Below are 72,089 nucleotides of genomic sequence, written 5' to 3'. Positions count from 1 at the left end.
ACAAAGTAGGGTGAGCGAAGAAACCATAAGCAGCCGACTCATGGACAAAATAAGCAGCACCATCGGATTTGTTGTTGTTGTTGGCATGCGTGTTTCTTGAGAGACAATGGAGTGCGCCCCTGGGGGTGAAGTCAATCCTCTGTGTTAGCACTCTTTCGGGGGCAAGCCTGGGCAGTATGTATGGAGGTCCTGGTCTTTGGACTGAAGGGTCCAAAGAAAAGCAGTGCAAAACAATTGGCACCAGCATGGCTGCAGGAGTTGCTGGAAGGAGGCATACAAGACTCCATCCAACCATCTTAGGGACTGCACTCTGGATTAGTGTAAGGTTTACTCCCTAGCCTTTTCTTCTCCCCACAATATCTTACAAAGCAGCAGAGTTTAGGATAAGAGTTTTCCTTCTTTTTGATGGACTACTTTTCTAGGTTGATGAGCCCCTCTCACTTCCCTCTACAGTAAGAGCAAAACCACCTTCTTGACTGTTGGATCATCTCTTGATCTCGTCTGTATGGTTAGAATTTTGCTTCTAAAACATAATTCCAACCAATACTTCCAAATAAAGCAATAGCTTGAATTCTTTTTGGTGCATGGAAGCATACAGATAAGTCCCGACTGACTTAATTTAACTGCAGTCCATGCTTCCTTCACTTTTACAATCATCAATTCTCCAATTTTGTTTAGTCGTTTAGTCGTGTCCGACTCTTCATGACCCCATGGACCAGAGCACGCCAGGCACTCCTGTCTTCCACTGCCTCCCGCAGTTTGGTCAGACATTTCTCCAATACCCTCATGTAAAGAAGACCTGCTTCCCATTGCAAAGAAGGTGTAGAAGGGCTGAAAAAGGGTGAGTCCTTATTATCTCCCCCCTAGAACATCTCTCTCTCTCTCTGTATGTGTATGTGTTACAAGGAAAATTTGGATCACAGTAGTCTAGATTATGCACTGAATTGATCCAGTTAAGGCTGATTGAGGCTTTGATCGTAGTGGGTTGAGGCAAAGCCTGGTCAGGCCCATCCGGAGTGAAGCAAGGTTGTCAGAGGGTGAAGGGCTGCATCTTGTCTCAGCCACCTCCTGGTCTTCTACAATGATGCATCTTCTGCAGGACAGTAAGGCTTACACCATTTGGGATGACAATGACAAGATGCCATCTCAGACTGGTCTCAGCACCACTCCTTTATGCTCATTGCTCCCAGCCTGTTCATCCTCGCTGCCACTCACATCAGCACATTTACTGCAGCTCTGACTCCTGTTGTAGAGTGTGGGAAGGAAGCCAGGGAAGGGGTTGGTGGCAGGAGTGCAGCCTGTTAGGGACCACAACCCTAGTATTTTCCTCCTTGGACACAAAGTCCACAGCCCACTGCAACTCCATCTTTCCCCCTGAACTGACCATATGTTTAAAACCCTGATTAACATTAGGGCTGCTCCCTGATTCATTTTGGGACATAAATCCAGGTCATGTTGGGCCAGCCATGGATTACCCCAGGTCAGATCAGGCCATGCACAGCCCTAGATAATGACTTTGTCTCCATTCCACCCAGTGCTTTTTTCCCAGGGGGTACTCAAGGGTACACAGTACCAGCACCTCTTTTGTTGTTGTTAAAAAGTGTGGCACTTACTGTAACAACATCATGGCGAGTACCAGCACCTATTTTTCTAGGAAAAGAGCACTGATCCCACCTATCCTGGAAAGAGTTGCAGTGAATTACAATGACTGACATATGAAGGGGAACTTAATTGATTCCCTCTGTCCAGGGCCCCAAAGAACCAGTGATTCTGTATCCAATGAGTAGAGAGATTACAACAAAGAAGACAACCTGTAGTTTTTTATCCTACAAGCCCTAATTCACAAAAATAATTGCAAAATGATTAAGTAGAAATAAGCATTTATTATAGAGAGAGACTGTGTCCACTTTCTAAACAGAAAGAGCTCATTAAATTAGGAAACATTGTGCTACCAGTTGCTTCTCTCGCTACCAGAGCATGCTCAAAGTTCTCTCCATGCTGAAAGCTAGGGAGATCTGGCCTTCATGAAAACAGGTCTGGGCATGCTCAGAACAGACAGATGATTCTATCAGGGTTGTTGGGGCATCTCCTTGGAATGTCCTCTTGACAATAAGAGAGAGAGAGAGAGAGAGAGAGAGAGAGAGAGAGAGAAACTGCTCAAATGGGGTTGAAAAGTTAGCAGTCCTCTTAGAGAAACATGGAAGGGATAATAATAATAATAATAATAATAATAATAATAATGCAGCAATACTTTTGGATTAGGACTGGCAGCAGCATTTTCCTCCCTTCCTCTACCTTCAAGATGTCTGGAGCTTAAATTATAGGAGCACAAACACACTTTCTCTGTTCTAGTGAAGGGTCTTGGCCAGTAACTGATTGTTGAGAATATTTTCAACATCTATCTAAACTTTAGCCTCAATTCCTCACCCCTTTTGGGTAATGGGGATGCAGCTTAGGCCCCAGTAAAGTGTAACACCCCACCTCACTGTGAAGTGCTTGGGCCCTGGCAAATTTTAGAGATAACATTGAATTATGGGTAAAAAGAAAATGTTTTTACAGTAACTGGGTGTAATTTAGACACTGCATAAGGATTACTCTTGAACGAGAAACTAATGACAAATACTATTGGCAAAGTTTAGTGACTGAATGACCAGGTGATCACATTGTTCAAGAGACTGAGGGTTTTACTCCATTTTCAGAGGCAGTCTCCTTTTATCTCGATAATGACACGTCTCAAAAAGAACCTGTCAGGGAACTGCCATCGGAGAGACAGGAGGTGGAGGGGCTCTCAGAAGTCAGGAGAGACTCAGCAGCGGAGGAAGGCACCAGTAGGGGGAGAATGGAAGATCAGAGAGAGAGGGAGGCGAAGGAATGGCTCAGGGAGTCTTCTAGCGATAACAGCGGAGAAGTCTCAGGACCTCCCATAGGTACACCCACTCCTCGCCGGAAACTGTCGCGCCGTGAATCCAGACGACGCGTTTCCGTCAAGGAGCTTTTATGCTGGAGTAAATTCCGTAAACGCCCACTGTCGGATTCTGCCAGCGATTGACGGAGCCATGCTTAAGGGCTCCGCTAAAGACAGAGCTTTGCTAAACTGAGCAACTCTGAGGGACTAAGCTTTTACGCACAAGCAGCTCATCATCCCATCACAGCAATCCGACAGTCTCTGAAAGCAGCTTGTGCAAGGAGAGGCATCATGAGCAACCCAGCCGGAGCCGGAGAAGCGGGAGGAGCTGGAGCGGGTCCAAGCCTGGAAGAAAGGTACAGGATGTTGGAGGTCCAGCTAGCGCTGCAAACGGCTAGGCTCGATGAGAGGAGGGCTCAGGATGCAGAAAAGGGAAAAGCCACCCCACTCTCAAGGAAGGTGCCAGGATTGGTGCAGAAGTTTGGGGGTGATCCCAGGAACTATCAAGCCTTTAGGACAGAGATGCAATATGCCCTCAATCTGCAGTTTGATGACTTTCCTGATGAGGAATCGAGGGTAGCGTTTGTGATTGGCCATCTCGAAAGCGGGGCGAAAGACTGGGTGAGACCCCTGATGGCAGCTAATAACGACGCCCTAAAGGACACAAGGAAGTTTTTTTGCGCCATGGATCTGATGTTTTCCAGCGAGATTGAGCAGGGAGTGGTGCGCAGACAGTTAATGGGGTGTAAACAAGGGAGCCGATCTGTCCGTGAGTACTGGACTGAGTTCACCATGCTGATCCATAAATTGGGTTGGGATTTGTCGGCGGAACCGATACAAATGCTGTTCGAAGAAGGACTATCTTCGGCAGTGAAGGACGAACTTTCCCGGGCGCCCAGGGTGGAGTCTATGGACCAGCTGACTAAATCCGCGCTGGCCATAGGAGCACGCCAGGAGGCGAGAGCCTTGGAGAAGCGGGAAGGGAAGGGGGAACGTTGGAGGGATTTCCGCATTCCAGAGATTCCCAAGCAGCATTCCCCGCCAGCAGAGCCGATGGAAATTGGAACAGCGCGTGCGCGCGCAGTTTCAAACCCCAGTGAAGGGCGGAAGAAGGAGGGAAAGAGTGCCAAGAAATGTTTTCTCTGCCAACAGCCAGGTCACTTTGCCAGAGTCTGTCCGCAAAGAAAGGAATGGCAAGGGATGGCGGGAGCTGTTGGGGGGGAGGAGGAGGGAGCTAAGGAGCAAGTAAAAGCCAACACCTGGCTGCCACCATCGGGGCACAGCAGCCAGGCCAAGGAGCAGTGAATGTGCCCACGCCGGAACCCCCAAGACCAGCACTTGTAATAGAGGTGTCGCTAGAGCTGCCAAACGGGCACCCACTAAAGATTAAGGCGCTATTGGACTCAGGCAGCTCCTGTAATTTTATGAGTAAGGAGTTTGCAGCCGAACACCAGATACAGACTATCCCTTTAAGTAACCCTTTGCAGGTGACCACGATTGATGGGAGGGCGCTGTTGGGAGGAGAAGTGAACCAGCAGACTGTCCCAATGATATTGAGGGTGGCAAGGCACACAGAACTGATAGCGTTTAATGTGGCCACCTTGGGAGGAGCGCCCATTATTTTGGGGATGAGCTGGCTAGCGCTGCATGATCCGCTAGTGGGATGGCACCAGAGAGTAGTCTCATTTGGGTCAGCGCATTGCCTGGCACACTGCAAGGAAAGGGAAGCCCAAGTAGGAACCCAGGCCACGCTAGCAGGAGTGGAAATAACAGACAAAGGGAAGGTACCACGTCAATACGCCGACCTGGCTAACGTCTTCAGCGAAAGGGAAGCAGATAAACTGCCCCCACACAGACCCTTTGACTGTCAAATCAACTTACTCCCAGGAGCACAACTGCCAGTGGGCAAGCTGTATGCAATGTCAGACAGTGAGATGCAGGAGTTAAGGGAGTTCATTGACAAGAATCTCAAGCGAGGTTTCATCAGAGAGTCACGAGCGGTGGGGGGCAGCCCAGTGTTCTTTGTGGACAAAAAAAATACTAATAAACCCAGATTGGTCGTGGACTTCAGGGCCCTAAATGCGGTGTCAGAACCAGTGACTTTCCCCATGCCCAGAATTGATGACATTCTGACCCGGGTGAGGAAAGGGAAAATTTTTACCAAGCTGGACCTAAGGGGGGCGTATAACCTGATACGTATGAGAAAGGGAGACGAGTGGAAAACCACTATGTTCACCCCCTTGGGGGCCTTTGAGTACCTCGTTATGCCCTTCGGTCTACAGGCGGGCTCGGCCTGTTTTCAATCGTTCACGAATCACGTCCTGGGACCATTGCTTTACAAGAACTGCGTAGCGTTCTTAGATGACGTCCTGGTGTACTCAGAGAATGAGGAGCAGCATGTGCGAGATGTAAGAGAGGTACTGAGCAGACTGCAAGAAAACCAGCTGTGGGTGAAACTGGAGAAGTGTCAGTTTCATACCAGAGAGGTGGAATTCCTGGGGTACCGGTTGTCAGACAAGGGATTGGCCATGGATCCTAGCAAGGTTCAAGCGGTACTGGAATGGAAGACACCGAAAACTAAAAAGGACGTGCAAAGGTTCCTGGGTTTCGGAAACTTCTGTCAGAAGTTCATCAAGAACTTTGCCCACTTAACGGCACCCATCACTGATTGTCTCAGCAGCAAGAAGAAATTTGTCTGGACAGAAGAGGCGCAGCGAGCGTTCGAAAGATTAAAGAAGGCGTTTGCGTTGGAAGAACAACTTTTGCACGTGGATCTACAGCAACCAATGAGAGTGGAGACTGACGCTTCAGACAGAGCGGTGGGGGCCGTGCTTCTACAGCCGGGAAAAGATACGTCGGAATGGAGTCCGTGTGCCTTCTTCTCGCGGAAGTTGAACAAATCTGAAAGGAACTACACCGTATACGACCGAGAACTACTCGCCGTTCATGAAGCGTTCCGGAGATGGCGACACTTGCTGACTGGGGCGCAGCACAAGGTCCAAGTGCGGACCGACCACAAAAATCTAGAATACTGGAGAACTGCCCAAGTACTGAACCAGAGACAAGTGAGATGGGCCCAGGAGTTCTCCAAATTCCATTTTGATATCCGTTACGTACCAGGACCAGAGAACGTCAGGGCGGACGCTCTCTCCCGAAAACCTGAGTATTTAGAGGGGGAGGGAGCGCCTGAGGAAAGGCATATCATCCCCGAGGACCACTGGGTGTGTGGGGCGGCATTGGTGGGGCAAAGAGAACTGGTAGAGGGTACCGAGAACGATGAATATGCCCAAGAGAAACTCAGAGAACTCAGGGGGACAGGGGAGAACACCGGGGGGTTTGAGGAAAAAAACGGAGCGTTGTATTACAAAGGGGCACTGTACATACCCGATGGGGAACTGAGGGGCAGAGTGCTCAAGCAGTTACATGACAGCCCCACAGCGGGGCACTTCGGGCAGCACAAAACCATGTGGTTGGTTACCAGGGAGTTTTGGTGGCCCAAGGTGAGGGAAGATGTACGGGAATATGTTAGGGGGTGCGACAGGTGCCAGCGAGCGAAAGGAGAGAGGCTGGCACCAGCGGGGCTATTGGAACCCTTACCCACACCAGAAAGGCCATGGGAGGCAGTATCCATAGATTTTATGATGGATCTGCCAAAATCCAAAGGGAAAACAGCTGTCATGGTGTGCCATTTCATAGCCTGTTCACACGCAGTCACAGCGGAAGAAACTGCCAAGTTGTTTGTAAAGCATATTTTCAGGTTGCATGGTGGTCAGTGACAGAGGGAAACAATTTACTTCCAGGTTCTGGAGGAAGCTAATGAGCTTACTGCACGTAGAAGTCAATTTTTCAACTGCCCGGCACCCAGAAACAAATGGGCAGGCGGAAAGGGCAAACGGGATTTTACAACAATACCTGAGGTGTTATGTAAATGACAGAGAAAATGATTGGGTGGATAAGTTGGCCCTGGCAGAATTTGCCTACAACAACGCGGAGAACGTGTGCACAGGGATGAGTCCCTTCCTGGCAAATTATGGGTGTTATCCCAGGGCATTTCCAGGAGAAGGAGGGGAGAGGTGGAGTGTCCCGGCGGCGGAACACTTTGTTGAAGAGATGGAAGCGATCCACTGGCAACTCCAACTCAACTTAGAGAGAGCCAAGGAAGAATACAAGAAGCAAGCAGACAGAAGCAGAAGGGAAGGTGAAACCATAAGGGTGGGGAACCGGGTGTGGCTATCCACCCAAGGACTGCTGTTCAAGGGAGGGTGTAAGAAATTGAGACCCAAACGGCTGGGACCCTTTGAGGTCATACAACAGGTCAACCCGGTAGCATTCAAACTCAGATTGCCCAACCACATGAAACTGCATCCAGTATTTCACAGGTCCTTACTGTCACCGTACCGAGAGGGGCGAGAGTGGGGAGAACGTGAGAGGGAGGTTACCCAAACACCAGTCATAGAAGAAAGGGAACGTAACATGCATGTGGCAGAAATCATTGATTCCAGGTGGAAAGGGAATCAAGTAGAGTATTTGGTAGAATGGGAAGGGGAAGCGGAGTCAGAAAACACATGGGTACCGGCAGAGGAGGTCAATGACGAGATTTTAAGAGAAACGTTTCATCAACGGTTCCCGAGGAAACCTCAGCCCGTGGCACGGTTCAGGAGGGAACACTTCGGCACCACCGATGAGGAGGGGGAGTTTGAAGGGTTCCCAGAGTCAGGGGTGGAGGAGGGAGTAGACTCCGACGAAGAAGAGACGGGAGGCAGTGGCGAGAAGTGTTTGAATCCTCTGATGATGAGGAGTGTTCCTTCCGGGCTTTTCCATCCTCACCGCCAGTAGGGGAGGAGGCGGGAGGGGGTGAAGGGGGCCCTGGAGGGGAGGTGGATGTCAGGGAACTGCCATCGGAAAGACAGGAGGTGGAGGGGCTCTCAGAAGTCAGGAGAGACTCAGCAGCGGAGGAAGGCACCAGTAGGGGGAGAATGGAAGATCAGAGAGAGACGGAGGCGAAGGAATGGCTCAGGGAGTCTTCTAGCGATAACAGCGGAGAAGTCTCAGGACCTCCCATAGGTACACCCACTCCTCGCCGGAAACTGTCGCGCCGTGAATCCAGACGACGCGTTTCCGTCAAGGAGCTTTTATGCTGGAGTAAATTCCGTAAACGCTCACTGTCGGATTCTGCCAGCGATTGACGGAGCCATGCTTAAGGGCTCCGCTAAAGACAGAGCTTTGCTAAACTGAGCAACTCTGAGGGACTAAGCTTTTACGCACAAGCAGCTCATCATCCCATCACAGAACCAAACAGGATATCATGTTCCTTTAAGAGGATCAAACACAAAGCAGGGTGGGCCAAGAAACCACAACCAACCCACTAATGGACAAAATAAGCAGCACCATTGGATTTGTTGTTGTTGTTGTTGTTGTTGGCATCCGTGTTTCTCGAGAGACAATGGAATGCGCCCCTGGGGGTGAAGTCACACCTTTGTGTTAGCACCGAAGTGACCTGTTTTGGGGGGCAAGCCTGGGCAGTGTGTATGGAGGTCCTGGAGGACAAGACCCCCCTCTCAGCTTCACTTACGAGGTCCAAATGAAAGCAGAACAATATATTTGGCATAAGTATGGCTGCAGGAGTTGCTGGAAGGAGGCATACGCCATCCAATCGTCTTAGGGACTGCACTCTGGATTTGTTTACACCTTAGCCTTTTCTTCTTCCCACAATATCTCACAAGGCAGCAGAGTTTAGGATAAGAGTTTGCTGCATGGAAGCATACAGATTTGTCCCAAATGACTTAATTTGGCTGCAATCGATGCTTCCCTCACCTTTACAATCATCATTTCTCCAATAAACTCATGTAATGAAAACCTGCTTCCCATTGCAAAGAAGGTGTGGAAGGGCTGAAAAAGAAAGAGTGAGTCATTGTTATCTTCCCCCTAGAATCTCCCTCCCCCCCCTCTTTCTCTGCCTGTGTGTGTGTTACAAGGAACATAAAATTTGGATCACAGTAGTCCAGATTATGAACTGAATTGCTCATGTACAGGACAATAATTATGATTGGACCAAGAGATTGTAATGCTAATGACTCTGAAACTAAGAGAGTATCGGATCTGGCACTGAATTTTCCTGGATTGGATTCAACTTCCATATGAAAGTGATGCTGTTTTAAGGTCATGTAGATGAATGCAATTAAGCAAGCATTGTCCTCATTCTAAACAGGAGCACGCATTTTATCCTCCACAGCTTCATTTCAGACATAAGGACTTTGTGGAGAGTGGAGGTGCTTGCTTCTCACTGCTGATCTGTGGGTCAAGGGTGGTATACAGATTATAATAACAGCAACAGCAGCAGCAGCAGCATTAGCAGCAGCAGCATGAACCCAACCTGCATCTTGAAAAGAACAGAACCATTTGCACAGAGTCATTACACACAGTCCATTAAAATGCATGTATACCTTTAACCCTTATCCCCAATAAAGAACTTGTCACACCAGGAAGAAGGAAAAGGCTGGTTTATTACATGGAAAAGCAAAGAATGAATATGTTCTGCTTTAGACAGCCTGTTAAAAAACCTGCAGGCAGCAAAATGATCATGGTTACATTCACACACCTTATTTCTGTAGAGCAAAAGTGTCCCTAGGTACCTAAAAGCCCAGAGGGTGAGCGCAGGGACAGGATGCTAGCTGGTCTCTCCATAAAAGATAGGAAATGTATTGGAGTCACAGAGAGTTCATGAAATGTATTTGGAAAAGAGAGCCTTCTTTCACTGGCTGTTGCTGCTGGCAGGGTTGAGGAGAATGAAGGGTGTCATTTCCTCACCTGGAAACATGAACTAGGAGGGAGGCTTGGTGAAGTGCAAAGAGAAGAGAGGGGGCTGGCAAGATGCAAATGGGGAGAAGGGGGTTTGGTAGGGTGAGGGTTTGGTAGGTTGCAAAGGGAGGGCTTAATGCAATGGGTGATTTGTAGGTGGGATTGGTGAGTAAGTTGAGGAGGGCAGGCAGCCCCTAGTAATAGAATACAATGTAATAAAAAGAAGCAATATGTATAAACGTGAAAACTCTGCAACATCTAGCACAATTGCTACAACAGACAAATCATTAGGTTGCTCTCCAAGATCCTCAGCAATTTGCAGGTCGCCAGTGGATGTAACAGGAATCTATGGTCGTCTGCTATATACAATAGGAACTTTCCTCCATGAGGCTCCCTTGGAATGAAGTGAACAGAAGTTGATAACAAGTGTGCCTGTTTTAAAGAGCCAGGCCACATCCCAGACTGAAAAAGGAGACAACCGAAAGGAGCAGACCATATGCATTTGTGTGTGTGTGTGGGGGGGGGGGTCTTCAGATGGCCTTCATACCTGTCTACATGTCCCTGTTGCAGAAATCAAAATTATTGCAGCAGATATTATTCACCATGTACTTCTCCTTTTCATTGCTAACAGATGTCACCTCATAGCCAATGCCACACATTTCTTTATTTTCAGCGCAGTAAGTCAGTCTCCATACAGGTTTCTTATCTATGAGGGTAGTGGGTAGAATCCATTGGAACAGAAAATGAGTACAAGCATTAATGTTTCTGTTCCCTGATTGCCACTTATACTTCATATAGTTACTTATGTTTCAAAACACATTCCATATAACCCTTTTTATCATCGAAACAGTAGGGGACACTTGCTTCCATTGTATAGATGTGATAAAGCAATGAAAATTCAACATTGCACAACTGAGAGTGCATTGATAACTCAGCTGTAGGTCACAAAAATGTTTTGTATGAAGCTTCAATCCATAGCATATCCAAGTAAGAAGGATAAAGTGGCAAATGGGATGTTTTGCCCCATCAAATAAACCAAAGGGCATGGAACTGCTGTTTACTACTGTGCCAATTCATGCACCAATATCTGAAATCACTGAAATTTGCATGGGCAATATTTTACACCAGTGTTTACCATGGCAGTGGTGGGAAGGTCAATGACAGGGGTCCTCAAACTTTTTAAACAGGGGGCCGGTTCACTGTCCCTCAGACACTGTTGGGGGCTGCTGAGATAAACCCGATGGGCCTGTAGTTTTAGGACCCCTGCCTTAGAAGGTCACAACCTTGTCATAAGGGATGATGGCCATTTCCTGTTTGTCTCTAGAAACACATGGTACGCACAGGTACACTGCCTCTAAAAATTCTAAAGTTCCATTTAGCTACCAGAAGCCTATGTAGTGTTCACATTACATCTGACTTAAGAGCCAGGCTCAAATCCACACATGAAGTTCACAGGGTGATCTCAAGCCAGTCTTTGAGCCTGAACTCTCTTACAGGGCTGTGGCAAGAATAAAACAGAATGGAAGAAGAAAGAAGAAGAGCTATGTACCCTGAGAAAAGGATAGGATTAAAGTGACAGACAACTAGAAAATCCCTCCAGGAATTTGTCTTCTTGTGATTTTTCTTTTAACAAACCATCACCAACACCACCACTAAAAGAAGAGCACAACTGGGCTTGACTTAATGTCAGCTACGGAAGAGTCATCCTCACCCCTCCAGCTCCATCATTCCCATCATTCTCAGCCCTCTTATCCTGTTCCTCATAGAAACACCAGATGAGCCCTGCTGGATCAGGCCAATGGCCCATCTAATCCAGCATCCTGTCTTCCCAGTGGCCCCCCAATGCCTGTGGGAAACCCCCGTGAGCAGGATTCGAGCACCTTCCGGTTCCCATCAACCAGCATTCAGAAGTCCTGCTGCCTCCGACCCTCCCAGGACGCACGCAAATAAATCCCCCCCCACCTCACACTTTCCACGTAGCCTTGGGCACAACCTCCCTCCCTCCCCAAGCAGGTGCCTCTTGCAAGTATGACTAGAATAAGCCCCTTTCTGACCCCCACCCCTGCCTCAGCTTCCTTTCCCCCAGGCCTACCAGAAACACGGCTCTGTCCATGTTTTTACTTGCCTTCATTCCACCATGAAGTTGGTGACATCAGTGCCACACCCCCCCCCCCCGCTGCTGCGGCCAGTGAGGAAACACAAAAGAGCCAGTGCATTACCTCTCTCCACCCTTTCTCTTTTTATTTTAAATTTCCATGGAGCCCCAGAGAACAAGGGCTCATGTGTACCTGTGTGAGAGCGAATTGCTTTGTTCCATCCATCTGAGAGTTCCCGGATGCAGCACCCCCTTTTTTCTTTGCTCCTTTCCCTCAGGTGTGTGTCCTGCCCAGTGCTCATGCATGAATCCCCTCAATGCCCAGTTTGTACTCTTGTGTCAAAATTCCATAAGACCCTGCCCACTTCCATGTCCTGATCACACCTCAGTAGTTGGTGTGCATGCATGTGTAAAAGGCAATGGGCCAAAGGGTCTAAGCACAGAATCTATCGAAAAATTAATTGAGGAATCAGCCACGACTCGGAAGGTAGCTGAGGAAGCAAAACAGATTGCATCTGCTGCTGAGGAAAAGATTTTACCAGCATATAAGAAACTGGAAGATCATGATTTGGCAATGTCTTGTATAGAATTACGAGCCAAGGAGAAAAATCTGAGAATTAGAGTGGTGCCTGAAATTGAGAAGGAGAACCTGGTGGACTTTCTTACAAAGGAATTTACAGACTTTTGGCAAGAGGAATTGGGGAAGGAAGAATTTAAGATTGTGAGTGCTTTTAGAATTGGGTCACGCCAGAAGAAGAATAGGGTAAGAGACTGTCTGATCACTTTGCGAACGAAAGAAGAAAGAGACAAAATTGTAAACTTACACTACAGAGAACTCTGGAAATTGGGGACTCTTTTGTGGAGATCTTTATGGATATTCCAAAACACATTTTGGATATAAGGACATACTATAGAGATCTCGTGGTTCTATTGAGAAGGAATAAGATACTTTTCATGTGGGAATTTCCCCAAGGCCTATCGTTCAAATATAAAGAAAGGAAAATAAGAATAAGAACAGTAAACGACAAAGATAAGTTTTTGAGAGACTACGGAGAACACCTTCAGAAAGAATCAGAATCAGAGGAAGTGCCAAAAACACTGGAAAAAGGAATTTTGGGCATAGCAAACTTACCATTTGGACTCCCCAGCCCAGAGAAGGGAAAACCACTGACAGAAGAAGAGCAACTACTTGGTTTGCCCTGCCGGACTTCAAACTCTACTACGAATCAGCAGCTTTTTGCTGGTTGAAAGACTGGCTGCTTCTTGAGAACACAGACATTTTGGATTTGGAAGGTTTTAATAACGCTTTTGGGTGGCATGCATATTTATGGTATGACAAGGTTAAGGTTCATAAAGTATTTAAAAACCATATTGTCAGGAAAGCACTGTTTAATGTTTGGATAAGATACAAAGATTTACTGGAAAATAAAACCCCAAGGTGGTTGTCACCAATGGAAGCTAAAGCTTTCAAAAGACTTAATATGGAGTCCAAGTGGCCAAAATACTGTGAGATTCTGGAACAAGAGGGAGACAAATGGAAATTGCAGAGTTTTGAGAAATTAAAGAGTAAAGTACGAGATTGGCTTCATTATTACCAGATAATGGAGGTTTATAAATTGGATTAAAAAATTGGATTCCAGGTGGAAAAATCGAAATTAGAAACAGAATTGTTAGAACCTAAAACCAAGAATTTGTCTAAGATGTATAACTTGCTGTTGAAATGGAACACTCAGGATGAAATGGTGAAGTCTGCTATGATTAAATGGGCACAAGATGTTGGACACAACATTATGTTTGCTGACTGGGAACAGTTATGGACCACCGGTTTGAAATTTACGGCATGTAATGCCTTAAAAGAGAATATTATGAAAATGATCTATAGGTGGTACATGACCCCAGTCAAGCTTGCAAAAATTTATCATTTGCCCGATAATAAATGTTGGAAATGTAAAGAAACTGAAGGTATATTCTTTCACCTTTGGTGGACGTGCCCAAGGATTAAGGCTTTCTGGGAAATGATCTATAATGAAATGAAAAAGGTATTTAAATATACCGTCGGCGGTTCGAATCCCTGCGGCGGGGTGCGCTCCCGCTGCTCGGTCCCAGCGCCTGCCAACCTAGCAGTTCGAAAGCACCTCCGGGTGCAAGTAGATAAATAGGGACCGCTTACCAGCGGGAAGGTAAACGGCGTTTCCGTGTGCGGCTCTGGCTCGCCAGAGCAGCGATGTCACGCTGGCCACGTGACCCGGAAGTGTCTCCGGACAGCGCTGGCCCCTGGCCTCTTAAGTGAGATGGGCGCACAACCCCAGAGTCTGTCAAGACTGGCCCGTATGGGCAGGGGTACCTTTACCTTTACCTTTACCTTTTCCCCAGCCGGAAAATGGTACCGCCTATTGCAGCTGCCTAAACTACTGCAGCTGCCATTTCGAAATTGGGAGAGAAGGAAAAGCTTATTGACTTTTCAAAGGTGTCCTGCAAGCAAACCTCTGGATCCCAACACCTTGGAAGTCCTAATGGGGCTCTTGCCCCTCCAAACTGCATCCACTTTGGGCAAAAGAGGAAAAAGTTAAAACCATTGCTATATTTTCCCTTATCGTGAATGGGAAGCACTGAGCATTTTATACACAGTGGCTCAAGATCCAGATTATGGACTAAAGCAGTGCTATTTTTCTGGGAAAAGTGGTGCCGGAACTCACCATGAACGCCTTCCTTGTTCTCTTATAATGGCGATGGTATCTACTTGAGAGGGTTCCAGCTGAAAAAAAGTTCTGGACTAAAGCACAGAGAACACAGAGCATCTCAGAAGCTGACTGATTACAAAAAAAGGACAAAGAATGCAGGTAAAAGGTAAATCTTGGGATCCTTCCACACTTACCGAAAGGCAACATTGTATAGACAAGACACGTCCCATTTTCTGACTTGGTTTCACAGGTTTTATTAACTTCATTTGGAGTACGTGAGTTGGATAGTTCACATTTCAGGGTGTCTGCTCCAAAATAATACTAATAATGCTAATAATACTAATAAGACTAATACTACTACTACTAATAATAATAATACAAAAACGAAAAAACGAAAACAAATCCCCACTCTTGTAATTAAAATATTGAGCTTTGAGTGAGAATGAAAAAAATAACTTTTATTTGGTAGCTCTTTGCACTGCATATTCTCTACATGGCTGACAGCACAGAAACTTTAAATCAGAGAAGAAGAAGAAGAAAAGGTAAAGGTAAAGGACCTCTGACAGTTAAGTCCAGTTGCGAACGACTTTGGGGTTGAGGCGCTCATCTCACTTTAGTGGCCAAGGGAGCCAACGTTTGTCCACAGACAGTTTTTCCGGGTCATGCGGCCAGCAGGACTAAGCCACTTCTGGCGAAACCAGAGCAGCGCACGGAAACGCCGTTTACCTTCCCACCAGAGCAGTACCTATTTATCTACTTGCATTGGTGTGCATTTGAACTGCTAGGTTGGCAGGAGCTGGGATTAAGCAATCGGAGCTCACCCCATCGCAGGGATTCAAACTGCCAACCTTCTGATCAGAAAGCCCTGGGCTCAGTGGTTTAGACCACAGTGCCACCCGCGTCTCATAATTAGAGAAACCTTAGCCTAAATACATACAAAAAAATCAAGACTTTGCAATGCCCTGGTTTTCCTGAGGCAAGAAACTTCCCTCCAAGTCGAAAGTAGATGACAACATAGAAAGCCAGGAGTATGATGCGAACTTTGGGAAGCATCTTGGAACTGGGAGGGTCCTGCTCACCAAAGTGGAACTCCAGGATACAGAGGAAGGAGTGCCGATCTCCTTTCACTTCCAATAGGATGGACAAGCTGCTTCTTATTGTTTCAATTGCAAGGCGGCTGCTCAGGGACCTCAGAGATCATTCTGTCCCTGTTCCTTGCTTAAATAGAGAGCAAAATGGACCATGGAATCACAAACTGGCCATTCACATGCAGGACTGGACATCCCCGAGGGGGGTTTGACAAAATCCCAGCCAGTCCCGATCATGGGCGTGCCGGAGCGCACCCCCCCCCCCAGCCTGGCTGCTGTGGCAGATCACGCCCCCTGGCCTGGCCGCCATGGCAGAGTGTGCCTCCCGGCCTGGCCGCCAGGCCGGATCGCATCCCTGGCTGTGCCGCCATGCCAGATTGCGCCCCCTGGCCAGGTGTGATCACCCCACCCCTTTTTCGGGAGTTGCGGGGGGCAGCACCCTGCACTCCTGCCTGGAGGAGATAGGCAGGCAGGCAGGGGAGAGAATTGGAAAGAGGCAGGCGAGCAAAAACAGAGGGGGGTGGGAGTGGGTGCCTCAGGCCCCATCCCGTCCCTCCCTATGGGCAGTTCACACTGCCCCAGGTGCCATAGAGGTTTTCTCTGCCACTGACTGGACTTATACAGTGTCATGTGAGTTGGACTCAAACAGGGACAGTATAAGATGTTAAGCAAGAAAAGTGGGGAGAGAGAATTTGCACGTGTGCTTTATTGGTTATGGTTGTCCCAGTGATTAAAAAAAACCCCCTACAGTATAGCCCATAGTCCAAATAATTATTACCCACACTTGTAGTAGAACCAACCAGCCCTTGAGTGGTGAGGGGGGCAGCATTAGGTCAGGGGTGACTTTTACTGCCCTGAATTCTCCCCATCACCCGAATTTCCTCCTTCCTGGTTTCACAGCCTGTGAATGATGTCAGTGGAGAACATATTGGAATCAGGAGGATTGTGTTGCTGCAGCAAAACTCCAGGATGCAGAAGGAGGAGCACTCATCTACACTCACTTTCAGCAAGATGGACAAGCTTCTTCCTTTTATTCCATTGACAACATGACTGCACAGGCACCTTGAGGACAATTTTGTCCTTCTTCCTTGCATGGGTGAAGAGAATTGTGGGCTATGAAATAACAAACTGGTCATTCACATAGAGTACATAGGTGAAGATTGGGCTGATGGGTTGTAATGTGCATGTGACTAAAACAGGGCTAATCTTACCTTGTGCCACAATGTTCTTGGAGATACTGTATTACACTCTCATCCAGTAAGACAGACAAGCTGCTTCTTTTTATCTCATTGAGGACATGGCTGCACTGGCAGCTCAAGGGTCATTTTGCCTCTACTCGTTGTCTGTGTATGTACAGTGGGTTGAGACACAGCCTGATTAGGCTCATCCGGAGTGAACCTCAGTTGTCAGAGGATGAGGGTCAGTGGGAGTGGAAAGGAGACCTTGCATCTTGTCTGAGCCACCTCCTGCTCTTCTACCACAAGTTATCTTCTGCAGGACAGGAAGGCTTGCACCATTGGGGATGACAATGACAGGATGTCATCTCAGCCTGTTCTCCTCAGCATCGCTCACTTATGCTCATTGCTTCCAGTCTGTTCAGCCCTTCTGCCACTCACGACAGCACATTTACTCCAGCTCTGACTCCTGTTGCAGAGTGTGGGAAGGAAGTCAGGGAAGGTGGTGGCAGCAGGAGTGCAGGATGAAAGAGGATCAAAGAGAATACAGCGTGGTCCAGTCAGCCCACTTGTGGATGAAATAAGCAGCTGTGATACATACAGCACCACAATTATGAATGTATATAATCATGAATAATTCATGAATCATATTTTAAATGAATTATAGCAGTCCGGAACTGATCCCACTAAAGTTTATAAATTATTCCCATATATACCAGTAATTTGGGATAAAAACATCCCCCCTCCCATATAAAAACATGCCCCCACCATTGCTATCTTGCAACTGAATGTTATCTGTAAACTTTGGCAGTACCCAAACATTCAGAGGAGGGGGAACTATGACTAAATTTTAGGTATTGCTTGAGAATATTTATGGAAACCTATTCCCATAAATATTCCCATAAATAAACCTAAACCCATAAATATTTTATCTGTCTATCTATTGAGCAGATCACGTGAGAATTCAGCTATCAAGCTGAGGATTTGGGTACCTGGCTGACAACATGTCATCTGCACAGAGCGCCCGTTTGCTACCAAGTCAGGTCATGTATTAATTGACAAAGCCCTGGACAACTTAGGCTCAAGGTACCTTAGGGACTGCCTGAATGCTTGTGGACACATGGTCCACCAGTAAGGTTGTCTTGTAGTTTGAGAGACAGAGAGTTTTGTGCATCTGAAGAACTCTACTCCCAGAATTCCTTGTGCAGGTGCAGGAGCAGCAGGAAGGGAATGCTGGTGAGAGGAACAAAGCACCATAACAATAAGGGACAGTGGAGGCTGTGCTACTAGTGTTTCTGTTAGCACTGCTCTCCTCTACCCATGTGTCCCCAGTGTCTTCCCCACATCTGTTCTGGAGGGTTAATGGGAGTGGAGATGCAAAACACATTGGGCAGTAGCACAGAAAGAGGAGAGAAAGTGTTGCACAGGCATAAATCTTTGCATTAATGGGATGATTTTGCTGGATCTAAACCCTATGATTGACTGAATGGTGACTTCTTCACATATTATGCCAGCTTTTGTGCATTCATTGCTATGCACTGAATTTCACCGGAGAGTTTTTGCACACAGCTGCAACAGATGGAATTAAGTATTTAGATAGATCCCCCCCCCATGGTTTATTTTATTTTACAACATAAAAGAGAGAGAATGGAGTTTGTGGGTGAAGTCAAACCTCTGTGTTAGCAGCACTGAAGTGACCTCCTTGGGGGCAAGCCTGGGCAGTGTATATGGAGGTCCTGGGCTGCTCATATGAGAAGACCCCCCATCTCAGCCTTACTGATGTGGTCCAAAGGAAAGCAGAGCAATATGTTTGGCACCAGTTTGGCTGCAGGAGTTGCCAGAAGGAGGCGTACAAGACACTATCCAACCATCTTAGGGACTCCACTCTGGATTTGTGCAGGGTTTACTCCTTAGTCTTTTCTTCTCCCCACAATATCTTACAAGGCAGCAGATGTTTAGGATCAGAGTGATTAGCACATCTATGGGGTGATTTATGTGCATGAAGGAAATGAACTCCTTCTCATGTCCAGTTTCTTCAAGGAATCCTTTCATATGCATCTGCTTGGCCTTGTTTCTCTCTGCTCTTAGCCAAGTGTGCTTTTTGTCAGCTCCCCCATGACAGCAGCTCAAATAGCACAGGCAATATGCATGGTACTGTAGAATGTGATGCCCTATGGACCATACGGACTATAGACCATATAGTCCGTATGGTGAGGGCATTGCTGGTGAACAGATAGACAAATATTGTTTGCTTTCATAACCAAACTGATAGGTTTTTGCCTATCAGCTAGGTCAGGCATAGGCAAACTCCGGCCCTCCAGCTGTTTTGGGACTACAACTCCCATCATCCCTAGCTAACAGGACCAGTGGTCAGGGATGATGGGACTCGTAGTCCTCAAACTTCTGGAGGGGTGGAGTTTGCCTATGCTGGAGCTAGGTACACAAAGCTCCTTTCATTAATATTAGGAAGTTGCATTCGGTCCTCGACACCACTCCAAAAAGGACAATAAACAGAGTACACAAAGCACATTGTACTTATTTAAATGGTACAGTTGGAAAGCAGAATAATCCAGCCTGACCAGTGACCAGTTTCTGTCTGTCCCCATAAAATGTACCTCCACTATCATTTTCATCTGCTGTAAGAAGTGTACTGTTGCAAAAGTGTACGCTTACCAATAGACCACATTAATTGGCAGCCCAAGAACTAGAAAGTTCATATCAGGTCAGTGGACGGCCAACCTGACTACTTGGTTGATTTATCAGGGTGCAAAAGCACTGTGCAAAAATTTTCTAAGAAAAAATTCAGCTGCCCCCCCCCTCCAGATTTTGGAGCTCTGGGTTACCAGATCTTGTTTCCAGGATGAAGTCACTTTAGAAGGCAGAGCAAAATGTGGCCCTCATTTCCTTACTACCCTGTTCAATAGAGGCTGCTACATAGTTGGACTGGCAGGGCAGAAGGCAAGGAGAGAAACAGCTAATGGAGCCAGAGCCAGCGACAGGCAGACTTGCATCCTGATTGGCTGGAAGAGATTGTTGGGGCAGTTCCCTATCCACCCAAATAGATCAGCCTCGGCTTATGTCATTTATAGGCTGTGAAACCAGGAAGGTTTTGGGTGATGGGGAGAAATAATAATTCAGGGCAGTAAAAGTCACCCCTGACCTTATGCTGTCACTATCACCCCACTCAAGGGCTGGTTGGTTCTACTACAGGTGTGGGGAACCATTATTTGGACTATGGACTATACTGTAGTGTTTTGTTTTGTTTTTAAATCAGCCACTGAGACAACCATAACCAATAAAGCACACGTGCTGATTCTCCCCCCCCCCCTTGTCTTGCTTAACACCTTCGTCTTTTTCACTGTTAGTTTTTTATTATGTATAATTTATTTATTGAAAATCAAGTTATTTTATTTATGGCTTTTGACACCCGAGATGATTGACACCCAAGTGATCTGATTGAACTGTTTTTAATTCTGAATTTCAAGCTGTTGTAACCCACCCTGGGTCCTGCTGCTGAGGGGCAGAGATTAGGAAGGAGAGGGCGTCAGGAGGTAACCCATTTTGATAATTGCTTTCTTCCATTTCATTTTTCATCTGTGAGTATTTCCTTTTCCTTAAGTAGCTAATGGAAACAGCTTTAAATTTCCTCAGTTTACTGTTTACAGTGGCCGCTTGTAATTGTTTCATAGTGTTCATTTTTATACAATGATACAGAATTTCCCTTCAGTGGCCTTACAGCACATCATCCTTGAGTGTTTTAGCCTCACCAGAAGGTGTCCTGAACCTATTGTGATTATTGAATAAGCTAATTGGTAAGAACTTTTCTTTGTTTTTCTCGGCTTCTTTGCTGCCACCATGAGAGGGATCTGATTCCCCGAAGCCTAATAAAGGCTGAGTTTCCAGATCCTTTATACCTTGGTTGCCCTCCTCTGCGCATGTCCTAGCTTGTCAACAACCTTCAATTGTGGTGCCCAGAATTGGTGGCAGTATTCCAGGGGTGGTCAGACCAAGGCAGATGTCTATATCTATATAGTATTTCCATGACCTGGGACAGATTAGCTCATGTTACCAGTTGCTAATGATCAACAGTGGGAGACAGCGACTGCCTCCATGTTATGCTCCCAGAGGCATCTGCTTGGCCACAATGGGAAACAGAACACTGAACTAGATATTCATTTTCTTTCTGATCCAGCAGGGATCTTCTGACATTAATAAGACCAGCCTTCACTCTTCACAGCTTAGTCCAAAATAAAGATGTCAATGAAAAATTGGCTTTCTCTTGGGCTATTTTTATTTTGGAATGTGAATTCCAGGAGCTCTCTTACTAGTTGGGCTCCCTTTTATGGCACAGAATAATATTTTGTGACAAAAGAACATCATATTGACTTTAAAGAACATAAGAACATTAAATGCATACTTTATGAAACACGTGTTGATCCATGTAAATGACTGCTGGAAACTCAATTCATCTGTATGCTATATCCTACAATTTTTCAACTTTAATTACATACATATATTAAAAGTGCTAACTGCTCCTGTGGGTCCTCTGTTGTGCTGCCAAAATAAGAGGAGGTGGCTAACATGTTTAGCTATGTTGCAAATCTTCCATTGGCTAGTTTTACCTCATTTATAACCCGTCATTGCAGAAATCAATGCCTATTGAAGGCTTTGACTCTTCGCAACATTTATACTCAACATGGATATGTTTGGTCACCTGCTGTTTGGTATCACATGCTTCCTTTGGCCCACAGCCAACCTTTGTCCAGATTAGTTTCCCCTCTAAAATGAGCCAGAAAAAGAAGAGGAAAAGATGCAGTGAGCCACTTTAGTCATATTAACTATCCAGAGTATAACACAGTCCAGTTTCTTTGTCCTCAACACAGATCAGGCATGAACACAGAGAACAGTGAATCTAAAGAATGAGGGTGAGGTTTCTTACCATCATAGGCTTTGGCTATATTGCAGCTTTCCAGTTCAGGGTCAGCAATGCAAATCCGGTCAGAGCCTTCAACTCCAATACATCCTTCTTCAGTCACTGTGCAGTCCCGACATAGCAAAGGATATGCTCCAAAAGACAATTTTTCACAATTAAGCACATTCCAAACTACTGCTCAAACTCACACTGAATTGTGCATTCTGTGCAATAATTTTCTCACAGCACAACTTTTTACTTTTTGTGCTATTTGGTGACGAATTTGAAGAACCATCAGCGTACAGATAGCTCAGTTGGTTCAAATGTGGTGCTGATAATGTCAAGGTCACAGGTTTGATACCAAAATGAGACAGCTACATAGTGCTCCATTGCAGGGGATTGGACTAGATGATCCTCAGGGTCCCTCCCAATTCTATGATTCGATAATTTTTTTTCTTTTATTTTTTTAAAAATAAATTTTTATTAAGGTTTTAAAGATTACAGAAAAAAAAGAGAAAGAAAGTAATAACAATCAAGGGGGGAAAAAAGAAAAAAAAGAAAAAACCAATACATATATTAAAAAAAAAATCATCCAAAAACCATAAAACAGAAGAAAAAAATATAAATAATAAAAAAGTCAAACCTGTACATCACTTGCTTACATTCACTTATTTCCTTGACCTCCTCACACCTCCCATTTTTGTATTCTAATTCAATTTGTTATTTCAGCAAATCCTTCCAACCTTATTTTTATCTTAATAATTTGTCTTAGTATACTATAATTTTACATTCTCTCTTTCACCAACTCATTTTTACTTAATCCTTTATGTCGTTTCTACTAAAACCACATAATTTTCTTTTCCCAACATCTTTCTAATAATCCTTAATTTTGCAATATTTTTGAAGATAAACTTTGAATTTTTTCCAATCTTCTTCCACCAACTCTTCTCCTTGGTCCCGGATTTTGCCAGTCATCTCAGCCAGTTCCATGTACTCTATCACCTTCATCTGCCATTCTTCCTGGGTGGGTAGATCTTGTGTCTTCCAATACTTTGCGATGAGTATTCTTGCTGCTGTTGTGGCGTACATAAAGAAAGTTCTATCCTCTTTTAGCACCAATTGGCCGACCATGCCCAAGAGAAAGGCCTCTCTGGTTTCTTCTGGAAGGTATATTTAAATACCTTTTTCATTTCATTATAAATCATCTCCCAGAAGGTCTTAATCTTTGGGCATGTCCACCAAAGGTGAAAGAATGTACCTTCAATCTCTTTACATTTCCAACATTTGTTATCGGGCAAATGATAAATTTTTGCAAGCTTGACTGGTGTCAAGTACCACCTGTAAATCATTTTCATTATATTCTCTCTTAAGGCATTGCATGCCGTAAACTTCTTACCTGTGATCCATAACTTTTCCCAGTCAGCCATCATAATGTTATGTCCCACATCTTGTGCCCATTTGATCATAACAGATTTAACCATTTCATCCTGGGTATTCCATTTCAACAGCAAGTTATACATTCTTGACAAATTCTTAGTTTTTGGATCTAACAATTCTGTTTCCAATTTTGATTTTTCCACCTGAAAGCCAATTTTCTTGTCCAGGTTATAAGCCTCCCTTATTTGGTAATAGTGAAGCCAATCTCGTACTTTATTTTTTAGTTTGTCAAAACTCTGCAGCTTTAATCTATTTCCTTCTTGTTCCAAAATTTCCCAATATTTCAGCCAATTTGCCTCCATATTGAGTTTTTTCAGAGCCTTAGCTTCCATTGGTGACAACCACCTTGGAGCTTTATTTTCAAGCAAGTCCTTATATCTTATCCATACATTAAATAGTGCTTTCCTGACAATATGGTTTTTAAACGCTTTATGTGCTTTGACCTTTTCAATAATTTATTATGACTGCTTCCACTGCCCCACATTTATGACTGAGTTCTGTAGCTTCACAATGATATGTATGTTGTGTCATCCCCCCTATTTCCAATGTTTCAGAATAAATGTTTTTAAGCATCCAAAACAGCACCATTGACAACGAGGCATCAGGAACCACCCAAAGTACAGGAGGGGGTCACATAATCATGTGAAGAGAGGGATAAATACAAGAGAAGTATGGGGAGAGATTGGGACGCAGGTGGTGCTGTGGGTTAAACCACAGAGCCTAGGACTTGCCGATCAGAAGGTTGGCGGTTCGAATCCTTGCAACAGGGTGAGCTCCCGTTGCTCGATCCCTGCTCCTGCCAACCGAGCAGTTCAAAAGCATGTCAAAGTGCAAGTAGATAAATAGGTACCGCTCCGGTGGGAAAGTAAACAGCGTTTCTGTGCGCTGCTCTGGTTCACCAGAAGCGGCTTAGTCATGCTGGCCACATGACCCGGAAGCTGTACGCTGGCTCCCTCGGCCAGTAAAGCGAGATGAGCGCCGCAACCCCAGATTCGGTCACAACTGGACCTAATGGTCAGGGGTCCCTTTACCTTTTATAGGGAGAGATTCATTGTGGTGGGGTTCCAGCCCCATGAGGAACACACATGTTCAGTGGTTGCAGAATACTAACTAGGTGGGGAGTGGAGGCAGAGGGGCAAGGGAAGTATTTTGGAGGAGCATGTGGCTGGCTGTCAGAAGCATTGAGCAGGAGTGCTCTACACTGCAGCATTTCCTTAAAGACCCCACATGTTTATTCTGATTGATAATGTGCCCTAAGATCACCTTCGCTCTTCCTTATGTAGCCTGGTGTCTCCTCTGATCTCCTGAAATCCACCACTGCAATATGAAATCCAGGCATCCAGAACCCTGAGCTGTGGAGGTTGGGGAGGCAGCCTGGCTTTTTTTAAAACCCTCATAAATATAGTAAGAAGATATTTGGATTTTCTTTTTATGTTAGAACATATCAAAATTGCCCCTTCCTTTAAAAAGAAAGAAAGAAAGAAAAAGAACTGCTCTTATCTATTTTTTGACATATAGATCCATTGCCAGCCAAGTCCAGCTGCCACTAAAGGTTGCTTTCTGCATGTTACACTTGGGTGAAAACCCTTCTCCGATCCCTTGTCAATGGACCTTACCTCCAGATGTGAGGAGGAGAAAGGCAGAGATTGCAAGGAGCAGGATCTGATTCTTCGGGGCCATCTGGGAATTGAGAGGGTTCTGTGGTCACAGCAAAGCTCAAGTCACACTGGCTTTCAGCAAACTGGAGAAGAGGCTTCCTTTTAGCCCCATGAAGAGACATCTCCAAAAGAATACAAGAGAACATCATGTCCCCTGAAGAGGATCAAAGAGACCGCAGTGTGGTCCTATCAGCCCACTTGTGGACAAAATAAGAAGCTGTAATAGATATACCCCACAATTATAAGTGCATTTACGTGTATATAATTAACTATGAATCCTATTTTTAAATTAATTTCAATTAGTTATAGCAGGGGTGAGCAAACTTTTTCAGCAGGGGGCCAGCCCACTGTCCCTCAGACCTTGTGGGGGGCCAGACTGTATTTTGGAAAAAAAAAAATGAACAAATTCCTATGCCCCGCAAATAACCCAGAGATGCATTTTAAATAAAAATGCACATTCTACTCATGTAAAAACACGCTGATTCCTGGACCATCCACGGGCCGGATTTAGAAAGCAATTGGGCCACTCCCATCTATTTTCTTGACATGTCGATCCATTGCCAGCCAAGCCAAGCCAAGCCAAGGAATTGCACAAGGTTTGCTTTCTGCAGGTTACACTCGAGTGAAAATTCTTTCCTCTTCCCTTGTCAGTCAATCTGGCCTCCAGGTTTGAGGAGGAGCAGGACACAGATTGTAAGTAGCTGGATCTGATTCTTTGGAGTCATATTGGAATCAGGAGGGTTCTGGGTCAAAGCAAATCCCGAATCAGCAAACTGGATCAAGCGCCTTCTTTAATCCCACTGATGGCACATCTCAACAAGAACCCAAGACAACATCATGTCCACTTAGGATGATCAAAGGGAAAGGGGGAGTGGTGTGACAAGCAATCATTATCAGCCCACTTACGGAAAAAAGAATATATAATTGTGGGGATACAACACCACCATTATAATCATTAACCATATACAGTGGTACCTCGGGTTAAGAACTTCATTCGTTCTGGAGGTCCATTCTTAACCTGAAACTGTTCTTAACCCGAGGTACCACTTGAGCTAATGGAGCCTCCCGCTGCTGCCGCTGCGCGATTTCTGTTCTCATCCTGAAGCAAAGTTCTTAACCCGGGGTACTATTTCTGGGTTAGCGGAGTCTGTAACCTGAAGCGTCTGTAACCTGAAGTGTCTGTAACCTAAAGTGTCTTTAACCAGAGGTACCACTGTATAATAATTAATTCACGAATGCTCATTTTAAATGAACTTGAATGAAATATATCAGTTGATATCTAATCCAGAACTGATTCTAATAGAGTTTACATATAGTACCCCCATTTCATTAAAACACACACACACATTGTGACACATCTGAATGGGATCGGCTCATGTGGACAAAAGAAGCCGCGGCATGGGCCTTCACCAAAATGGAGTAGGTGCTTCCTCCCCGCCCCCATATGCTGGCATACCTCAACCAAAATCCAAGAGAACATCACGTCCACTTAGGAGGAGAGAAGATAAATGAGGGAGGGCCAATGAATCAGGTCTTTCATGGTTTTTTAAATTAATGAATTAGAGTCATTAATATCTAATCCAGAGTTGATAAATAACATGGTGCCCTTTGAATTCTCATAATGGGACAAGCTAATCAGGTTCTTAGCCAGAGGCATGTCGCCCACCCCACTTGCTCACTAATCCTTTTATATTCGGGGATGCCAGGGATTGAACATGTGATGTTCTGTATGCAACACACATAGTGGGGTGATCAGTCATAAACATTATGCCAGTGTGTTGTGCACCCTTGAGACAATGGAAATAAATTCATTTTCAGTCATAGAATCCTAAACTCAAATCAGGCATGGATTTTGCTTCCCTTATCCTTTCTGTACAATGCTGAACTGAAAATAAAACAGATTGGGTGGAAAGAGGTTTTGACATTTAATCTGAAGTGTATGTAACTATTGCTCCCCCTCTCTCTCTCCACTCATTTGCACTGACCATCCCAGATGGGAAGCAAATTAGGAAAACTGCAGGCAAAAGGAATCTGCCAAATGTGACACTACAGGGAAGTCTTAATGCAATTGTACATTGCCTTTTGAGCAGTGCTTTATCAGTGCGCTGTGTGCATGCCTGATCCAGAATTAATTTTATAAGCACTCTTAAATGTTTTTTAAGTACTCTGACTTATTCCCTTATATTCCTTTATATTCCCTGCATCGATTCCCAAGTCCACATCCCCTCCAGATTGCACAACTCTCTGGCTCTGCTGCTCACTGCCAAGGACATGTTTATGAACTGTGCCCTTGAACTATATTAATGCCTCTTGCTTACCTCGAAGGACAAGGAAAAGTTTGTGTGTGTGTGTGTAAATCTCTCTCCTTTGCATAGCTACAAAGCAGACTATAGTACAAAGATAAATCTGTTACCTAATTGTCACCGGAACATGCCAGTCAGTAATCACACAATTCGAAGTTGGAGTTAACTTCTTATTAGCAAAAATATCATTTCCCCACCTGAGACATTTGGGGCTGGGTGGCAAAATTCTGTCCCACCCAAGGTCAATTTTGCTAGCGGCCACCCAACATTTTCGGGATTTAAATGCCAGTCCTTTCTCCATTACCACACATCCACAGCCAGGGTGGCATTTTAACCAATGCATTTTGACACCTGAAGTTAACCACAAAATAGCACCCCCTCCCAACCAGATAAGAAGGTCTGAGTGAAGATCTGCATCAGAAAACTGCAGCAGTAATATCAGTTCCTCTTGTGCTGGATCCCCTACTCTGCTGGTTTCCATCCCAGTGGTGTTGCAATCTCCCAGTCCACTCTTGATCATTGTCCAGCCAGTTTGTGAGTCCATGGCACCTAAGAGTTCCTATCCACGCCAAGAAAACCACAAGACTCTCTGTCCTTGCCAAAAATAGGTACAGAATGAGGTGGCTTGAGGGGCCTATGCAGTCATGCCATCAATGCAATAAAAGCAAAAAGTTTGTCCACCTAGCTGGAAGTGAGTGGAGATCAAGGCATCTCCTCCTGTATCCCAGAATTGCTACGTAGCAGACAGAATCCTCTTGATTCCAAGCTGTTCCCCATGGCTCAAATCCTGCTCCTTGCCTTCTGTGCTTTCCTCTATCTTCCTCCTGAAGGTAAGTTCCTTATTCCAGGGCTGAGAGAAGGAGTTTTGATCAAAGATGAGTTGTAGATGTCAACTTCCAAGCAGCTTTAATCTTTCGAGCTAGAGAGCCCTCTCAAGTCTGCAAACAATGATAGAAATACAAAATTATATAAAAGCATTATATTCTCTCTCTCTGCACCTGTTCACCTTCAGAGGTAGCCCTGCGTAGAGTGTGCAAATGCACACAATCCTTCTGCAAACAGGAAAAAACAACAACATTGTGAACACTTAACTTAGACAGATTCCTAGGCAGATCTACTTTCTGTGCTAGTGAAATTGGGTGCAGATCACTCTGGTGAAAAATCCTACTGTGGCAATGCATGCTTTTTTCCAGGTAGGACTTTCTGGAACTCAGTTTCGCCACCTCTCAGGTGGGCACCATTGCCATTATAAGAGAACAAAGGAGGCGTTTTGTGAGTTTAGGTAGCTGGAAAAATAGCATGGGATATGATCATGCACTAAAGATCCATGAGGTCAATGTAAGATACACAATTTTCATGAATGTGGCTGTGTTTCAGGCCAGATGGGTGTTGAAAGGTATGTTGGTGCTAAATTTGTTAGAAAGGAAAGAGTGGTGTTTCTCCACATAACTGAGAAGCTGCTCAAGAGAAGCCTCTGCAATACATTCTGAGATGTGAACTTTGTAAGTCTGATACACCATTATGCTGCAGAATGGAGTCCTCTGCTGTTTTAACTGTGATAATTCCATTATGGGATCAGATAATCAAAGGTGTTAAAGGATAGTTTTGCTTCAGTTCATTTATTGGTCCAGGATGTGTGGAATAGGTACGTTCACCTTTAAGTTTGAATCCAAAGATGTTCTCCACCATCCCCCTTGCCTGGGGCCGGTTTTTGTCTTCTGAAATCTGCTCTCTCTCTCTCTCTCTGTGTGTGTGTGTGTGTGTGTGAGATGAGGCATAAAACTGGCACCATGCACAGAGAAGCGTGCTTGATTTGGACATTGCATGCAAACATCACATAGGCAATGCTCCTTATTCCTCCATTCATATTTAGAAGACGTGCAGTTGCAGGAATTAGGAGTGTCAAATATAAAATTATCATGCAAAATTCTCCTCCTTCTCAGTGGCGCATGTTCCTACTACATCTGAACTTGCATAAAACCCCAAATTTACCCTTCACCCCTCACTCCTGAGTACAGCAGCTTAAATAATGGCGGACACCTTAGCTTCATGAGCTGATTTCAACCAACTTTTCCACAGTCACCAGCTTTTACACAGATGCCTAAACAGGGATACAATTTCCTTGAAAGCAACAATGATGGCTCCAGTGGCACCCACAAACTGTACCAGCTCCTTCACTGAAAGGACATCACCGTCCAGGGAAAACTCAATGGGTGTACCTCCCAGAAATAACAAGGCTGTATTTTTTCTAGCTGATGCCTTGGAATGTGCATTCTACAATCTGATGCAAGGTGTGAAACCGCTACCCTGCAAAGGCACAAAATGTGCTGCCTCAAAAGAGTATGCAATGAGTGAGTTCTCCCAGTTTAAATTTCTTTGGGTTTGATTGGTAAATGGTGAGGAAATATACTACAGATGCACCTTCCTACTGCCACTGGAGATTGGGTTAGCCTCCTCACTGCTTGCATGGTAATGATGGAAGTGCCATTGACCATGCACATTTCAAGGATGTGGCATGCTGGAGGAATTCTCTGTTTGTTGTTGTTTAGTCGTTTAGTTGTGTCTGACTCTTCGTGACCCCATGGACCAGAGCACGCCAGGCACTCCTGTCTTCCACTGCCTCCCACAGTTTGGTCAAGCTCATGCTGGTAGCTTCGAAAACACTGTCCAACCATCTCGTCCTCTGTCGTCCCCTTCTCTTTGTGCCTTCAATCTTTCCCAGCATCAGGGTCTTTTCCAGGGAGTCTTCTCTTCTCATGTGGTGGCCAAAGTATTGGATCCTCAGCTTCAGGATCTGTCCTTCCAGTGAGCACTCAGGGCTGATTTCCTTAAGAATGGATAGGTTTGATCTTCTTGCAGTCCATGGGACTCTCAAGAGTCTCCTCCAGCACCATAATTCATAATTCTCTGTTTACAACCTCCTTTTCCTTACCAGGATTTTGTTTCTTGTTTCTCTGTAGCAGGTTGGGAAGTCATGTATCCTGGAGGGGCATCCATTTCCTAACACATTAGCTCACTCCTGACCTGTAATAGTCTTAGACTTCTCCTCCTGGGAGAAACTGCTCAGGATCTCAGACAGAGGTCTTTCACCTCACCTGCTACCTGATCCCCTGTGAATTCCTTTGATTCCTGCATTGCAGGTGGTTGGGCTAGATGATTCCTTCCAACTCTACAATTCTATGATTTTATGAATTGCAGGTGCCAGGAACTGAACCTCAAACTGTGCTGTCCACATGTTGTACAACAGAGCTATCACTGTACTCTCAATCATTAGTGTCACCACATTGCATACCCTGGATCAAATGCAAATATGTTTCTTTTCCACCACAAAGAATCCTTAACAAAAATCATTCTTCAGACATCCCTTACAGATTCTCCAAGTGTCCCTATTTTCTAGGGATGTCCCTGATTTAGAGAAGCCAGCCAGTTTCTGATTTGATCCTGGAATATCCCGCTTTTCCTTAGGATGTCCCTATTTTCACTGGAGAAATGTTGGAGGGCATGGAGTTATCCGAACCATGAGCCATCCGAAGGCAATCCTGTATATGGAAGGGTTTCTTTTAATGTTCAATGCTTTATTATGTTTTTATATATGTTGGAAGCTGCCCAGAGTGTTGGGCAACCCACTAATGTGTGGGGTATAAATAGTAAAAATATCATTATGGAATGGGATGTCCCAGTTTTCACCAGAGAAATGTTTTGGGGTCATGCCCTTATCCTTTTTGCACAATGGGCAGAAGAATAGCTTAATGTGCATCAACCTTTAAAAAGGTGGGGGCGGGGAAGTGTTTTGACATCTAATGCAAAGTATATGTCACTATTAGTGGAAATAAAATGCTAATGCTTCTTCCTATCCTCTCTCTCAATTTATTGTTCCCACTACCATCATAGATGGAGAACTGAGAGAAGTGGTTTTGTTTTGTGCGAAAGCTCTATCGGAGTGTGGCACTAGAAAGAACATCAGCCAAGGTGGTAAAGTTACTGGTTACATGGAAATCCTCTGTTGTGAAGACAGAGACTTCTGCAACGCTGGCTTATAGACAGGTCCTAAAGCTGACTGAAGATCCTCCACACACCAACATATGCCTTTGGACTTTTCATTTTTTTTTTACAATAATATTTATTAATTTTCAATAGATATAACAAAAAAGAAAATATACAACAACACAATAAAGAAGTAAAAAAGAAGAAAAAAGAGTAACAAATTTAACATACCTAAACAGGGGGAAAAAAGAAACCCAATTAATTAATTAAAATCCATTTTCATAAACATTTTAGTTGACTTCCTCTAATTTCCTCCATCTGAATTTCCTCTTAATTTGAATGTAGCAGTTTCCAATATCATTATTTCATAAAACAATATTACAGTCTGTTAGGGAACTGACATCAGAGCGAGAGGCAGAGGCAGGGCTCCAGAGTGATGCCGGAGAGGGGACCAGCAGGGGGGAAGGAATTCAGGGTAACACCAGTAGAGAAGAGAGGGAGATGGAGGAAGTGGAGACAGCTCTCCAAGACCCTTCACCAGAGACTAGTGGAGAGAGCGCTGACACGCCCCTGCCTTCCCCGTACTTGCGCAGACGAGTTCCGCGCAGGGAAAGTAGGAGGAGACTAGGCGTCAAACAGCTCTTATGCTGGAAGAGGTTCAAGAAACGCCCACTGACGGATTCTGCAAGTGACTGACCAGTCACGGAGTGTGAGCTGTCAGCCAAAGCATGGTTGGCCAGGCAATATAACTAAAACTGAAGGCAACTTACGCACAAGTAACCCCCTTACAACCATTACAGCAATCCATCAGTCACTGAAGTTACTTGTGCACAGGCAGGGGGACCATGAGCCAGACTGGAGGCACTGGTGCAGCGGAGCAAGCTGCGGGTGTGCAGGACCTGGTGAAGAGGAACTGGGAGCTGGAACAGCATGTAGCTCTGCTGACGGCACGGCTGGATGAGAGGCGAACCCAGGATGCGCAGGTTAGACCCACCCCAGTGGTGAAGAAGGTGCCGGGACTGGTACACAAGTTTGGGGGGAAGTCCCAGGACTATAATGGGTTCCGAACGGAAATAGAGTACGCTTTGGAGCTGCAGCATGATGACTTTGCTGACGACGCAGAGAGGGTGGCGTATATCGTGGGGCACCTTCAGGATGGTGCACGTGAATGGGTCAGGCCCCTAATGGCCACGCAGAATGCTGCCACGAGGGACGTCCGAAAGTTCTTCCAGGCGATGGACGCAATGTATTCAAGCCAAATTGGGCAGAGTGTCACCCAGTGGGAGTTGATGAGATGCAAGCAGGGGGATCTATCCGTTAGAGACTACTGGTCCCGCTTTGCGATGCTGATACACCGGCTCGAATGGGATCTAGATGACCCGCCCATACGGATGCTGTTTGAGGAGGGGTTGTCCCCAACCGTGAAGGACGAGCTCTCCCGCGCGCCCTGCCCGCAATCTATGGATGAACTGACTAAAGCTGCGCTTGCGATAGGAGCTCGGCAGGAAGCGCGCGCTTTGGAAAGGCGGGAAGGGAGAGGAGAGCGTTGCCCTGACTACCGCATTCCTGAGATGCCAAAGCAGCCTTCCGGGGACGTTGAGCCAATGGAAATCGATGGAGCGTGCGCGCGCGAGGCTTCGAGCGCCAACCAAGGATTCAAAAGGGAGGGAAAGGCGGCCAAAAGCACCAAGAAGTGTTTCCTCTGCCAACAGCCAGGACACTTTGCCAGGGTCTGTCCACAAAGAAAGGCTTGGCAAGGGATGGTGGGGGCCGCTGGCAGCGAGGAAGAGGGGGCGGAGGACAAGGTGCAGGGAAATGCCAACGCTTGGCTGCCCACAGGGGGGCGCAGCAGCCAGGCGAGCAACTAATGGAAGTGCCCCCACCAGACCCACCCAAGGCGTCTGTAGCGATAGAGGTGGTGCTAGAACTCCCAAATGGACACCCAGTCAAGGTTAAGGCAATGCTGGACTCAGGCAGCTCTTGCAATTTTTTTAGCAAGGAGTTCGCACTAGAGCACCAACTCCACCTGCTGCCACTTGATTTTCCCCTCCAGGTCACCACGATAGATGGCAGGGAGCTGCTGAGAGGGGAGGTGACACATCAAACCCCACCAATGAGTATGAGGGTTTCCAGACACACAGAAACCATTGCCTTTCATGTGGCCACACTGGCTGGACCCCCGATAATACTGGGCATGAGCTGGCTAGTGCTACATGATCCAGTGGTGGCTTGGCATCAACGGACAGTCACCTTCGGGTCAGCGCACTGTTTGGAACACTGTCTGGGGGGGGGGGGAGCCCAGGGGGAGGTTGGCCAGAGTGGCAGCAACTACACTGAAGCCGAGAGCGGAGGTGCCGCCACAGTACGCGGACTTACAGGAGGTCTTCAGTGAGAGGGAGGCGGACAGGCTGCCACCACATAGGCCCTTTGACTGTCAAATCAACCTACTCCCTGGGGCGCAGCTGCCAGTGGGTAAGCTGTATGCCATGTCGGACCGGGAGATGCAGGAGTTGCGGAACTTTATTGACAAGAACCTAAAAAGGGGGTTCATAAGAGAATCTAAGGCAGTGGGGGGCAGCCCTGTGTTCTTTGTGGACAAAAAAAACACGGATCAGCCTAGGCTGGTCATGGACTATAGAAAATTGAACCCCGTATCGGAACCCGTGACCTTCCCAATGCCCAGAATTGATGATATTCTAACTCGGGTAAGGAAGGGGAAGATCTTTACCAAGTTGGACCTCCGGGGAGCATACAATTTGATTAGAATGAGGGAGGGGGACGAATAGAAAACCACCATGTTTACCCCCATAGGGGCCTTTGAGTATTTAGTCATGCCATTTGGATTACAGTCGGGCTCAGCCTGTTTTCAAAGCTTCATGCACCATGTGCTGGGCCCCCTGCTGTACAAAAACTGCGTAGCATTTCTGGACGACGTCCTGATCTATTCGGACAATGAAAAACAGCCTGTCCAGGATGTCAGGGAAGTGCTGAAGAGGCTGCAGAGGCATCAGTTGTGGGTCAAGCTGGAGAAGTGCCAGTTTCACGCCAGAGAAGTGGAATTTCTGGGATACAAGTTATCGGACAGGGGCCTAGCCATGGACCCCAGCAAGGTGCAGGTGGTGCTAGAATGGAAGACCCCCAAAACCTGGAAGGATGTGCAGAGGTTCCTCAGGTTCAGCAACTTCTACCAGAAGTTCATCAAGAACTTTGCCCACTTGACCGCACCCATCACGGATTGTCTCAGTAGCAAAAAGAAGTTCGTCTGGACTGAAAGTGCCCAACGATCCTTCGAAAGGCTAAAGAAGGCGTTCGCCTCAGAGGAACAGCTCCTGCACATGGATCTGCAGAAGCCGATGAGGCTGGAGACAGATGCATCAGACCGGGCGGTAGGAGCGGTGTTGCTGCAACCGGGAGGGAGCCAACACACCTGGAGACCGTGCGCCTTCTACTCGCGGAAACTGAGCAAATCGGAACAAAACTACACGGTGTATGATCGCGAACTGCTAGCAATTTACGCAGCCTTTCGGCAGTGGAGGCATCTACTAATAGGGGCTCAGCACAAGATTCAGGTGTGCACGGATCACACGAACTTGGAATATTGGAGAACGGCTCGAGTGCTCAACCAGAGACAGATTCGATGGGCACAGGAGTTCTCCACTTTCAGTCCAGATGAACTTCTTTTTGCTACTGAGACAATCCGTGATGGGTGCGGTCAAGTGGGCAAAGTTCTTGATGAACTTCTGGTAGAAGTTGCTGAACCTGAGGAACCTCTGCACATCCTTCCGGGTTTTGGGGGTCTTCCATTCTAGCACCGCCTGCACCTTGCTGGGGTCCATGGTTAGGCCCCTGTCTGATAACTTGTATCCCAGAAATTCCACTTCTCTGGCATGAAACTGGCACTTCTCCAGCTTGACCCACAACTGATGCCTCTGCAGCCTCTTCAGCACTTCCCTGACATCCTGGACATGCTGTTTTTCATTGTCCGAATAGATCAGGACGTCGTCCAGAAATGCTACGCAGTTTTTGTACAGCAGGGGCCCCAGCACATGGTGCATGAAGCTTTGAAAACTTCTTCTTTGAGATCAAGTACGTGCCGGGGGAAGAGAATGTGAGGGCAGACGCACTGTCCCGGAAGCCGGAGTACACGGAAGGTGAAGGACCGCCGGAAGTAAGACACGTGTTCCCAGAGGAACGATGGGTGTGGGGGGGAGCGTTGGTTGGGAAACGAGAACTGACCGAGCTGATTCGCCAGGACGAATTCACCCAAACCAGAATCAGAGAACTCAGGGAAGCGAGGGGAGACCAGGGAGGCTTTGAGGAAAGGGAAGGACTGCTGTACTACAAGGGAGCAATGTATGTGACCGGGGAGGCCTTGTGGGAAAGGGTGCTCAAACAGCTTCACGACAACCCAACAGCGGGGCACTTTGGGCAACACAAAACTATGTTACTGGTTACTAGGCGGTTCTGGTGGCCAAGGGTGAGGGAAGATGTACGAGAGTATGTACGTGGTTGTGACCACTGCCAAAGGGCCAAGGGGGAGAGGGCTGCCCCAGCAGGGCTACTGGAACCGTTACCCACACCGGGAAGACCATGGGAGGTGGTGTCTATCGATTTCATGACAGATTTACCCAAATCCAGAGGGAAGACAGCAGTCATGGTAGTAGTAGATCTGCTAACCAAAATGTGCCATTTTATAGTGTGCTCACATGCAGGAACGGCAGAGGAAACTGCCCGGTTATTTGTGGATCACATCTTCAGGTTGCACGGGGCTCCTTCGAGAGTTATCTCAGACCGAGGGAAACAATTTACCTCGAGGTTCTGGAGGAGGCTCATGAACTTATTGCAGGTGGAGGTGGGATTCTCGACGGCGAGGCACCCGGAGACCAACGGGCAAGCAGAGAGGGCGAACAGCATTTTACAGCAATACCTACGCTGCTACGTCAACGAGAGGCAGAATGATTGGGTAGAGAAGCTAGCGCTGGCGGAGTTTGCGTATAATAATGCCGAGCATGTGTCCACGGGGATGAGCCCGTTCATGGCTAATTATGGGTGTCACCCCAGGGCCTTTCCCGGGAGGGGGGAGGAAGGGGGGAGCGTACCCGCAGCAGAGCAGTTCGTGGAAGAAATGGAAGCCCTGCACCAGCAGCTTAAGATAAACCTGGAAAGGGCCAAGGAAGTGTACAAGAGGCAAGCAGACAAATGTCGCCGGGAAGGGGAGACTATAAGGGTGGGGGACCGGGTGTGGTTATCCACCCAAGGCCTACCCTTCAAGGGAGGGTGTAAGAAACTACGGCCAAAACGGCTGGGGCCCTTTGAGGTGACACACCAAGTGAACCCGGTGGCATTCCGGTTCAAGTTGCCAGACAGCATGAAAATCCACCCGGTGTTTCGTAGGTCACTGCTCTCACTGTACAGGGGAGGGCGGAGGGTCCGGGAGGTAGTAGGGGGAGGGCTCACACACCCACAAGTGGAGGAGAGGGAACACCACCACCAGGTGATGGAGATCCTGGATTCGCGATGGCGGGGGCGGCAGGTGGAGTACCTGGTAGCGTGGGAGGGAGAACCCAAACCTGAAAACACGTGGGTTCCCGCGGGGGAGATAGATGATGGATATCTGGTGGAAGAGTTCCACAACAGGTATCCGAGGAAGCCCAAACCCCTGGAGAGATTCTGGGAGGAGCAATTTGCTACCACCGATGAGGAGGAGGAGGATTTTGCGGGTTTTCCAGCTTCCGAAGAGGAAGGAGGAGAAGCGTCAGGAGAGGAGGAATCAGACTGGGAAGCCCGTCCCGCGCGAAGATATCGGAGCGGGTGGGAAGCGGGGTTTGAGTCCTCGGACGACGACAGCAGCTCCTTTCGGGGGTTCCCTGCATCGTCAGCTGAAGAGGGGGACAAGGTTACGTCACAGGGTCGGGCCGGGGGTGGAGGGGGTCCTGGGAGGGAGGTGGATGTCAGGGAACTGACATCAGAGCGAGAGGCGGAGGCAGGGCTCCAGAGCGATGCTGGAGAGGGGACCAGCAGGGGGGAAGGAATTCAGCGTAACACCAGTAGAGAAGAGAGGGAGATGGAGGAAGTGGAGACAGCTCTCCAAGACCCTTCACCAGAGACTAGTGGAGAGAGCGCTGACACGCCCCTGCCTTCCCCGTACTTGCGCAGACGAGTTCCGCGCAGGGAAAGTAGGAGGAGACTAGGCGTCAAACAGCTCTTATGCTGGAAGAGGTTCAAGAAACGCCCACTGACGGATTCTGCAAGTGACTGACCAGTCACGGAGTGTGAGCTGTCAGCCAAAGCATGGTTGGCCAGGCAATATAACTAAAACTGAAGGCAACTTACGCACAAGTAACCCCCTTACAACCATTACACAGTCGTATTCCAATTTCTTTACCTATCTTATAATACATTTTCTTATTTATATATTTAAGTCTAATTAAGTCCTAGGCCTGATTGGTTCTTTCAAGTGGTTACATATCTTTAATATTAGAATATTTATTCAAATAGTCTTTAAATTTCTTCCAATCTTCTTGGTAGTCCTCTTCTTTCTGGTCACGGATTCTCCCGGTGAGATCAGCCAGCTCCATAAATTCCATCATCTTCACCCGCCATTCTTCTACCGCTGGTAATTCTTGTGTTTTCCATGCCTTTGGACTTTTCAGCTCCCTTTCCCCATGTGTATTTTTGGAAATCTGTGTGCCTCTGTGTGATTTGGCAATCAAGGAGTCTGAATTAAGAGTTTCCATTAAATGAAGCAAGCACTAAATGCCATGGCTACAAAGTTAGCAAATGGAAAATGCCTACACTGCAATGGAGCAAGGTGTGGTGAATGAGAGGCCTGCTGCATTTGTTTTCCTAGATGGGCAAGAAACAGTTGGCACAAAACTAGTCCTCCGAATGTTCTTCTTCTACCTAACATGACCGCCAGGGCTGTGCATGGGATGCTATTTTAAAAGAAAACTGGAATATTCGTCACTGATGAATTCTTTCAGAGGAGGGGTGTGTGTGTGTGGCACACTACCACCTTTCTGGCAAAAAGTCGATCAGAGAAACGCAGAATAGATAGTATATTTATGCAAATATATGTATTGCTTTTTCATAGCCTCCCAGATCCACTCCATGGCCACAACCTGGGGGCACCCTACAACATGACTATCCGTCTGCCTCAGATGCAGTCCTGAATTAGTTCTAGGTCTTGGGTTAAAGTTTATTTGGGGGCGGGGAGGGTTATACTGTTGGGGGTGGATCATGGGAAGGAGAATTTGCAGGAGGTTTGATTCTATTGGGTGCTCATTTCTAAGCAGCTTCTCTGCAGGAAGTCAACTGAAAAGCAGCAGCCTGCTTTTCAGGATCACTGCTTCTGCTCAACAGCTGTTGAGAGGAAGCATGAATTGGGCAGGGTTCACCTCAAGGGGTGGGGGTTTGAGGGAAAACTTGGGCAGGCATGGCTAATGCAAAGGGACAACTGAGGAGCTGTTTATGTCTGCTTCATTCCAACTCTCCCTTCGTCTCCTTGCAGTGCTGAACCTCCCTCCCTCTACACTATGTCCCCTTCGAAAGTAGTCACCTTTTCCAAAATTTGAGTAGGACAGGGGCTGGGGCAGTTCACAATCCTAGGAGCCATCAATAGCCTTGCCTCCAAAAATTTAGCTCCTCCTCCCTTAAAAAGGTAAAGGACCCTTGACAGTTAAGTCTGGTTTCTAACGACTCTGGGGTTGCGGCGCTCATCTCGCTTTACTGGCCAAGGGAGCCGATGTTTGTCCACAGACATTTTTTCTGGGTCGTATGGCCAGCATGACTAAACTGCTTCTGGTGAAACCAGAGCAGCGCACGGAAACGCCGTTTACCTTCCCACCGGAGCAGTACCTATTTATCTACTTGCATTGGCTTGCTTTCGAACTGCAAGGTTGACAGGAGCTGGGACTGAGCAACAGGAGCTCACCCCGTCATGGGGATTTGAACCGCCAACCTTCCAATTGGCAAGCCCTAGGCTCAGAGGTTTAGACCACAGCAGCACCTGCATCCCTATCCTCTTCTTTTAAAGCTACCCAAAAATAACATGAAGCAATAGCCACTAACACTGTGCAAGACCCCACCCAATGCATTTGGTTTGGAGTCTGATTCAGTTTCCATTTAAGAGAAAAGGACTGAAAAACAGTTATATGAAGAAGGCTGGGTTCTAAATAAGCAGACCAAATACCACCAAACTCTAGCATCCAAAGAACTTACAAAAGAGTGAGTTAGTGAGACCGAGCTGCTAGTTTTCACTTCCCCTCCTCACCAAGTGAGTTTGGATCACAAAACTAGTGCTGTCATTCTGCAAAGTGCAGTTCCACTCCCACCCCACCCACTCTGGCATTCTCCTTATGTGGTGGTGCTGTTTTGCAATACTTTGGAGATACACTGTCTGGAGTGTTTTGCGTTCCAGATTGATCCACATTGCTACAAATGGTCCAAATTGCTACAAATCTCCCTCTCTGTCCAGGGACATTGATCAGGGTGACTCTGGCTGATTCTGTGCAAAAAGTGGACCCCCAAAAAATCCAGGAATGGAGTAGATCAGGGCTGGGAAACATTATCAAGAACTCCCTTGGGGCCAAATTTGACAGGTTAGCGTGGCCTGTCAATTATGTGATGACATTATGTAGTTGATGGACAGGTGTCCCCACCCACCTGTCAAAATCCCTTGGAGGGTTCCCAAACACTTCCTGATGCTGTGGGAGGAGAGAAAAACAAGTTCTTCCTGGTGATTTGCCCAGCAGCAGTAGGAGCCTGGGAACCCTGCTGGCTTTCCTTCTCTCTCTTTCAGTGGTGGTGGCAGCAGCAGCAGAAAGGGTGGGACGAAGCTTATTTTTCTCCTTTGGGGTGAAAGCTTTGTCCCCCACCTCAACCAGCCAACAGCAATGGAAGGAAGGCAGTGGCTGCTGCTGTTGTGTGAAGCCATTGGTGGCCAGTGGGCTTAAATTTCCTCCTGTCCCTTTTTAGTCAGATCTTGCTACAATCTCAAAGAAGGAAGAAGAGCCTCCCAAAGGCTTTCCTCAGTCTTTGCATGTCCCCCACCCGTACCCCACCCCGCTTTGAGACCACAGTGAGATTGGCTTTAAAAGGGAAGGGGGAGAGAAGTGTTCTCCCTTCCCTTCTGAGACTGATCACACTGCAGTTGGCAGGATGGAGTGGAAAACTCCCAAATGCTCCCAAACTCTTTTAAGACCCTGATCTACTGTTTTAATTTCCACTCTTATTAAATCCTTCTGCCTAGACTGTGTGATCCTGTTCCCTCCTGGGAACAGTGCTACACAGGAAACAAGGATTTAACCCTGTCCTCCTTCTCGGCAGCTGGCATCGGCCGTGACATCAGCTGATAGACAGTGGAACTCACCATGAATGCCTTCCTTGTTCTCTTATAATGGCAATGGTAACTATCTGAGAGTGGTCCAGCTGAAAAAAAAGTTCTGGACCAAAGCATAGAGAACACAATTCATTGTATCCATTTCAATCATAGATGGGAACCTGTTTGCTAAAGAAAAAAATGCATGTTGACTCCTGAGACGGGGTGTGATAAACACGAGACAATAGGAAATAAATTTCTTGGACATACTTACATCGACTATTATATTGAACGCCTGTTCTGTGTTGACTTTTGCAGTGATAAATTATAAATTGGTCAGAAAACTGATTGAAGATCCACCCTATCCTGAGGAATGCAAATGGACTTTTCCTGTGGGATGTCTCCTTCCCAGCTTTATTTTCCTATGCACATTATTTAAATTTGACCTTTTGTCTGATTCTGTGGTCTGACAATCAAGGAAGGGGTTACCTGGTATGGAACATAAAGCAAGACTAAAGGTGAATCTATACTCCTTGTTTTGAGCTACAGTTGTTTTGACCCCCCCCAAAAAAAGTAGAGATAAGAAACGCTTTATTTTACAATTATGCCCTGTGACATTTTAGAATGATATCTCTAATATCGTTCTAATAACGTTAAACAGGTCTGTGTAGATCCATCCTAATTCTTGCTGAATGCCGTGCTGCTTTCCCCTCTTTCCATCACTGTATCATTTTGACACCAACAGAAGTGGGCAGTTTCTTGCGAGTCCCGTTCTGAGTATTCAACATTAGTTTCTCCTAAATTAACATGCTCTATAGTTCCAACTGCTAGGAAACAGCACCAGTAATTTGGAACTAGCTTGGGCAGGATAAAATTTGGGTGGGCCTAGAATGTGATACTTGAGTGGGTTTCAACCCTGGGGTGCCTTGACTGATGGTCAGGGGTGCCACTGACAACATTGGCTTCTGTCCCTCTTTCCCTCCCTCCCTCCTCGGATGCCCTCTTGCTTCTCTGCCTCCCAAAGGCTTGCACAACTGTTTGTTGCAGCAGCCCTGGCTACTAGCTCCCCAGGCAAATGGTGCCTCTGGGGCTGGACAGGGAGTACTTCCCAGGCCCCCGTGGAGCAGAGACACCTCTATTTGCAGAAGGGGGCAGACAGCTAAGAGACCAGGGGTGGCAGCTGTGACTGCCCAGAGGACTCCCAAGCAGAGAGGAGAGGAGAGGAGGCTGAGGGAACACTTCACAAGAGAGGGTGAGAGGCTGCCAGCTCTGCAGGCAAGGAGTGATATAACTGGGCTCCTGAGCCCCACAGAGGTGCAACAGAAAGAATGTAGTTGGTCAAGGGAGCCATGGACTCAAAAAGGTTTAAAACCTCTGCTTGAATGAAATAAAAAGCACTTCCTTTGCCAATCATTCAGTTTTATTCTGTTTATTTAATCCACCATTCCAATCACAAATTATTGCTACTTTGTTTTTTTAGGCACATTGAACCATTCAGATTTTCAGTAGATTGATTGGCTTCTGAAGGATCTGTCTTTATACTCCTCTTCCTACTCTTATTTCTACAATGTTGTCTCTACTGAGCATTTTCTGTCAATAAACCATTTAGTTTAAGTTAAAGTAATGACTTTGTCTCTATCTATCTATCATCTATAATAATAATAATAATAATAATAATAATAAATGACTTTATTTATGGATTTATTTCATAAAGTTCATACACCTCTCCATCATATAAAGTCATCAAAGAGGTTTACAAAAAGGATAAAGCAATAAGAAAAATTGACAACAATGATTTGAGACTTTTGAAAAGTGAAAACAAAAGACTAAGAACAGATTGAAACCTCCATCCATTTTCCTAAACATTTGGGTAGGCCAGTCTAAACCAAAATGTTTTCAGCAGGAGTCAAAAAAAGTACAGTGAAGGGATCTGCCTGACTGGAATACGTAGGGAGTTCCAAAGTATAAGGTGTTACCACACAAAAAGATCAAGTTCTTACAAATGCAGAATGGATATTATTAAGTGGTGCCTGTAACAGTTCCAGTTCTGCTGACTGAAACAGTCTAGTCAATATTGTAGGTAAACTGATAATACCAAGCTTATAGGACATCACAAATAATGTCGTTTTCTGGGCTGCCACCCCTCAAATGTCTGAGGGTGATGGAAGTACCAAGAAGGCCCCATCTGATCTTAATCTTGGATGGTGTCAGGAGTTTCTGCACATGGTGTTGACGGAAGTTGGGGGCAGGTGGGTTCATTGACTTGGGAAGGTAGTCCATGTAAGAGAAAGAAAGATCTGATCTGAAACCTCCACTGCCTTGTGGAATATATTCTGGAAAAGAAAAGGCCTAGAGAGTAACCTCTATACAAATTTGGAGTCCCTAAGACTGTTGGATGGTGCCTTGTACAGATCCTTCTGGCAACTCCTGCAGTCAAGCTGGTGCCAAACATATAGCTCTGCTTTCCTTTGGACCACGCCAGTGAGGCCAAGAGGAGGGTCTTGTCATCTGGACAGCCCAGGACTTCCATATGCACTGCTTGCATCCCAGGGAGGTCACTTGACTGTTGCCAACACAGCAGTTTGACTTCACCCTCAGAGGCACACTCCATATGTTTTCCGAGGCAGATGGATGACCACAAACCATGTATTATCATCTCTGTAGTGGATTGACAATCCACTTGCAGCTCTTCAGCCAACAAAGCCTACTCATTATGCATGTAATGATATACTCATCAAGATGCCAACAGACCACTGACAATCCATGGAGAGGAAAAGGGAAACATCCGATATGTAGGAGATTTCATAGACCATTAGACTCACTCTTCATGCAACTAGTAGAGGAAAAATGACTCTTGAAGTGCCTGTGGAGTCATGCCCTCAATGGGATCAAAAGAAGCAGATTGTCTGTAAGTGTAATACCGTGAGTGTAATACGGAATCTCCAACTACACTGTGGGACAAGATAAGCATTTCTTTCTAGAACAGGGACACATCCTGTACACTCCTTGTTTTAGTAGCTTGAAATGTTTGGTTTACTTCCCATGGAAGGAGGATGGTGGTGCCTGCTACGGTGACACATGCTATAAGAGGAAGAAATTTGGGCCGGGTAAGTATCCTCAGTTTCCAAATATTTGGGTTTCGTTGTAAATGTTTGAGAACAGAAGTGCATTTATACTGCCACCAGAAGTTAGATGTTAATAGTCACAGCACCCCCACAAACATGGTAAATATGGAAGGCAGTTGAAAGTGATATTTAAGCAGAATCAAAATCACTTTCTTTATCAATCATTCATTTATTTATTTAATCCACATTCTAATAATGTATTATTGTTACTTTGTTTCACTATGCACATTGAACCGTTCAGATTTCCAGTACATTGATTTGCTTTTGAAGGATCTGTGTTTCTCTTCCCGGTCTTCCTAATATATTGCTTCTGTACTGAGCGTTATCAGTCAATAAACCTTTTAGTTTAAGTTACAATGACAACTCTGCGGTTATTAACTCTATTTCTATTACTATTAATTCATTTTTGTCTCCCTTCACTCAGGTCCCAGGGTGGCTTACCACAATTTTTAAACACAAAATATAACATTAAATATAACATTAAAATAATCAAACCTTCCTCACAGAGTTGTGATGAGAAAGGGAAAGGAGGGATTGCTCATGCTTTCTTGAATTTATTGGATGAAAAGAGGGACAAATTATCCAAAACATGTAATAGTCAGGCTAGATTGGTTGAACCCTTGGAGCTGTACCAGTTTGAGTGGGAAGGACAGAAAAACATGGCTCTTTATAAGACAAAGATGTGCCAGTCTGGTTAAAGGAACCAATATTCTTTTGTTTGCTACTATACAAAAACAAATTCTCAGAATAGGGACTTGTTCATCAGTTGAGGAGCAGGGATTAAATCCTGATGGTTTTGCAGCAGAAGTCTTGTTTCCTGCTGGGAACATGGTGCACAGCCAGTGCATGATTAAGCCCTGCCCCTCCTATCTCACCAGTGATGTCAGCTGAAGGATGGATGGGCATGGTTTGGAAAGAATGGCCTCACAGGCTAAATTAGACCCTCGGGCAACCCAAGATTGATTGGCTTATGGGACTGAGGTCCTGGTGTATCATAGAATCCTAGAAATGTAGAGTTGGAAGGGACCCCATAGGGCATCTAGTCCAATGCCCTCCAATGAAGATATCATACATGACAGATGGCCATCCAACCTCCAAGGAGGGAGAGTTCATCACCCCCCAAGGGAGTCTGCATTTTGAAGGTGTTAACTTGGTAGCCATGGACGACACTTAAGATCTTACTTTTGAATATATATATATTAATGGAAACGCTTTAGCATTCCGCACTCAGAGCCATAATCACACTCAGAGTCATGCCTTTAACCAATATGAGCATGGGACAAAGGAAAACTAAAGGGCACAAACAATGCACCCACACGCTGATGTGTGGAGGATGTTCAAGCTGCTTCCAGTGCCATGAGAAATTTGTCATTGCAGAAGTCACTGTCTTCGCAGCAGAAGAATTCGGTCCACTGGTCTGGGAACGGGGCGGGCTCTGAGGTGCCGCACTTTGCATCTTTCTTTGTCCTGCAGCTTAGTGTTTGTATTTGAAGATCACCATCTGTGATGGCAGAGAATAAAATCAATGGAAAGAGGGGGGAAATGAGTAAGCATTTCCATTTATATTTTCATAGGTATATATACTAGGTGCTGCTATCCCTGCTTGCATTGCTCACCAACCCTGCCTGGCGGGGTGCCCACTCCCTTCACGTGGCCTCTCTCTCATTCAGCCAGGCCACCCACTCATTTGGACCCCAGGCTTCCCTTCTCAACATCGTTTGCAGATGCACCGACTTGAACCCGAAACATTGGGTGCCCAGGGTGTGCCACCATCACCACGGCATGTGCACATGTGCACACGTCAGCACACCCCGTGATGTGCTGATGTCACTTGCACATGCCACAGGGAGTGTGTGCACCACCAAAAAGAAACTGGGGGGGGGGGGCTGATCATTCTAAATTTGTGGGTGCCCAGGCACCCGTTGTTGTTGTTGTTGTTGTTGTTGTTTTGTCGTTTTGTCGTGTCCGACTCTTTGTGACCCCATGGACCAGAGCATGCCAGGCACTCCTGTCTTCCACTGCCTCCTGCAGTTTGGTCAAACTCATGTTCGTAGCTTCAAGAACACTGTCCAACCATCTTGTCCTCTGTCGTCCCCTTCTCCTTGTGCCATCCATCTTTCCCAACATCAGGGTCTTTCCCAGGGAGTCTTCTCTTCTCAGGAGTTGGCCCAAAGTATTGGAGCCTCAGCTTCACGATCTGTCCTTCCAGTGAGCACTCAGGGTTGATTTCCTTCAGAATGGATAGGTTTGATCTTCTTGCAGTCCATGGGACTCTCAAGAGTCTCCTCTAGCATCATAATTCAAAAGTATCAATTCTTCGATGATTAGCCTTCTTTACGGCCCAGCTCTCACTCCTGGACCCCACATAGTTGGCTCCTATGTCCTCCTATGTCCTTTTGTGCACACATGCAAGTGGGAAAATGGGTGGCAGCAGGAATATGGAGAACATGTGAATGCCCACTTGGGACCACCCAACTGCTTGCTCTGCCAACCTGTAACCTGGCCTGCCTGGTTTCCACACTCCACCTGCTGTTCTTTAGCCGCAATTCTTACCAAAACATTATATAGTAAGATATATATTTTTGAGTGTCCAGCACCATTCAATTCAAGACAGGATTTTAGTACAGCACTGTTCTGTGAGTGCACCACCATGCGGAGGGAGAGGAAAACCTGGTGTACCACTATGACACTGGCAGTTGCACAACTCACATACAGAAAGTCCACATTTCATTCCCTTGCATCCCCACATTAAAAGAGAAAATCAAGTAGTGGGTCTTATAAAAGACCTCTGCTGAAACCCTGAAGAGCCAGTTCCAGAGTATGCAAAGGGCACAGTAATGAATCATTAATCATCAGTGTGCAAATGTCTGTCCTTCCTGGACTCAGATGTTTTGACAAACAGTCATACCTTGGAAGTCGAATGGAATCTACTTCAGAAGTCTTTTTGACTTCCAAAACATTTGAAAACCAAAGTGTGGCTTTTGATTGGCTGCAGGAAGCTCCTGCAGCCAATCGGAAGCTGCAGAAGCCTTGTCGGACATTCAGCTTTCAGTCACTTCCAGGTTTCGATCGTTCGGGAGCCAACAAATTCGAGAACTAGGCTGTTCAAAAACCAAGGTACATCTGTACTCTGCAACAAGATACTGTATGTACCAAACTGTGGAAAGCAGATGGAACTGTGAACATGGAATTTGATGTCAGTGAAATTTGCATTGGCATTATTGCTCCATAATTAAGCCCAAAGAAGAGGAAGATTAGATTACTTACTAAGGTACACCTTTAGGGCATGGCAGGTTTGCCTTTCAGGGTCAGCTTCACAGGCACGAGGAGGCAAAAATTCTTCCGATGGACTGGAGGAGCTTTCCCGACATTGCAGCGTATCAACTTCGAAAGACAAATCATCCTGATTATAATACCAAGCTTGACCTCAAGTGACAATGAATGAATAATCTATTCTTTGAAGTCACTGAAGTTTTCCATATGAACATGCAGTGCAGAATCCTTAAATTAAGGATAATGCTGGCTGAATGGATGCAAAATATTAACTATTTGACGCCCTTTAAGATTAGATTATGTGCTTGTGAAGTCACTTGGTAGGTTTAGCTTGGAAAAGATGAGACTGAGATGAGATATGTTAGCCATCTTCAAATGTCTTAAGAGCTGGACTTCCGGGTTAGCACGATCGGCTAATGGCGGATTCCCTCCGAGCTCCGGAGGGAATCGGCTCTGCTGCAGACGGGTCTCACCGCGACGGCGACGCGGGGACCCTTAGAAACCGCAGGCGCGGAAGCCTGCGGACTTGGTGACTCGGTGGGCACCTCAAGCGCCCCCCGACCCACGAAGAGCCTTTTTAAAGGCTACAGAGAGGGTACGGAGAGTGGCGTGGTGCTGTGAGTAGACCGCTACTGCAGTGGAGCGAAGCCACGAGCCATGGCCGGAGAGCGCTGACTTTTCCCCCTGAAATTTGGACTTGAAACAACCCGTGAGTAGAATGGAATTTGGACTTTAAAAATTTTTACCTTTGAATTTGGTACGACCGGGGGATGTGCTAAAGGGAAGTCCGCACCCCCTCTACCTAAAAAAGACTTAAAGCAAGGATCGGAGAACTAAGGTGGAGAGATCTTTTTTTTCGGTACGAGTTAAAAGACATTAATTCCATGAATTTGACAGAAGAAGATTTGTGCTGGAGAGTAAGAGTCGAATTTTAGAAGCTTCTGTCTAACCCCCCCCCCCGACCCGGGAGTGTCCCTGTGTGTGAGCTGGAGGAAAAGGAACAAGGAGTTTGACAGCTGTCAAAGGAGCTGTCAAACGGGCAGTTAAAGTTAAAAACTTTATTGTTTAACATCTCTCTGGACTAAACTTGCTATATTTGAATTAAAGTGCTTGGGAACAAAGTAGTTACAAATAACAAAGCAACAGACTGTTGGGAAAGGACTATTAAGTAACTAGAATCCCCCTAGGGGATACTTTGAAACATTACAATGGCTACAGATGGAAAATTACAGGCAGAGATGGAAAGAATGTTTTTTCTCGTGGGAATACTGCAAGAGCAAAGCATGGCTATGAACAAACAACTTATAACCTTGAACTCTAAAACAAGCAACCCTGCTGAATGCATAAAGGATTTGACTGAAACAAAATCTGCAGCTGAACCAGAAGAGACATTTTTGGAATTGGAGGAGAGGGAAGAAGGAGTTAAGAAACTACAGGAGAGTACCAATCTGAAGCCTACATTGCTAGAACATAAAGAAGAAGATCTTGGGATTACCAATCTGCGAAATCTGCGAAAGATGCGAAAGTGGAAAGAGGAAGCCCCTGGAACACTTGGAATACTGGAACTTAAAAGAAATAAGAAATATGATTGGGGCTTCCTCTTTGAGTATGGGAGATCAGTTGACTTGTTGCAGCAGCTGTTACCAAGTATTTTGGTTGGAAGAAAATTTGACGAGACTGTGCCAGAGCTCCTTCGAGAACTGAGGACCAACAAAGAGGGCTACCAACAAAACCGGCAGAGAGAGACTGACAGAGATTTGAAGGCCTCTGATGTGAGGAATCCAGGCTAAGAACTGTTTTGTGGACATTTATTTGGGAAGGGACAGAAACCGGGGTAGGGAGGGAGGGGAGAACAGAACTTTAAAACTTTTATGACTTTTGTGTTTGGCTATTATGACCTACATTTAATATAAAAAGGGGGAAATTCGTGGAAGGGAATTTGGGTCGACCTTAGAAAAGGACTTAATATTTATAAGAAAACTGGACAAGTAAAATTTGGCCAAGTAATAAGAATTAATTTTAAAAACAACAATAATATGTTAAAGAAGAGAGATAAGAACCTGCTGAGCTAATTATTGGATTTGGGATGTATGAAGGGGGGGTGGGGGAAGTCAGGGAGGGGGGTTAAGAAAGTAAGGTTATGAAATTATACATGTTTTGTTTTTGTTTTCATTTGTGTGTGTGTTTCTAAAATGTGAAAACCCAATAAAAATTATTTTTAAAAAAACAACACAAATGTCTTAAGAGCTGTCACATGGAAATAGGAACAAGCTTATTTTCTCCTGCTCTGCAGAGTAGGATTCGAACCAATGGCTTCAAGTTACAAGAAAGGAGACTCTAACTAAACATCAGGAAGAACTTTCTGACTGTAAGAGCTGTTCAACAATGGAATAGTCTCCCTCAGGAAGTTGTGGACTCTCTTTGCTTGGAGGTTTTTAAGAAGAAGTTGGATGGCCATCTGTCATGGATGCTTTAGCTGAGATGCCTGCATTGCAAGGGGTTGGACTAGATGATCCTTGGGTATCCTCCAACTCTATGATTCATTAGCAATGCAACTTCTACAACACAAGTTAAAGGTCTTTGGATCATGCATGTGGCACTCACAGGGACTGGGACATGGTGGGTCAAGATTCCAGTGAGAGCTCATTTGCTGTTTGTTGTAGCTTGGAAGTGCATGACCACCCTCAGGGGTCACCACCAGCTTCTGGACCTCCCAGCTTCTTTGCCTCAAACCATTTCCTCAGCATTACTGAAGGCAGACTTTTCACCTGGGCAGTATGCACAGAAATCCATCAGTGCATGCACTATGGTTCACAAACGTGTTTTGTGCCACCCCCCTTGGTTCTATAAACTTATCTGCAATATCCCCATCCCTTTAAAAAGCATCATTCAGAACAGCACAACACACCAATGAAGATCATAGCACAATACAATTCATGACACTACCCATTAATTGCACATTTCCCCACAATATCCAATAAAACTATTTAGTTTAATTAATTCAACAAAATGGATAAACTTGATGCCACACTGGAATGTGATCATTACAATGTGAAATTATTATTTTGCAAGTCATTGCCCATGGGACCCTCTGTCTCTGATAAGGATGGAGATTTTCAAAGTCTGTGTCAGAGCTGTTCCCTTTCAGAACAGAACAACCCATCAAGGAAGATAATAGCACAATACAATTCAGACACTAAACATTAATTGCACATTTTTTCAAAATCCTGTTAAAACTATTTAGTTTAATTCAACAAAATTAATGAACTTGACCCAGTAGTATAAGAGTGCTGTCAATGTATAGCATAGATCTGAACATAGGGAAAACCCATTCTACAACCACAGGTGTTTCAAAGTTGGCCTCGATAGCTGTTTTTGATTCCTTCTGTGGAATTGCATAGGCCAGGGATGTCCAACCAGTAGATTGTGACCTATATGTAGATCCCCGGCTGATCCTGGCATAGACTACTGAAGAAATTTGCTTGAATGCTTCCTACCTTCCTGGTTTTGCAACTGGTGACTACAATCTGAATCCCTGATCTGTACATATGTTGAGGGCTTCATGCCTCACTGGAATGTGATCATTACAATGTGCAATTATTATTTTGCAAGCCATTGCCCATGGGACCCTCCATCCCTCTAAGGATGGAGATTTTCAAAGTCTGTGTCAGAGCTGTTCCCTTTCGGAACAGTACAATCCACCAAGGAAGATAACAGCACAATACAATTCAGACACTAAACATTAATTGCACATTCCCCCCCCCCAAATCCTGTTATAACTATTTAGTTTAATTCAACAAAATGGATGAACTTGACCCAGTGATACCAGCTTTTCAAAGTCTGAAAGTCATCTACACCTGCAGCACCCTCCTGCTGACACCTGCCTCATCGTGCCCCCTAAGTAAGATCACGTTTCAGAACCACGGCTGAAGTTTGCTCATGCTTTCCTATGTATTGAAATGAGTTACTACTGACCCCTTTCTCTTTTTTAAATGCTGTTGTCTATGATACCTTGAGTGAACAGCCTTCTTTCAGCTCTGGGAGAAGGAACTTACCTTCATGTGGAAGGAAGAGAAAAGAACAGATAACAAGGAGCAGGAGCGGAACCCTGGGGGACATATTGGAATCAAGAGGGTTCTTTGCACCACAGTAAAACTCTAGGTTCTTCAAAGGAGACACAATGATGTCCACTCCCTCCCAACAAGACAGGACAACCTGCTTCTTTTATCCCTTTACTGGCATGTGTACAGAAGCATTCTGTCCCCATTAACTGTGGACATAGGGAGTTCAGTGGGCATTGACTGGAAAGAAATCGAACACACATTGTAACACCAAAGTGAGGGGAGGACGACACTGTTTTGTACATTATAAGGCAAGATGTGAACCTTAAAAGAACTATCCCTGGAAATTTACACTTATTTTAATTTTGTGATATGATTCTCCAACCAAATAAATATCTTTTCTTCTACCTTGGGGAGCATCATGCCAAATTGGGTGAATGCCTCTTCAGAGGTGTCCAAATTAGTTTGGAACAGTTTGGAACAGTCTAGTCTGCCATCTTGATCCAAAATGGCATTCAACGCTTTCCAAATGTAGACAAAAAACAGCTACTACATTTCAGAAATCAATATGCCAGATATCTTCACAAAGTCTTCATGGAAGATAGCGGTACTTCCTCCCATTATATATCTAACAAGTGCCTTCTCTATTGTCTTTTTAGCACCTACTCAAAACATTCCACTTTGAGCTAGCCTTCTTAGTGGATATCTTCATCCAAGTTGATATCGGTATTTCATCTGGAGTGAATTTATTCATGTTATCTCTCTCCCCCCTGCCTAAGAAACAGTATCTGACTTTTCTCCTTGATCTGGGCTGATCCAGGGAACTCTCAACCAGGATCTGGTCCCCAAAGTCAATTGCAAGCAGGGCTAACATTTAACAAGGGCTTTTTAAACTCTGTATGGTGGGGAGACACATTGCCATGGGGGCAATAACCCATGGTGAGAGACCTATTGACTCTGCTGGCTCAGTTGGTAGAACATGGAATTCTTAATCTCAGGATCATGGATGTGAACTCCAAATTGGGCAGGTGATTCCTGCACTGCAGGGGGTTGAACCAAGTGATCCATGTGGTTCCCTCCAACTCTCACATTTTAAGATTCTTTGACCCCTGGCGCTATCCCAACATTAGTTTCGTATCAGATTGTTTTACAGTTTTGGAAGGTTCAGCTCACCATCTTGATTTAAAGTGGAGTCAAATGGTTTCCAATTATAGAACAAAACCCCTTCCTTAGTCCCAGGAATCACCATGCCAAATTGGGCAATGGAATCTTCTGTGAGGTCCCAAGCAGTGTATTGTTTGATCTACCCTCTTGACATTGCAAAATGAAGCAATTAGCAATGGTAAATCTCCATGGGATGCCTCATGGGAAGAAATTCATAAATGAAACAATAATAAATAAATAAATTTGTTGAAAGGGAATGAAATTTCGGAGATCGTAATACTGGATGGTTAACTTTTATAAATATTAGTTAGAGACATTTTCCCTTTGAAAACAATGATAAACACAACTCTTGTTGGCTGCCCATCTCATGACTGTGGACAGCCAGAGATGATGTATTGGGCAGACCCAAGAGCAATACGATGTTTTCCTCTCATTTAACACAGCTTGCAGCAACACCATACATTTAAAGAACTCCTACACCACTTAAACAGCCATGGCTTCCCCAAGAACTGTAGTTTCTTAAGGGTGTTGACCTCACAGTGCTACAATTCCCAGCACTCTTAACTAGCTACAGTTTCGAGGATTCTCAAACCCAAAGTAGTATAAGAGTGCTGTCAATGTATAGCATAGATCTGAACATAGGGAAAACCCATTCTACAACCACAGGTGTTTCAAAGTTGGCCTCGCTAGCTGCTTTTGATTCCTTCTGTGGAATTGCATAGGCCAGGGATGTCCAACCAGTAGATCGTGACCTACATGTAGATCCCCGGCTGATCCTGGTAGATCATGGAATCCCTATCATGTTCAAAAAGTTACAAGGGAAAAGCTTAAAAAACTCTGTGCAATCCTCCCCCCAAAAAGCTCAACAACTCTGGGCAATCCACCCACCCCAAGCACGCTCCTCCTCCCTCCAATGACAAAGGGGAGATCACTGCCAGTTTTTTTAAACTGGGAGTAGATCACAGTCTTTTGGGAGTTGGACGTGCCTGGCATAGACTACTGAAGATATTTCCTTGAATGCTTCCTAGCTTCCTGGTTTTGCAACTGGTGACTACAATCTTAATCCCTGATTTGTACATATGTTGATGGCTTCATGCTCACTAGAATGTGATCATTACAATGTGCAATTTTTATTTTGCAAGCCATTGCCCAAGGGACCCTCTGTCTCTGATTGGGATGGAGTGCACTTAAGCGTATCTTGGCAAACACATCATCAAATGGATAAAAGGAAGCTGCTTGTTTGCCCCAGTAGAAGTGAGTGGAGATCACCATTGCCTCCTCTGTAACCAAGAGCTCTGCTGTGGCAAGATGTCCCTCATGGTTCAAATTCTGCTCCTTGGTATCTGTGTTAGCCTCTTCCTTCCTCCTGGAGGTAAGTTCCTTTCCCCAGTGCTGGGAGAAGGTTTTTCAGATGGAAGCAATAAACCTTTGATTACCAGTTGCTGGCAATCACAAGTGAAGAAAGTGCTGTGGAGCTCAGGTCCTACTTGTGGAAATCTGGTCAGGCACTGTGGGAAGAGGATGCTGAACTCGATGGGCCACTCTCCTGATCCAGCAGAGCTCTTCTGAGGTTCTTCTACATAGATTACACTTGAGGTTCAACTTTGATATCTTGGAGTCTGAGAGGGACTCCATGGCAGCTTCCACCTCCACAATCAGAGGCAATATGTCTCCTAATAGCAGGGGATTCACCAGTGGCTGAAGTGCTATTGAGCTCACATGCTACTTGAGAACTTCCCAAAGGGGTCTGTTGGGCCTCTGTGAGAACAGGGTGCTGGACCAGCTGGGCCATTGGCCTGAACTAACAGGCTCTTCTTGTGTTCTTATACATTGATTACCCATTTATTATCACCTGACTTTCAAGACTGGTATTCTGATAAGCTTGAGGTTCTCCCTTTTGATGCAGATGCATTGAAATGTCGACTTTGCAAGTCCCCATCTGAAGGGAGTCCATGTCTCCCTTCAGGAGTTACATGCTCAGCATACCCTAGAACACAAGTGTGCCATGCCTACACAGTGACCAAATGTAAGTGTTCTACATTTCCCCATTGCATATAATGATGAAGGGTGGTATAATATATCACAGAAGTACCTTTATAAGGAAACCTATGTTGCTATACTAGCATGGCAATCAGGGACACGATGCTGGTCATGAAAATTTCATCAATATTTCTTGCTGCAGAAATTCCATATTATTACAGTCCTTTCTCCTTTTGGAATTTTGTTTCCTGTGGTGGAAACCATAAGTATGTCTAACGTCCTGCATTCCAGAAGAGCCCCCATGGCCTAAAGCAAAGATGGAGAAAAGGTGAAGCTCCAGATTTGTTGTACTACAGTTCCTATTGGCCTCTGCAATTGACCAAGCTGGCTGGGGCTGGTGGGAGCTGGAGTCTACAACAAGTTGACCATGCCTAAACTCAAGGATAGGCACAAAACTGAGCAATGATCCATCATTGGGCACTAGCTAAGAGCAACTCCTGAGTGTCCTTCAGATCACCCTCTACCTGATCTATTTTAACTGGAGACCTTCCGTATGCAAACCATTTGCTCTGCATTCTTGTTCATCATACTGGTGTGCAGTGCAGCTTTCCCCACAAAAATAGTCTGGGAGCGCAGCCCTGTCCCTCCTGCTTATGTGTACGAGCTGGAGAGGCAGGGCTGTGAGGGGAGGGGCAGAGCAGACGTGCAGGGAAGAAGCCTCCCTGCATGTCAGCTCTGCAAGCCGCAACTGTCCCTCCTGCATGCAGCCTTGCCTCTCTGGCTGGTGCATGCTAGCCACAGGTACAGAGCGGCTTGCAGAGTGACGCTCAGGGTGGCTTCTTCCTGCACACCAGCTGTTAGCCAGGAAGCTGAAAAGCCTCATCAAAGCCCCATTGCACCTCCAGCTCATGAGAAAACCCTTTTCAGAGCCCACAAAGAATGTCCCCTTTGTGCTCCAAGGACAGTCTTCTCATGAGTCAGAGATACTATGGGCCCAGAGGTGTTACTGCTGAAAAAAGCCCTGCCAGTGTGCCAACTGATTAACAACAGTGGCACAACCTGGATCCTGTAATTAGCATGGCTGATAGTTTCACCACACTCACAAGTGGGGAGAATGAAGACCCAGGAGAGGACTTCATTTGATGTAAACTGTAGATGTGAGGTGTAGTAGCCTTGGTGTCCAGAGAGCATAAATATAAATGTCTTCTCCTTTTCTCTCTCTACTTGCATTCTGCCTGTCACCATAACAGATGGGAAAGTTCTGAAGAAAGTTCGAGGCTGCAAGCCAAAGAAATCTGTAGTTTGCAACACCCGCACCAGTGGTGATGGATATGAGGCTAAACATATCTGCTGTGATGACAGAGACTTCTGCAATGAGGATCTGTAGACAGGAACTAAAAACAACCTGAAGAATGACTACAAATTGAAGCATGTATAGGATCTTCTGCTTATGGTCACCTTTTTCTATATCCTCTTCTTCTGTTTATCTGATACAGGTTGTTTTTTTTTGTGAAAAAAATTAAAGGCAACTGCTACACACAAATACAGCTACAGCAGAGCAAGATAGATCTATCTATCTATCTATCTATCTATCTATCATCTATCTATCTATCATCTATCTATCTATCATCTATCTATCTATCTATCTATCTATCTATCTATCTATCTATCTATCTATCTATCTATCTATCATCTATCTATCTATCATCTATCTATCTATCTATCTATCTATCTATCTATCTATCATCTGTCTATCATCTATCTATCATCTATCTATCAATCATCTATCTATCTATCTATCTATCTATCATCTATCATCTATCATCTATCATCTATCATCTATCATCTATCATCTATTATCTGGCGATCTATCAACTGCTACACACAAATACAGCTACAGCAAAGCAAGATGACGATGATTATCTATCATCTATCTATCATCTATCTATCTATCTATCTATCTATCTATCTATCTATCTATATCATCATCTATCATCTATATCTATTATCTAGTGATCTAGTAATCTATCAGCTATTTATCCTGCGTCCATGCCATAGTGGCTTTTAAGTGCTTTATAATCATCAGATCAACGATGAGATCCTAATGTAATTAATATAAACAATAAAAAAATTTCAACAAAGCATCAAAAACATTCATATCATTTTCAGATTTTGGAGATGTGATTTCTGGAGTGAAACTGAGTCATCTATCAAGCATTGCCACAACTTTCACTACCTATACTTCATTTGCCACCTTGTCTGCCTGCTTCCCTGTGCTATAGATGCATATGAGGATATTGATAAAACACAAAAGGCCACATTAATGTGATTTTATGTACGATGGGGTCAATACAAGTTTTCTCCAGTGTTTCACAAATGCACAAGGCCTGCAACTGTGGAGCAGAAAGGCACTGCAGAGGTAGATTTTGGCTGCACCTATACATATCTAGGTGTGCAATAATCTATTATTTGAAGTCACTGCAGTTCTCCATACGACCATGCACTGCAGAATCCTTAAATTAGGGATTCAAACCAATGTCTTCAAGTTTTAAGAATGGAAGAAGAAGAAGAAGAAGAGTTTGGATTTGATATCCCGCCTTTCACACCCTTTAAGGAGTCTCAAAGCGGTTAACACTCTCCTTTCCCTTCCTCCCCCACAACAAACACTCTGTGAGGTGAGTGGGGCTGAGAGACTTCAGAGAAGTGTGACTGGCCCAAGGTCACCCAGCAGCTGCATGTGGAGGAGCGGAGACTCGAACCTGTTTCTCCAGATTACGAGACTACTGCTCTTAACCACTACACCACACTAGAGACTCTGACTAAAGATCAGGGGGGAAACGTCTGATGGTAAGAGCTGTTCGACAGTGGAATGGTGTCCCTCTCTCATTCTATAAGTAATGCAACTTTTCCAACACAAGTGAAAGGTCTTTGGATCATGCATGTGGCACTCACTGGGACCGGGACATGGTGGGTCAAGGTTGTAGTGAGTGCTCAGTTACTGTTGCAGCCTGGAAGCGCACGACCACCCTCAGGCGTCACCACCAGCTCCTTGATCTCCCTGCCTCCTTCCCCAAACCATCTCCTCCCCAGCAGTTACAGTTCTGCCACCACTTGCAGCATGCTTCCCTTATGTGCTACTGATGGTGCAAACATTACCACCGCATGCATTTCTCATTTTAAAATGCCTTTGTCTATGATACCTTGAGTGAACAGCCTTCTTTCAGCCCTGAGAGAAGGAACTTACCTTAATGTGGAAGGCAGAGAAAAGCACAGATAACAAGGAGCCGGAGTGGAACCCTGGGGGACATATTGGAATCAGGAGGGTTCTGTGCGCCACAGTAAAGCTCTAGGTTCTTCAAAGGAGGAACAATGATTTTCACTCCCTCCTGCCAAGACGGCACAACTTGCTTGCTTTATCCCCTTACTGGCATGTGTACAGAAGCATTCTGTCCCCATTAACTGCATAAATAAAGAGTCCAGTGGACAGTGTCTTGAAAGAAAATGAACCCACAGTGCGTAACACTGAAATTAAAGGGGCCCCTCTTTGGTACAGTGGTGCCCCGCAAGACGGAAAACTCGCTAGACGAAAGAGTTTTCCATTTTGGAGGTGCTTCGCAAAACGAATTTCCTATGGGCTTGCTTCGCAAGACGAAAATGTCTTGCGAGTTCCTGCGGTTCCCCCCCCTTTCCCCCCTCTTTTTCTAAGCCGCCAAGCCGCTTATCCGCTTATCCGATAAGCCAATAAGCCGCTAAAAGCCGCTAAGGTGCTAATAGCGCTAATCCGCTAAGCTGTCAATGGGCTTGCTTCGCAAGACGAAAAAACCGCAAGACGAAGAGACTCGCGGAACGGATTCTTTTCGTCTTGCGAGGCACCACTGTATGAGTTATATCTGAGTCCATTCCACCCATGACCATCTCTGCAACAATAACATCGTGGACAGACTTCAGTTAAATGATCCGTGGTACAAAATTTGATTTAAAAGCTTGCTTGAGGGAAATAAGAAATCCATACAGTAGCAGTAGTTGCCAGCATCATGCCCTCCAGGTGTTTGGATGCCTTGTGTTTTCTTATTTTCAGAATGGGGGCAGGGAGCAAGGTTGCTAATTATTTGGTATGTTACTTGTATTTTCCTTACTATTAGATGTTAATGCTTATTTGTGTGTGTGTGTCCTACACAGGCATTCAGTATTATATGGATTTTTCCCTTTTGTATACATGATGTGCCTTTCTGTTTCTTCCAACTTTTATATTCTCTCTCTCTCGTCTTCTTGAAAACATTCAAACACGAGACTGGTTACACTATCATCAGATATATGAGGCATTTAAACAGGACAGGAAAATAGGCTTCCAGAAGGAGAGGTCTAAACTAGAAACAGAATTGTTAGAACCCAATACTAAGAATTTGTCAAGAATGTATAATTTGCTGCTAAAATGGAATACACAGGATGAAACGGTGAAATCAGCTATGATTAAATGGGCACAATATATTGGTCATGATATTATGTTTGCAGACTGGGAGCAGTTATGGACCACCGGTGTTAAATTTACGTCATGTAATGCCTTAAAAGAAAACTTAATGAAAATGATTTATAGGTGGTACATGACCCCAGTCAAGCTTGCAAAAATTTATCATTTGCCCAATAATAATTGCTGGAAGTGTAATGAGACTGAAGGTACTTTCTATCACCTTTGGTGGACCTGCCCGAGGATTAAAGCCTTTTGGGAAATGATCTATAATGAAATTAAGAAAGTCCTAAAGTGGACTTTTCCTAAGAAACCTGAGGCTTTTCTTCTGGGTATGGTTGGCCAATTGGTGCCAAGGAAGGATAGGACGTTTTTTATGTATGCTACTACAGCAGCAAGAATTCTTCTCGCAAAGTATTGTAAGACACAAGAACTACCTACTCTGGAAGAATGGAAGACGAAGGTGATTGAATATATGGGACTGGCAGAGATGACCGGCAGAATTCGTGACCAGGGGAAAGAGACAGCGGAAGAAGATTGGAAGAAATTCAAGATATATCTTAAAAATTATTGCAAAATCAAGGAGTGCTAGATGTCAGGGAATAAGAAATAGAGAATTGCAGCGGTAACTAATAAATTAAAGAAAAAGTAATGTAATGAAAGTGAATTAAATAATTAATTATTGGAGAATTGCTAAAAAAAAAATGTTAAAAATTAAGGATGCAGTAAAAGGGAGGTATGGGGAAGTCGGAGAAACAAGGGGTATGAAAAGAGGATTATGAAATTATACATGTTGTATATGTTTTTGTTTGTGTATGTGAATGTGTTGTTTGTTTATATTTGTGTTGGAAAACCAATAAAAATTATTATTTTTTTAAAAAGAAAACATTCAAACAATCTCGTTACCTATTTCTAAGCAACAAATTGGTAGGAGGGGGACATTCATAGGTTTAGGGGAATGTTGAGGTTTTCAGCGATCATATGTAGCTATATATACCACAAACCATATTGATTTAACATCTAGACATTTCCACCACATATGCACTTCTTTGATTTTTGTGTTGCAGAAATAAATACAGTGGTATCTCGGGTTACATATGCTTCAGGTTACATACGCTTCAGGTTGCAGACTCCACTAACCCAGAAATAATGCTTCAGGTTAAGAACTTTGCTTCAGGATGAGAACAGAAATCGTGCTCCAGCGGCGCAGCAGCAGCAGGAGAAGGCCCCATTAGTTAAAGTGGTGCTTCAGATTAGGTACAGGTTAAGAACAGACCTCTGGAACAAATTAAGTACTTAACCCAAGGTACCACTGTACCTTCTATTCCACCTTGGGGAGCATCATGGCAAATTGGGTGACTGTATCTTCAGAGGTGTCCAAAGCAGTGGAGACTTTATTCAAAATGGCACCCAGAGCTTTCTAAATGTAAATAAAAACCAGCTCCTCCATCTCATGAACCAGTGTGCCAAATATGGTGACAATGTCTTCAGAGGTTTCCAAAGGCATTCAATATGTGCCTTCTGTGTTGCCTTTTTAGCACCTGCTAAAGACATTCCTCTTTAGTTATTTTTTTTTTAAAAAATGGAATTTTATTTACAACATAACACAACCCCCACCCCCAAATATACATTTTGCAGACCCTGGCAAAATGTCCTGGCCGTTGGAAGAGGAAACACTTCTTTGTGGTTTTCCAATCTTTTCCTTCCCTCTTGCAATCTCCACTGAGGTTTGAAACCTCACGCGCACGCGCGCCATCTATTTCCATTGGCTCAGCCGCCTGGGAAGCCTGTCTCGGTATTTCAGGAATGCAGTAGATATGGCAACGTTCCCCTCTCACTTCGTGTTTCTCTTGAGCCCGCGCTTCCTGCCGCACTCCAATCGCAACTACAGCCTTGGTCAGCTGATCCATCGACTGTGGACGGGGCGCGTGGGACAGTTCGTCTTTCACCGTTGGGGATAACCCCTCCTCAAACAACATTTGTATAGGTTCAGCGTCCAGATTCCACCCAAGCCGGTGGATCAACATCGCAAAGCGTGACCAATAGTCTCTAACTGACTGGTTCCCCTGCTTGCACCCCACCAGTTCCCGACGTGTCACACTTTGCTCCACTTCACTGGAATACATCGCATTCATTGCTTCAAAAAACTTCCTAAGGTCCTTCAAGGCAGCATTTTGCGTGGCCATTAGGGGCCTGATCCATTCACGTGCCCCATCCTCCAGATGCCCCACAATGTAGGCTACCCTCTCCCCATCATCAGCAAAGTCATTATGCTGCAGTTCCAAAGCGTACTCTATTTCTGTTCGGAACGCATTGTAGTCCTGGGGCTTTCCCCCAAACTTGTGTACCAGCCCCAGTATCTTCCTTGCGATGGGGGTGGGTCTGACCTGTGCATCCAGAGTTCGTCTTTCGTCCAGCCGTGCCGTCAGGAGGGCCACATGCTGTTCCAAATCTCGGTTCCTCTCTACCAGATTTTGCACTCCAGCTGCTTGCCCTGTCTCTCCTGTTTCCTTGGGTTGGCTCATTGTGTTGCCTCTCTGGAGCTGCGCACAAGCAACTTGAGGGACTGACGGATTTCTGTAATGGTTCTAGGGGGTTGCTCATGCGTAAGTTGCCACCACTCTTGGCTTGGTTGCCTGGTTGAACCCTTTCTGTCTGGACAGCCCTTCACTTCGCGGCTGTCTCAGTCGCTGGCAGAATCCGTCAGTGGGCGTTTCTTAAACTTCTTCCAGCACAAAAGTTCTTTTACGCCAAGTCTCTTCCTACTCTCCCTGCACGGAAGTCTTCTGCGCAGGGAGGGTGTGGGCAGAGGAGTGCCCGTGCTCTCCCCACTGGTCTCCTGTGAGGCATCCTGGAGCTTCTCTCCGCTCCCTCCCTCTGCCCCCTGGTGTTACGCTGATTTCCTTCCCCAGCAGATGGGCTGCCTCTCTCCCTGCTGGGACCCTCTCCGGCATCACTCGGGACCCTTCCCTCCGCCTCTGGCTCCGATGGCAGTTCCCTGACATGATTCTTACATTATCTTTTAGTTGTCTCCCCGGTAGGAAACCTGCTTGGTCTTTATGGATTCTTTTATTTAACACTTTTTTTTAGTCTTTCCGCCAGGACGTCGGCAAATAGTTTATAATCGTTATTTAATAATGAGATCGGCCTGTAGTTTTTCACCTCAAGGCCATCCACATCTTTTTTAGGGATTAAGGTTATGTAGGCTTCTTTCCGGGACGCAGGTGGCGCTGTGGGTTAAAGCCTCAGCGCCTAGGGCTTGCCGATCGAAAGGTCGGTGGTTCGAATCCCTGCGGCGGGGTGCGCTCCCGCTGCTCGGTCCCAGCGCCTGCCAACCTAGCAGTTCGAAAGCACCTCCGGGTGCAAGTAGATAAATAGGGACCGCTTACCAGCGGGAAGGTAAACGGCGTTTCCGTGTGTGGCTCTGGCTTGCCAGAGCAGCGATGTCACGCTGGCCACGTGACCTGGAAGTGTCTCCGGACAGCGCTGGCCCCTGGCCTCTTAAGTGAGATGGGCGCACAACCCCAGAGTCTGTCAAGACTGGCCCGTACGGGCAGGGGTACCTTTACCTTTACCTTTTAGGCTTCTTTCCAGGTATTTGGAATTTTCACTTCTTTTAAGATGTTATTCATAACTTCACATAGTATTGGTGATAGTTGGTCACTTAATATTTTGTAATACTTAGCCGATATGCCATCTGGCCCCGGTGCTTTTCCTATTTTCATTTTTTTTATTGCTTTCCTGATCTCTTCTTCTGTAATTATCTGATTTAATTGTTCTCTTTCTTCAGTCGTCATTTGTTGCAAATGATGTTTTTCCAAATAACCCTCTATTTAATTATCTATTTCACTTTCTCTTTTATATAATTCCTTATAGTATTTCTGAAATATCTTTTTTATCTCTATTGGATCTTCCACTGTCCTTTCTCCATCCCTTATCTTACATATCATATTTTGTTTTTTTCTTTCTCTTAATTGCCACGCTAGGTGCTTCCCTATCTTATTAGCTGATTCAAAGTTCTTTTGTTTCATCATTTTAATCCTCCATTCAATCTCCTGGTTCACTATCATAGAAAGTTGAGCTTGTAGCATCTTTATATTTTGTTTTATTATTTCATCTCCTGGTTTAATCGTTAGCTGTCTTTCATCCTCCATAAGATGTAATAAGATTTCTTCTTTCCTTTTCTCTTTTTCTTTTTTTAGGTGGCTATTTTTCTGAATTAGGAAGCCTCTCATAACAGCCTTCCCTGCATTCCATACAGTTTCTATAGATGTTCCTTTGTTTAAATTTCAATTGAAATATTCTTTGATTGTCTCTTTCACCTTGTTTATTATCTTTTGGTCATTAAGTAATTTTTCATTCATTCTCCATCTGAATGTTCTAGAGTCCTTTCCCTTTATCTCCATATATACTGGATTGTGGTCTGATATGGTTTGTGGGAGAATTTCTGATTTAAGTAAATTTTGTGTCAGTTCCTTTGAGATCCAGATATAAACTTTTCTCCCCCAACTCTGGTTTGGGTTTGAGAAGAAGGTAAACTGTTTTATAGTAGGGTTTTTAAATCTCCAGGCATCAAGTAATCCCATATTATCCACCAAATCAAAGATGGTTCTAGGTAATTTACCTTCCTTCATTTCTTGCTTTTTTATTGATCTATCTAAGTTTGGTAGAACGACTCCATTGAAGACCCCCATCAATATCAATTTTTGTTCCATCCAGTCTATTAACTTATTACCCAATTCCGGAAAAACCCCCGACTTTTTATCGTTAGGCGCATATATTCCGGCGACAATTATCTTTTCTCCTTGAAAAGTGATTTGTACTACTATCATTCTCCCCTCTTCGTCTTTATAAATTCATTTTGGGTCAAGCTTTTCTTTTATATATAATACCACTCCTCTTTTCTTAACATTATCTGATGCAACAAAATCCAACCCTAATCTCTTATTACTTAAGATTCTTTTATGCTTCCTTGTTACATGGGTCTCTTGTAGACAAATTAAATCAAGGTTCCTCTTTAATAATACGTGGGCAATCTGGTTCCTTTTATTTTTATTATTAAGCCCGTTCACATTCCACGACAGTATTTTTAAAGCCATGGTTGATATACAATAAATAGGCTATCAAATCTAAGTTAGGTCTACTGTTCCTTATCTTCTGTCTCTTCCTCTTCTTTTTCTTCTCCTGAATTTTCCTCCTCTTCTCTCTCCCCACTCCCTCCATCTCCATCCCCCTCTCCCCCATCCGCTCCCCCTTCCTCCCATCCCCCATCCTTTCCAGTTCCTTTTTGTATCTTCTTGCAATTTTTTCCAGCTCCAGAGGACTAGAAACGGGAAAGAGAGGTGGAGCTAAGCGGAGGGAGCTCCGCGAGGAGAGGAGCTTCCCGGGGTAATGAAAGGTCTTGCCGAAAAGTCCTACTTAAGCCTTCCTTTCTTTTCCCCTTGTCCGTTTGCCCCCAGTCTCTTCCGACTAAAGCGGTAATTCAATCGCTTAAAGTGCAGCGTCCATCTTCTCCTAATTAGTTGTTGTTGTGTACCCCTTTAAAGAAGGAGGAGGAAACAAAATGTGAAATGGCGGTAGAGAGTCCCGCTGTATTCTCAAACTCTCCTCATACAGTTTGTGTTCTCCTCCCAAACCTCCTTAAAGAGACGCTGCCTCTCAGCGTTTCAGTTTCTCTTATTTCCAGTTCAATTTTTAGTCCTTCAGACGCCTCAAGCATAAAGCAATCACTGTTTAAACGTGGGAGGTGGAAATCACAATTTAAGCACTATTTAAAACAGGCACTGTTTAAACAGGCAAGCAAGAGGGTTGATTGCAGAGTCTCACTTATGTGTCCCAAATGAGTCGCTGGCGTAATGCACTCCAACCTGGACAAACAAAGAATTTCCATTCACTTCTCTCTAGTCCATTAAGATATTTTCTTTCTTTCTTTTTTTTATAAATATTTATTAAGATTTCCAATTTAATACAAACATAAATACCACAAAAGAGAAACAAATAATACACAAAAAAGGAAAAAACAAAAATATCTAAAACACACAATTTTGAACAAAATAAAACAAATATAGTTCCAATCACTTATTTCCGTTACCTTATGTCTCGAACCTCCTCTCACCTCTCCCTTTTGTATTCTAAATCAAATCATAATTCAGCAAATTCTCATTAATTTTGCAATATTTCTGTAAGTAGTCTTTAAATTTCCTCCAGTCCTCTTCCGCCGACTCTTTTCCCTGGTCTCGGATTCTGCCGGTCATTTCTGCCAGTCCCATGAAATCAATCATCTTCATTTGCCATTCTTCCAGAGTGGGTAAATCTTGTGTCTTCCAATATTTTGCAGTGAGGATTCTTGCTGCAGTTGTCGCGTACATAAAGAAAGTTTTGTCCTTCTTTGACACCAATTGGCCAACCATGCCTAGAAGAAAGGCCTCTGGTTTTTTCAAGAAGGTATATTTAAATACCTTTTTCATCTCATTATAAATCATTTCCCAGAAAGCCTTAATCTTTGGGCATGTCCACCAAAGGTGAAAGAATGTACCTTCAGCCTCCTTACATTTCCAACATTTGTTATCGGGCAAGTGATATATTTTTGCAAGCTTGACTGGGGTCATGTACCACCTATGAATCATTTTCATAATATTCTCTTTTAAAGTATTGCATGCCGTGAACTTTAAACCGGTGGTCCATAACTGTTCCCAGTCAGCAAACATAATATTGTGCCCAGCATCTTGTGCCCATTTAATCATAGCTGACTTCACCGTTTCGTCCTGAGTATTCCATTTCAGCAGCAAATTATACATCTTTGACAAGTTCTTTGTTTTAGGTTCTAACAATTCTGTTTCTAATTTCGATTTTTCCACCTGGAATCCAACTTTTTTATCCAATTTATAGGCCTCCATTATCTGACAGTAATGAAGCCAATCTCGTACTTTACTTTTTAATTTCTCAAAACTGTGCAATTTCAATTTATCTCCCTCTTGTTCCAAAATCTCCCAATATTTTGGCCATTTAGACTCCATGTTAAGTCTTTTGAAAGCTTTAGCTTCCATTGGTGACAACCACCTTGTAGTTTTGTTTTCCAATAAATCTTTGTATCTTATCCAAACGTTAAACAACAATCCTGACAATATGATTTTTAAATACTTTATGTACTTTAACCTTGTCATACCACAAATATGCATGCCACCTGAAGGCGTTATTAAAACCTTCCAAATCCAGAATGTCTGTGTTCTCAAGAAGCAGCCAATCTTTCAACCAGCAAAAAGCTGCTGATTCGTAGTAAAGTTTAAAGTCCGGCAGGGCAACCCCCCCTTTCCTTAACATCAGTTAATATTTTAAATTTTATTCTGGGCTTTTTGCCCTGCCAGACAAATCTAGAAATGTCTTTCTGCCACTTCTTGAAACAGTCCATCTTGTCCACAATTTGCAGTGTTTGAAACAAAAACAACATTCTAGGCAATACATTCATTTTTATAGCTGCAATTCGGCCCAACAAGGAAAGCTTCAAATTTGACCATATTTCTAAATCTCTTTTGACTTCTGACCAACATTTTTCATAATTGTCTTTAAATAAATTCACATTTTTTGCAGTCAAATTTATCCCCAAATACTTCACTTTCTTAACCACAGTCAAACCAGTCTCATTCTGAAACCTTTCTTTTTCAATTAATGTTAAGTTTTTCTCTAGAACTTTGGTTTTCGACTTATTCAGTTTAAATCCTGCCACCTGACCAAATTGAGTAATTATGTCTAAGACCCTTTTCACACTAGATTCTGGCTCCTGTAGCGTCAAAACTAGATCATCTGCGAATGCTCTCAATTTGTACTGTTTGGCTTCGACCTGTATCCCTTTGACCAACTGGTCTTTTCTAATCATACCCAGCAGGACCTCCAAAACCGATATAAAAAGCAATGGTGAAATTGGGCACCCCTGTCGTGTCCCTTTTTCTATCTTAAATTCTTCCGTAACCACATTATTTACAATTAATTTTGCTTTCTGTTCAGAGTATATTGCGCCTATACCGTTTTCAAACCCTTGCCCTACCCCCATCCCCTGTAGATTCTTTTTCATAAAACTCCAAGAAATATTGTCAAAGGCTTTCTCAGCATCCACAAATATAAAAACTGCTTTCGTATTTATATTCACTTCTAATTTTTCCAAGATGTCAATTATATTCCTCAAATTGTCAGACAAATGCCTTCCCGGGAGAAAGCCCGCTTGATCTTTATGAATCTCATCCATCAATACTTTTTTCAATCTTCTAGCCAAAATATCAGCAAAAATTTTGTAATCCACATTTAATAAGGATATGGGACGGTAGTTCTTAAGTTGTGTCTTTTCAGTCTCTGTTTTCGGTATAAGCGTGATGTAAGCTTCTTTCCACGACTCTGGCGCCCTTTTCCCTTCCAAAATCTCATTACAGACTTCCTTCAAAGGTTGTATTAAGTACTCCCTCAAAGATTTATAGTATTTGGAAGTCAGTCCATCAGGTCCTGGAGACTTGCCCAATTGCTTACTCTGAATGGCACCTTCTATTTCCTGTTCTGAAATTTTATAATTCAACATCAATTTACTTTCCTGTGAAACTTTTTGTAATCCATTTGCCTTTAAAAAACGTTCTATGTCCATTTCTTTCTGTGGCCCTTGTGAATATAGTTGTTTAAAATACCTCTGGAAGCAGATTCTAATCTCAGTTGGGTTATGTATATTTTTCCCTTCCACTTCTAGATTTGTAATGGTATTTAATTTTTGTCTTTTTCTCATTTGCCAAGCTAAAAGTTTCCCACACTTATTTGCCGATTCAAAAGTCTTTTGTCTCATTTGTTTGATCTTCCATTCTATTTCTTGATTCATCAATTCCATATATTGTGTTTGATACAATTTTATTTCTCTCAAAATCTCTTGTGACTTTGGTTTTGCTCTCAACCTCCTCTCACCTTCTTTTATTTTCTCTAGAATTTTATCTTTTTTCTCATTTTGGCTTTTCTTCTTTACTGCATTCTGTTGAATCAAAAACTCTCTCATAACGGCTTTACTTGCATCCCAGATTATTCTTTTTTCAACATCAGTTTTCATGTTTATTTCGAAATAGTCTCCCAAAGTTTTTTGGGCCTTCTTCATCTCTAAATAAGGTGTCATTCAACCTCCATCTGAAGGAGCCAGTTGTTATTTGTTTCATCTCCATCCTTACGGCGTTATGGTCGGAGCCCATTAAGATATTTTCAGTCATTTTGTTGCCTCAGATTTCTTATACTTTGTATCCGAGGTCTCTCCACTACACCCACTTGGCGGTTACTTTCCTACTTTCTCTCCTCTCCCAGCCTTCAGTTATACTCCATTTTACTCTTACCGCTGCAGTGGACTCCTTCTCCTTTCTCCCCACGTCTTCTTATTCCGCTGGTTTTCTTAGCCAAATTTCTTGGCCAGATGTCTATTTGTTGTTGCTTTCGTTGCCTTATTTGTATCCCAGCTTCTTAACTGCTGTTGGAGGCTCACCGCTTTCACTCAGAGCCTGAGGCTTCACAGCACGGGGTTTGTTGCTTCCCCTCGTGTTGCAGCTCAAATCCTGTTAAAAACTAAAAAACAGGAGAGCACACGAAGCACCGCCAGGTACTCTGTCCCCCAGAATAATCCTCCTGGGGTTTCGAGGTTCACGGAGCCTTCGTGACGCCTCTGGACCCCCGTGTTGTTCGAGACCCCCTGGAGGGTAGCCTCACACTCCTTTTTTGTGGCTGCGGCTCACCGGAAGTCTGTTAGGACCCTGACTGCAGCCAGTTCATTTTTGTTGAGTCAGAGCAGACCCTGCTGGCTGGTTCCAGCAGCCATATTGAATGGCGGAATTCTTAATCTTAATCTCAGGGTCATGGATGCGAGCTCCACATTGGGCAAAAGATTCCTGCACTGCAGGGACTTGGACCAAATGATCCCTCTGGTTCCCTACAATTCTCACATTGCCATGGGGGCAATAACCCATGGTGAGAGACCTATTGACGCTGTACCTCAGTTGGTAGAACAGGGAATTCTTAATCTCAGGATCATGGATGTGAACTCCACACTGGGCAGGTGATTCCTGCACTGCAGGGGGTTGAACCAGATGATCCATGTGGTTCCCTCCAACTCTCACATTTTAAGATTCTTTGACCCCTGGCACTATCCCAACATTAGTTTCGTATCAGATTGTTTTACAGTTTTGGAAGGTTCAGCTCACCATCTTGATTTAAAATGAAGTCCAATGGTTTCCAATTATAGAACAAAACCCCTTCCTTAGTCCCAGGAATCACCATGCCAAATTGGGCAATGGAATCTTCTGTGAGGTTCCAAGCAGTGTAGCTTGGTATTGTTTGGTCTACTCTCTTGACATTGGAAAATGAAGCAATTAGCAATGGTAAATCTCCATGGGATGCCTCATGGGAAGAAATTCATAAATGAAACAATAACAAAATAAATAAAGTTGTTGAAAGGGAATGAAATTTCAGAGATCACAATACTGGATAGTTAACCTTTATAAATATTAGTAAGAGACATTTTTCCTTTGAAAACAATGATAAACACAACCCTTGTTGGCTGCCCATCTCATGACTGTGAACAGCCAGAGATGATGTACTGGGCAGACCCAAGAGCAGTACGATGTTTTTCCTCTCATTTAACAGAGCTTGCAGCAACACCATACATTTAAAGAACTCCTACACCACTTAAACAGCCATGGCTTCTCCAAGAACTGTAGTTTCTTAAGGGTGTTGACCTCACAGTGCTACAATTCCCAGCACTCTTTACTAGCTACAGTTTCGAGGATTCTCAAACCCAAAGTAGTATAAGAGTGCTGTCAATGTATAGCATAGATCTGAACATAGGAAAAACCCATTCTACAACCACAGATGTTTCAAAGTTGGCTTCGCTAGCTGTTTTTGATTCCTTCTGTGGAATTGCATAGGCCAGGGATGTCCAACCAGTAGATTGTGACCTACATGTAAATCACCAGCTGATCCTGGTAGATCGTGGGATCCTTATCATGTTCAAAAAGTTACAAGGGAAAAGCTAAAAAAATTCTGTTCAATCCTCCCCCCCCCCAAATCTCAACAACTCTGGGCAATCCACCCACCCCACGCACGCTCCTCCTCCCTCCAATGACAATGGGTAGATCACTGCCAGTTTATTTATACTGGGAGTAGATCACAGTCTTTTGGGAGTTGGACGAGCCTGGCATAGACTACTGAAGAAATTTCCTTGAATGCTTCCTAGCTTCCTGGTTTTGCAGCTGGTGACTACAATCTGAATCCCTGATCTGTACATATGTTGAGGGCTTCATGCCTCACTGGAATGTGATCATTACAATGTGAAATTATTATTTTGCAAGTCATTGCCCATGGGACCCTCTGTCTCTGATAAGGATGGAGATTTTCAAAGTCTGTGTCAGAGCTGTTCCCTTTCGGAACAGTACAACCCACCAAGGAAGATAATAGCACAATACAATTCAGACACTAAACATTAATTGCACTTTTTTTTTTCAAAATCCTGTTAAAACTATTTAGTTTAATTCAACAAAATGGATGAACTTGACCCAGTGATGCCACCTTTTCAAAGTCTGAAAGTCATTTACACCTGCAGCACCCTCCTGCTGACACCTGCCTCATCGTGCCCCCTAAGTAAGATCACGTTTCAGAACCACGGCTGAAGTTTGCTCATGCTTTCCTATGTATTGAAATGAGTTACTACTGTCCCCTTCCTCTTTTTTAAATGCTGTTGTCTATGATACCTTGAGTGAACAGCCTTCTTTTAGCTCTGGGAGAAGGAACTTACCTTCATGTGGAAGGAAGAGAAGAACACAGATAACAAGGAGCAGGAGCGGAACCCTGGGGGACATATTGGAATCAAGAGGGTTCTTTGCACCACAGTAAAACTCTAGGTTCTTCAAAGGAGACACAATGATGTCCACTCCGTCCCAACAAGACAGGACAACCTGCTTCTTTTATCCCTTTACTGGCATGTGTACAGAAGCATTCTGTCCCCATTAACTGTGGACATAGGGAGTTCAGTGGGCATTGACTGGAAAGAAAATGAACACACATTGTAACACCAAAGGGAGGGGAGGACGACACTGTTTTGTACATTCTAAGACAAGATGTGAACCTTAAAAGAACTATCTCTGGAAATTTACACTTATTTTAATTTTGTGATATGATTCTCCCACCAAATAAATATCTTTTCTTCTACCTTGGGGAGCATCATGCCAAATTGGGTGAATGCCTCTTCAGAGGTGTCCAAATTAGTGTAGTTTGGAACAGTCTAGTCTGCTATCTTGATCCAAAATGGCATTCAACGCTTTCCAAATGTAGACAAAAAAACAGCTCCTACATTTCAGAAATCAATATGCCAGATATCTTCACAAAGTCTTCATGGAAGATAGCGGCACTTCCTCCCATTATATATCTCTATTGTCTTTTTAGCACCTACTCAAAACATTCCACTTTGAACTAGCCTTATTAGTGGATATCTTCATCCAAGTTGATATCGGTATTTCATCTGGAGTGAATTTATTCATGTTATCTCTGTTGGAATTCAGGCTCGGTCAGAGGTATGTGCCTATCTCTCCAGGCACCGGCTGAATTCTTTGGACCTCCCTCCGGCGACTCCCGGCAGGAAAAACACACGAGGTCCGTTCCGGCGATTTTCCTCAGGCTGTGAGAAAAACACACCAACTGCTTCTCCTCCTCCCTGCTCCCTGCATATCCCCAGGGAGGGGAATCAGACTCAGACAGAAATGTATCTACATTGCTTTTATTCCTGTCTTCAGCAGTCATACAGTGAAAGATGTCTGCTCTCTTCAACAAACAGAGAGAAACTCCAAACTCCACCCATGTACATCCTGTACAGGTCATATGACACACACTGAGCTCACATCCTGTGCTCAATAAGGAGAATGGACTGCCCCTTTGTTTCCATGGCAACAGTCACATACACCCTGTCTGGCTTTGCAGCCACAAGCAGCTGACTGAGCTGCTAAAGCCTTTGCTTGCTGCAGCATTGCTGCTTTAGAATAACATACTCCCCCTAAAGCATCAATGCGTGCTGCGAGCAAAGCGTCATCCAGAGAAGAAAACAAACAGTTGTTATACTTATAACACTCCCCTGTTGTTTCAGTTCCACCCTTGGAACTACACGCCACTGGTTTTACCAATGTACCTCTCTGGTTGTGTGACTTCCAAGGAATGAGTGCTTCTGCATTACCTTGGTTAGCAACTCTCTGTTGTGCCTTTGTCTCTGACTCAGACACAGCTTCAATTTGACCTTGGTCGTTTACAACAGCAACACATGCAATAGCTTGGTTGGCAAACTCTTTTGAATACCTCTTGGGTGGTACACCCTTCGTTGCTCTCTCAGACCTATGTAAGAGGTGCTGCTCTCCCTTGCTTTCTGGTTCAGCCTCTGAACTCTCTGAAGAACCAGTACTAAGCTTAATCAGTGGTTCATCCTCCTCTTCTGAGGGTCTAGTCATTGTGTGAGATTTCTTCTCAATGACTGTGACAACTGAGCTGTCTGAGCTATCGCTGTCATCATCAGTACTACTGAACTCAATAAAATCAACATCATCATCATCAGAATCATCATCATCACCTGTGGGAAATGTGTGAACAATCACTCACTCCTGTTCAGGAGCACTCTCTAGAAATT

At 44.7% G+C, this 72,089-nt stretch overlaps 3 long non-coding RNA genes across 4 annotated transcripts; 1 reads left to right on the top strand and 2 right to left on the bottom strand.

Annotated features, from left to right (window-relative positions):
* Positions 1-21,015: 21,015 nt before the first annotated feature.
* Positions 21,016-21,819, bottom strand: LOC307211978. Its single transcript, XR_013836675.1, has 2 exons — positions 21,682-21,819; positions 21,016-21,521 (listed from the first exon to the last, which is right to left on the bottom strand). It is a non-coding gene; the product is annotated as an uncharacterized lncRNA (long non-coding RNA).
* Positions 21,820-27,702: 5,883 nt separating this feature from the next.
* LOC307212081 lies at positions 27,703-31,267 on the top strand. Its single transcript, XR_013836805.1, has 3 exons — positions 27,703-27,882; positions 29,305-29,403; positions 30,944-31,267. It is a non-coding gene; the product is annotated as an uncharacterized lncRNA (long non-coding RNA).
* A 12,751-nt stretch (positions 31,268-44,018) lies between these two features.
* LOC307212010 lies at positions 44,019-57,288 on the bottom strand. Of its 2 annotated transcripts, none has more exons than XR_013836720.1 (3): positions 57,203-57,288; positions 46,748-46,864; positions 44,019-44,981 (listed from the first exon to the last, which is right to left on the bottom strand). It is a non-coding gene; the product is annotated as an uncharacterized lncRNA (long non-coding RNA). The 2 variants fall into 2 exon arrangements; XR_013836721.1 differs by lacking the exon at positions 57,203-57,288 and adding an exon at positions 50,809-51,026.
* Between the last annotated feature and the right edge of the window lie 14,801 nt (positions 57,289-72,089).

The sequence above is a fragment of the Podarcis cretensis genome, assembly GCF_951804945.1.
Source record: "Podarcis cretensis genome assembly, chromosome: 3".
NCBI classification, from domain to species: domain Eukaryota; kingdom Metazoa; phylum Chordata; class Lepidosauria; order Squamata; family Lacertidae; genus Podarcis; species Podarcis cretensis.
Note: the sequence above shows the minus strand (reverse complement) of the source record. Positions and strands in the feature narration are given on the sequence as shown.